Below are 72,089 nucleotides of genomic sequence, written 5' to 3'. Positions count from 1 at the left end.
GGCTATGGGAATTAGCACTGGGAGATAAAGTCCTTGAATTACTCCCCACATCGAGATCTAAATTACTTGCTAAGTGACAAAGGTCCTTTGAAATCATACGGCGAGTCAGGAAACTCGATTATGAGGTTTAATGAACGGATAGAGGTGGAGCACGTCAGATTTACCACCTCAATCTCATAAAACCATGGAGAGAGGTGCTTCCCGTTACTTTGGCGACAGTGGTTCTGGAGTCACCCACAATTTTTCACCCTTCTTTCGGTTTGTTTGGGGCCCCGGCTACGTTTACGGTATCTGGGCTTCCACTTGGGTCATGGGCAGGTGCACCCCAAATTGATAAGACCACAGCGATTGCAGCCTGCCTGAGACCTAAGACCAAAAAGGAGGTGAGACATTTCCTGGGGCTGGCTGGCTATTATTGTAGGTTTGTGCCTAACTCTTCAACTGTCACCAGCCCGCTGACTGATCTTACTAAAAAGGGGGCACTAGATCAGGTCCAGTGGACAGAGCCGTGTCAGCAGGCATCTCTTCAGTAGCATGCACAGTAAAGGAAGGATTTGTCCTTATACCATTAAAAAACTATATGAGTATCAAAACTTCCTTTACGGTACCAACCGATACGTATACCTGCTTTTTTCTGAATTTGAAACAGTTTATTTAAATTTTATCATTAATGGTGTCTAAATAAACTAATTAATTAAAATTTTAATCAAATGAAAATAGAACAATACATTTTTAACATAATATTATTTTTGTCAGATAAAGTGCTGCATAACAGAGCATGGCAGATGTGAGATATTGCTTTAATATAATTCAATAACAATTGATTTATTATTAATAATAGTAATAGTAGCAGTAGTAGTAGTAGCAGTAGTATAACAGTGAATATCTCATAACTACACATTAGTTATACATTTCTGTCATACTTTTTTCCATTTAAATTGAGCTTTTATTTTGGCAGTAGCTTTTATTTTGGAGTGAAGCCCTTTTCATTTCAGTGTGTTTTTTGCAGTTGCTTCTCACTCTGGAAAAGCAGGTCACTATGTGACCAATTAAATAATTAAACAGCAATAGCCTGCTATTTTATGAAAGAAATATTTACGTAGTCTGTATGTGCATCACGCTACAAAGTGAGTTAGCAGTCTGTTCGCAGCAATCTCATGATGGTGTTTTCCGTGAACAAGACAAGGAGCTCCAGAAGGTATTAACAGTCCCACAACACCGGCTCAACACATTTTTGACATTCACAAGCACATTCACAAGCAGCCTTTGCAATTTTTCAACACTGGGACGAAACGTGATTGTAATATGTGTGCTGAATGTTTACGAAATTTTTGTAACATTTGTAAATGTATAAAATTTTAAGAATTAATTATGATTGCTGATTGGCTGCAACCGATATCTGATGATTTAAAAGAATATTATAATTTGATTTAATAACTTTTTCAGATAGTAAATAGTCCTATTAGACCAAATTTAAAATGTCCTGTGAAATCATCATTAATCGATTTAATTATAACTAATGTACCCCATAAATATTCTAAGGCATTTATATTTGTAAACGATATAAGCGTTGTAGTTGCTACGGTTAGAAATACTAAAATTCTAAAATCCAAACCATGTATCATTACAAAATTTGATATAAAACATTTCACGGAACAAGCTTTTTTCCATGACTTATTTTATTTTGATTGGGGAAAAATTTATCTTATTCCGGAAGTGAAATGAAAGTTTCACCAAACTTAGAAGCATGATCCTCTCAGAAAGTTTAGAGTTAAAGTTAGATGCAATTTATAGTTTACTCCTGAATTGTCAAATTTACGTGAATGTAATATGGCTTGGTCTAAAGCCAGAAGTATAAATCTAAAGGAAGGATTGGTTGATTTTTAGACAATTGCGAAATGTGTCCACTGCTGCAATTAGTAAATCTAAGGTTGATTATTTTCTTTTAAAAACTTTCAATAATTTAATAATTAGAAAACCTCAAAAAAATTATCTAATTTCCAGTCTGGTTTTAGGAAAAAATATAGTACAACCACTGTGATTTTAAAAGTATTAATTTATCTATTATTTTCAATAGAAAATAACACTACTCAAAACATTGCTCTTTTTTATCCAAAGCTTTTGATACCGTAGATCATGAAATATTGAAGCAGAGGCATCTTAGTGTAGGTTTATCAGTGAATGCTGTTGGATAGTTTGTATCTATCGGGCAGAACACAATGTATAAATATTGGTGGTATCAATTCCAGTACTTTGAATGTAACAAAAGGCGTACCACAGGGTTCTGTCCTTGGGCCATTATTATTTATTTTATATATTAATAATATTGGGATTAATATCAGGCATTCATATTTTCATTTATACCCTGATGACGTGATAATTTGCTCCTCTGCGACAACGCTGGATCAGGCTTTGAGTCATCTTCAGTTTGATTTTAATGTAGTTCATACATTGAGGGATTTAAAACTTGTTTTGAATGCAGAAAAATCTAAACTTGAGATGTTTTCAAATAGAACATCTACACTGTCAAATTCATGCTCAATTACTACTCTTCAAGGTTTGGTGATCGAAATAGTTTCTGATTATAAATATTTGGGATTTTTAATTGATGATTCCCTCTATTTGGGCCTTATGTTCAGCATCTTGTGAAGAAACTAAAGTTGAAATTGTGCTTTTTCTATAGAGTTACGTCCTGTCTTTCTGAAGCAAGAAGGAGATTGGTAGTTTCTACTTTCATGTCAGTGTTGGATTATTGTGATATTATTTATATGCAGGCACCTAAGCATTGTTTACAGGCATTGGATTCTGTTTATCATGGCGCATTAAGGTTTATTACTATTTCAAAAGCCCTTACCCATCATTGTTCACTGTACTCTCGGGTTGGATGGCCTTTTATTATATATAAAATTATTTTGGGATTGCTTCCTTCGTATTTACAGCAGTATATCATTCAAAAAGGTGTAAAAAATGATGGTCTTCATTCACAAGATTATTATCTTGTAAATATCCAGAAGGTTGGTACAAATATGGGTAAAAGGGCCTTTAGTTATGCTGCTCCATTTGATTGGAACCAGTTACAAGATAAATTATGTTTTAAAGAGTTGGTCATCCTAAATTAATTTAAGGGTATCTTAAATCATTTGGATTTAACTGATTGTAATTGTTTTAAGTGATATGTGTACATTTTGTATATGTAATTATTGTATTTGTTTTATGTTTAAATGTTTTTTGTTTTAACTAAGTGTGCTGCCTTTCTTGGCCAGTACTCTCTTGTAAAAGAGATTTTAAATCTCATAAGTTTTTATTTCCTGGTTAAATAAAGGTGTGTGTGTGTATGTGTGTATATATATTAGTATCGTTTTTTGGGATCAGAGCATTTTAACGAGCACAAGTACAAGAACATAAGCACAGTATCGGACCTGATGTTTATGCTGAGATTTTGCTTATATCTCATTGAGATAGATGAGGACGCTGTCTTTCTGGTATAGCGCATTTGATATATCTTTGACTGCATCAAAGCATATGAGCCAATACCAAACCACCTTAGACAAAGACCTGAACAAAACTACCTAAGACCAAGACCTGAACAAAACCAAACCACCAAAGATCCAAACCAATACCATACCCCTCAAAACCAAACCAATACCACACAGCCTAAGACCCAGACCAAAACAAAAACCTGTAAGACCCAGACCAATACCAAATCCCCTAATTACAGACCAATATCAAACAACCTAAGACTGAGACCAATAACAGACACCCTAAAACACAGACCAATACCTAACCCATAAAACACAGACCAGACCAATAAAAAACCTAATACCAGACACCCTAATTCTAAACTGCTAAAATGAGCTCTTCTGAGCAAAAACAAATCACTGTATTTTCAACATTTGTGACAACATTAGCAGCATCAAATCTTTGAAAAATATTTAGAGTTTCCAGACCAAGACACTTAGTAATGAGACCCAGACCAAGGCCTCGTTTTGTGGTTTTGAGAGATCTCAAGACCCCATTTACACCTGGTATTTTTTTATGGCCTTTTGGCTTTTTAATGGGCTAGGGAAAGTAGAGAGGTGACAGGAAATAAGAGGGAGAAGAGTGGGAAAGGACCTCACATGCCAGGACTCGAATTTGGGTCACCCGTGATGCATCAGCACCATATTTCATGAGTGCAGTCCACTAGGCATAGACCTGGAATTAAGATGCATTTTGGGTGATCAGTTTGTAACAAGATTATGTGAAGACATGTGTACACAGGGTCCAATAGGGGTGTAAAGATTCATCTATCTGGATCGATGCAATGACCAACAATTCAATGTTATCCAAAACAATTTTTGGATAACACTGATGCTGACTACCAACCCTGGAGTCGCGAGTTAGAATCCGTGGCATGCTGAGTGATGCCAGCCAGGTCTCCTAAGCAACCTAATTGGCCCAGTTGCTAGGGATGGTAGAGTCACATGGGGTAACCTCCTTGTGGTCACTATAATGTGTGGTTCTCGCTCTCAGTGGGGTATGTGGTGATTTGTGCGTGGATTCTGCAGAGAATAGCATGGGTCTCCCCATGCACTACATCTCCGTGGTAATGCGGTCAACAAGCCATGTTATAAGATGCGTGGATTGATGGTCACTGAGGCAACTGATATTCATCTTCTGCCACCACAAGGACTTAGAGTGTATTGGGAATTGGGCATTCTAAAACTGGGGAGAAAATAAAAAAAATACTCTCATGTCAGCCACATCCGTACGCGTTTACGTCAGGCGATGAAGCAACCTTATTACATTCATTTGACTTTATGAGCACTAAATATGCTTTTAATGTGGGACATGGATGTGCACGGGATCTTTGAAGCCAAATTGTGCTCTGCAATCTGTGCAGCGTGTGCACACGTCAACCTTAAATTGGCACTCCTTAAATTGCGATCTCTCATGACAAATGCAGAGCGGCTCACATGTGACATTAATTCCGGCTTCCATCTATATCATTGTGCATGGGATCCATTTGAAATTTACATGAGAATTTGCTATTTTAAAGTACCATGGAGTGGTTCAACTATCATGTACAGCACTAATGAGGGAAAGAGAAACAACTGCTCAGCTCCAGCGTCAGTTATAATACTTTACACATCTACACATCAACACCCTTACTAACCTTTCTCCCAGTTAACTGTAACACAGTTTTTCATTACAACTGTGGAAGTTGTAAGCTGTAATCAAAGGATTGATGATCATTTGTGTGTGACTATTTTAAATATTATTATCTGTATAATTGTATTCTACATCTGAAGTACCTTTTTTTGTTGTGGATGTCCCAATGGATACAAAATGTACACTTTTCAGAGAGATCAATAAAATATTCAAATTATATTTTGGTTGCATTTGAGGGCAAAACATTTTTTATTGATTGTGTAAAATAGCCATATAATATCGGAATATCGGTTGCAGGGCCCTGTATTAAATCAAATTTAAATTGTATCACGGCAGACTTTGAAGTATTGGCAAATATCGGATCACAGGCCAAGAGAATCGGTATAAGATCGTATCGTGATGAAACGTCCGATTTACACCTCTAGTGTCCAAAACGTTTTTAGATTCATCCACTTCAGTTACATGCAATACGTGTGACGACATTGCACTTATACAGTACTGTAAATGTCTGAAATTCAAATGCAATTGGTCATGTTACAACCAGGTGTAAAATGTGATGTGTCTTGACTGACCACTTGTGATCTCATCGCTCAAAAATCTCGATTCATTGTTTAAATTCAAAATTTCAATTGCTGCTCTGACAACCATGTGGTTACAGGCTTCTCTCTGTTTCTTCCTGTTAAGACACAAAAGGTAACAAAAGCAAACAGAACAACTACACAAAAACAGGCTATATAAGATTCCTCCCTTCTGAGGGACTGAACATTTTGTTTCCACTTAGCAAAGCAACACAAGAAAGGAGTTGAACAGTTTGGATTACTACAAGGCACCTTATTGAGTAAGACTATAGATCAAATACAGTAGATTTTTACCAGAGAGCTCTGTCAGAGGGCAGTGACCCTGGAGAGCAGGCAGGTGGGGTTCCCTAGAGAGAGTAAATCAAGCTCAGGCAATTCAGTGACATAATTTGGCTGATATATCCATGTCAAGCTGTCTCTTTTAGCATTCCTGTGGAAGACAGAAAATTTACATTGAATTTGGCAGACTGTTTTATCCAAAGAGACTTGTGCATTCAAGGTTTTGCCAGCATGTATGTTCCCCTAAGACTCAAATCCATGACATTGGTATTGCTAACACCATGTTCTTACAACCCCCTGTGAAATAAAAAATGTTGTTACACAGATTATCAACAAGGTACAAGTTAGGTTAAATGTGTTATAATGGAAGATTAAATCGCTCAATTTTTGTTGAGTAAGGGATAGCGTTAAGAGATAGTTTATGCTATCCCTTACCCAACAAAAAGTGAGCAATGAAATCTTCCATTATAGCACATTTAACCCAACCTGCTCCTTAATATCAGCTACTGCACTAGACCACCCAAGTTTTGTAATATATCTGATGGTGAACAGTGATTAAGGCAGGGGGCCTTTAACTGAGCCTCCAGGAAGTGTCTGAGATCTTTATAATGAGTTTGTAGAGGCCTGACAGAGGCAAACCTTCCAAAAAATCTAAACCGCAGACTTGCCGCAAATTTGCAGCTTGTTATTTTCACATACAAATTATCTTGTGATTGTTTGTTTGCCAGAAGTTTGCAGCTCTTTTCCGGTAGTGGTAAACCTGCAGCAAACAACAATGGACAATTTGCCACAAAATTGCCGTAAAGCTCAATTGCATGTGAAAATGCTCTGTGGCGAATTTGCGGTGAGTTTGCGGCAAATTTTCAGTGAACTCTCATCTATCCCAAAAACCTAGGGCAACAAAATTGTACCAATTTGAGTTGAATGGGTTCAAGCCTGTAAATAACCCCACCCATTTTCACATTGGATTCAAACCATTTTTGCCAAAGGTGTATTCTGAGCAAAAGCTGCCCACTTAGACAGGAAGAGGCCATCTGACTGGCATGGAAAGCGACCAACCATAGTTACATTTTTTATGTAACGTTCATCAATGTGTGAACAGAATATGCAAGCATACTTAAGGATATTATTTACTAGGTACTAAGTGACAATTGTGAAGTCAGTTACACACACCTTTACAGTCTTATCAATTTATTAGACCAAACTTGGCATGCAAGGCATGCTAGCTTGTCAGCAGCACCACAATATATTACCAAGATTTAATGCCATGAACTTCTGAGGAACAATAATTCATTGGATTTGCCAAAGTTGCAAAGTTATTGTTTTTTCCCAGTTGATGGAAATTGGTTCAAACATGAGGAGATGGGAGAAAACAAGGTTCCACACCCCTCAACTCATGAACCTTATACAGTATGTAGACTAATGTTACATATCACATTGCTAGATGTTACACCACAAAAATTACCAGGGTACAACCATGTTTTTGGACATGTATGGTATTCTTTGAAGTGCTTTGTTCCCTAACAGACTGATTAAACATGTGCACCCTTTCTCAGGGAAATTGCATAGCAGTCAGCCAATCGGATTTAAGTTTTGTGCACAATATACATCAGATGGTCAGTGAACAATCTGTAGATATTTTTTCTGGGTCCAAGATTATGCAAACAGAAACAGAAAATCTGAGAAATCAAAAGAGAGACTGGACTAATACAGTTGATGGCATGAGTTGACAAAGATGTTGAGTTAGAATAAGGCATTGAAAGGCAGAGATCTGAGGATGGTGGATTCCATTGGACAGTTTTTCTCAGTCTTAGCACATACCACCACAAGCATCTACTGGAATTCCATCACAACAGATGTCCTAAAGCCAGGGGTACTGTGATAATCACAGGGTGAGCCCAAAGGAAAAGCATAATCTCTTTTCCTGCCACTTTCTCGGGTTTGCAGTACTGAGAATTGACAGCTTCACACACGTGCTGACCAGGCCTGCCATCACAGTTTCCATTCACATGGTATCTGGGTGCCGGCCACTGAATATTTATAAGGAGAGAGAGAAGAGGAATGAGAGGAAAACAGTATAGTATTTATCTCCCTTTAAGGAGGGGGAGGTTATGGAGTCTGTTGCCTTTAACTAGTTTCCGAGACTCTGAGTGAGGCATGAAGTATCAGCTTGCTTTCAGAAGCCATTATATACTCCACAGTGGCAGTTTTTAGAAGTATAAGAGGGCTTGCCAAAACTGCTGTGGGGCTGTAAAATGTAAAAGATTTTCAAGGCACCATTTGGGGTTCTTCAGCTACCACACAGGAAGCCATAGGAGGTTCTCCAGACAGAACCAGATTGGTTCTCTGAGAAACGTATTATTAGTTCCTGTCTGACTTTAAAGAACTCTAAGGACTATCAACGGTTTCTTCAGTAAGCCCATCATAAGAGAGAGGATTTGAGTCTCTTTAAATATACTGTAGATACTGTAGTGTATATTCTCCATACTTCCATGAGTAACAATGTGAATACTCACACGAGAGACAATGCCAGGTGGTGCAAAGGGACACTTTTTGCACAAGTGATCATCCCCGTCCCCTATTCACTACGAAAGACAGAGCTCTTGATGTAGGCACTCTAAAGGGAGCATGGCATTACAGTTTAAATGTTGCCTAAATTGAAGTCGTATTGCATGTTGCATGTAGCATGCAAATGTAGCATGTTTCACTAAATTCTTGTGAAACAGCCCTTTGTGAAAAAATTTACTTTCTTACTTCTGTTTGAAACAACCTTTCGAGTGGTGTTCCCTTTGCAAAGTTCCCTTCAAGGGTGCAAAATGCAGTTAGCAGGCATCCCAACCTGCAAAAATTCATTTCAGGGAGGTAAAAATGTGTCTTATATTTTCGCTTTTTGGGGCACTCTCCCTCTGCCATGGCGCTCCTGTGTCTAGATACACTGTCCTGATTAATTAAGTTCGGGAGAAGAGATAAAAGCCCGCCCACACTGACAATTGATTAGTTGACTTACCAAAACAGGCCAATCAGGATGCTCTCTGTCTTCACTTCTTGATGCACACACACACGCAAGGTCTCTCGCTCTCTCCCTCTCTGCCGTGCGTGCTACACGGTTTGGAGCACAGTCTAACCGCTCTTGCTCGCTCGCTCTTGATTCCGGGAGATTTTAACTAATTTGCGGGCATCAGGGAGCCGCTATCAATACGTGGGAGACTCCCGGAACTTCCGGGACACTTGGGATGTCTGAGTTAGGAAATCAGCAATAATTTGACCCGGCTAGCCAGAAGTGGTAGACTAACATAGAGTGGTTCAAATAAACATGTACATGTGTTTTTTTGTTATTACATGTGATATATGTTTAAAGTAACAGAGGGTGCGCTGAGTAAATAGTAGTTCATTGTTCTCCGATGGCAAGAATGAACCGATTGTCTTGTTGTAGTGTGTTTGGCTCTGGTGCAACAGACTGCAGGTATGAAACTTGTTTTAACTTAACATATCTTTTTGTTTTGTTATTCTGTTCGAATACATGTGGGAAGTAAAATACATCCAGCAGACATGCTATTTCTGCCTTTATTGCATATATGTATGACTTTATTGCATAAATACACATTTGACCACATAAATAGTCATATTTTTAATTGATTAAGTAACTGGATCACTTGTTTATCTCTGTTTTCGACTCTGTTTAATTACTTTCATTTGCAATTTTTTTTTAAATTCAGTTTAATGATGCTGGCCTAATCAATCACGTTTGAACTTGTCTGGCAACATCGGAGTCATGCCCCAGCAATATAAAATGTATCCACCGACACACGATTCGGGGCAAACTGGTCTTGATAGAGCAGACACGATCATTTTGAGGGATATGTGTAAATATAATTCAAGTATTAATTTGTGTAAAATCCAGGTTTGTCTTGGTCCAAACATAAATGTGAAAATCCAAATCTCCTACAATCTTTTGGAAACAGAGTGTCACAAAACCCCACACAGCACATTTTTCACCTCAAGCTAAGATCTAAACAGCTTCACTACCCCAGCTGGGTTAGTAATACTAAAGATATGTGAATATGACCCCTTCTCAATTTGCTTAATATCTTTTTTAGTTTTCAGTTTCATTACATCTTAAAAAGTCTAGTGAATCAAAACAAATATTTAATGGCGATTCTTTTTCCAACATGTCCATAGAGGGTTTAATGGGAAGAACCCAATTGAACTATTGAAGACAAGTTCAATAGTAAACAATGAGTTCACAGTAAGAAAGACAACCAAGTTCTCTAGTGAACCAACTGAAAAAATAAAACGCATTTTCTATAAGCTGCGATGGTGAGTTTGTTGTTTATTTGCTCAATGAGAAAAAACTTTCAAGCCACTTTCACAAACTATTGCATTTGACATGCTGGAAAATTTCACTGAACGTCTAAAGATTTCACCACAGTCTGAGGGACGAAAAGATAAAATCAAGTGTAAAAATAATACTAACACTAAAACAAATGTTATCAATTGGAAAAATACTGGTAATATGTCTTTCCCATCACATTTATGTGTTATATACATTTGTTTAAATCACTGCATTATGCACATGCATAAAGACAGTTTAAAGAAATGTTATCAATTGGAACAATATTGATAATATCGTCTAGGTTACAGATGTAACCTCCGTTCCCTGATGGAGGGAACGAGACGTTGTGTTGAAGAAGCGACACTAGGGGTCTTTCTTGAGAGCCTTTTACATCTCTGATCTATGAGAAAAGGCCAATGAGAAATTGGCAGACAGAATTTGCATGACCCGCCCCCGGACATACGGGTATAAAGGGAGGGAAATGTTTCATTCAGGATTCTTCTGAGGAGCCGACAATGAGGTGGAGCACCTATTCCAGTACAGGGTAAATTTAGTATCTGCATTGGTCTTGGTCGGCGAATTCCTCCGCTGAATTCGCGGACCAGAGGGCTAGGGAGGAGTCATCCAGGGAGCCGAATTCGTGGGATCTCCTGGGGTAAAAGCGCACAGTATTACCTCAGTGGAGGGAAAGGACGCTAGGTGCAAGCGGTCCACCCGGTCAGTTTGTCAGCGTGTACCGAGTTCTACCGGCTCGGACCTGAGAAAACACGGGATGAAATCGACTCAACCCTGAGATTGTAGAATCTCACAAAGGTATTGTTTGTTGCCCAACCCACTGCTCTACTTATGTCTGCTAGGGAGGTGCCCCTTGCCAGTGCCCATGAGGACGCAACACGGCTTGGGTGTGATAGGCCAACGTAATGGCATCCACTACCCAGTGAGAAAGCCTCTGTTTGGAGACAATGTTCCCTTTCCGCTATCCACCAAAGCAGACAAAGAGCTGCTCAGAATGTCTAAAGCTCTACGTGCGGTCCAAGTAGATACACAAAGAACGTACCTGACACAGCAATGAAGGGGCTGGGCCTGCCTCTTACTGGGGCAGCGCTTGCAGGTTCACTACTTGTCCCTGAAGGGAGTGGTAGGAACCTTGGGCTTGACAAAGGTCTTAGGATCACATGAGTGTCTGCCGGACTGAACTCCAGGCAGGTGTCGCTGACAGAGAATGCTTGCAGGTCCCCGACCTTTTTTATGGAGGCAAGCGCGATCAGGAGGGCCGTCTTCAAGGAGGGCCCTCAGCCCGACTGATTCTAGCGACTTGAAGGGGGTTCTCTGGAGGGCAGAGAGGACCCCTGAGAGATCCCAGGAGGGGAACAGGCTCAGCCGGGAAGGAATTTAACCTCCGGGCGCCTCTTAGGAACCTGATAATTAAGTCGTGCTTACCCAAAGACTTGCCGTCTACTGTGTCGGCCTACTGTGGTGGGCCGCAATAGCAGCTACATACACCTTCAAGGTGGAGGGGGACAGCCTCCCCTCCAATCTCTCCTGCAGGAATGAAAGCACTGACCTAACTGCGCACCTCTGTGGGTCTTCATCCCGGGACACCAATTTGAACACTTCAGGGTGTAAATTTGCCAGGTAGATGGAACTCTGGCTACCGTAGTGGTGCTGTCTGATCTGATCAAGACATGTTTGCCCTGAATTAACGGGAGAAACCACCGCAGGGCAAAAAGTACAGCCAACAACTCTAGGCAGTTGATGTTCCAGCGCAGCGGGGCCCCTATCCAACGGCCCTGCGGCTGCATGTCCGTTGCACACGGCGCCCCAACCCAATTTGGAGGCATCTGTGGTGACCAGGACGCATCGGGACACCTGCTGCAAGGGGACTCCTGTCCATAGAAACAGAGGTCTCATCTCAGCGAAATCAGCATTGAGAATTTCTGCACAAGCCTACAAGTTGTAATTCTGACTTTAAGATGCGTTCCATTGCACTTTTCCTGGTAAGAAGTTGGAAAACTTCTAGGTTACTATTGTAACCCCCATTTCCTGATGGAGGGAATGAGACATTGTGTCGATTGTAGTGACACTAGGGGTCTCTCTCTTGAGAGCCTCGGTTGCCTCTGAACTTGAGAAAAGGCCAATGAAAAATTGCCGAACAGATTTTGCATGCCCTTCCCCTAGATAAGGAGGGCGCAATACGGTTGTTCTTTCAGGTTTTGCACTGAAGACCCGAGAATAAGGTTCGGCCGTTACAGTGGTTGGTACAGTGTTGTGGCAAGGCGATACACTTGATCAGCTATTCCGTATTAGCAAGTTCTACGTGCTTGGACCTGACAAAACATGGGATGAATCCGACTCAACCTGGAGATTATAGAATCACACAAAGGTATTGGGTGTTGCTCAGCCCGCTACTCTACAGATATCTGCTAGAGAGATGTCGTCGGCCAGTGCCCACGAGGATGCCACACTCCTCGTAGAGTGTGCTCGAACCCGCAAGGGGCGGGCATGGCCTGGGTCTGATGCAATGGCATTGATGACCCAGTGGGCAAGCCTCTGTTTGGAGACAGCGTTTCCTTTCCGCTGTCCACCAAAGCAAACAAAGAGCTGCTTGGAGCATCTAAAGCTCTGTGTGCGGTCCAAATCACTGGACACAGCAGCGATAAGGCTGGGTCTGCCTCCTCCCGGGGCACCGCTTGCAGGTTCACTACCTGACGACGAGAGTGAAAGTCGCCTTGGCGAGTTTTATATGCTGCAGTCGCAGAGCTGTCTGAGTGGATCAAGATGTGTTTGTCCAGAAAAGGTGGGAGAAATCTCAGCGGGGCAAGCAGTACAGCCAGTAACTCTAGGCAATTGATGTGCTAGCCCAGCCACGGTCCTGTCCAGGAGTCAGCAGATGTGCGCCCGTTGCACATGGCAAAAGTTAAATGGTTGGTCTACTTGGACACATTCAATCAAGTCCACATTTTTTTGTTTTTAGATTACAAGTCTAGGAAAAAATCACAGTCTTGTACCACTCAAATTGAGGAAATCATATATATATATATATATATATATATATATATATATATATATATATATATATATATATATATATAAAAATGACGAACTGCCCAGGAAGGCTAATATTGTCTGGTCCCCCTGACCTGTAAAAGTAAACACACTGTGTGGGCAATGCTATTTACTCTTTCTGCAAATAATAATTCCATAATATTAAACACAGTTAATTAGTCATACAGTCATAAGCGGTGCTCTTTGTGAAATCAGCTTCAGCAAATGGTATCCTTGAAGGTCCATGAAGGGAGTGGGTCTGTCAATCGTCAACAGAATGAGATTCCCAACCTGTTCCTCAGACAGAAAGCACACATCATAACTTATTGACCAGGAAGCCGGGCTGCTTCACGTCGTCGTTGCCCTCCCAGCCCTTTACCTGAATCAAAGCCTTCTCTGCACGGCTCAACCTTCACTAAGCCCCTCCTATCAATGTAAGCATAAGCCTAGTTCTAGTAGCAGACTCACAGCTGTACATCATCACACCATGATGTAGTTAGCTCCTAGCCAATTACACATCAGCCATTGCTTTAAAAGCCTGCTTTCAATCTGCCTTGTTGTTTCAGAGCAATGAGATTGATGTCCGGGCTTCGCTGTCTTGCAGGAAATCACGCACAGAATGAGTAGTATGGCTGGTGGCATTGTCATGCTGGAGGGTCATGTCAGGATGAGCCTGCAGGAAGGGTTCCACATGAGGAAGGAGGATGTCTTCCCTATAAAGCACAGCATTGAGATTGCCTTTAATGACAACAAGCTCAGTCCGATGATGCTGTGACACACTGCCCCTGACCATGACGGACCCTCCACCTCCAAATCAATCCCGCTCCAGAGGACAGGCCTTGGTGTAACGCTCATTCCTTCAACGATAAATGCGAGTCCAAAAGCGACGTTGTTGCAGGTGATGTCTGTAAGGGCATGCCTTACAACAGTCCTACAAGCCCTCAGTACAGCCTCTCTCAGCATTTTGCGGACAGTCTGAGCACTGATGGAGGGATTGTGCATTCCTGGTGTAACTCGGGCAGTAGTTGTTGCCATCCTGTATCATGTCCCACAGGTGTGATATTCGTTTGTACCGATCCTGTGCAGGTGTTGTTACACATGGTCTGTCACTTGTGAAGAGGATCAGCTGTCCTTCTTGTCCTCATGCCTCCATGCAGCATGCTTAAGGCACGTTCAGGCAGATGAGCAGGGACCCTGGGCATCTTTCTTTTGGTGTTTTTCAGAGTCAGTATAAAGATCTCTTAAGTGTCCTAAGTTTTTATAACTGTGACCTTAATTGTCTTCCATCTGTAAGCTGTTTGTGTCTTAATGACCGTTCCACAGGTGCATGTTCAATAATTGTTATTGGTTCATTGAATAAGCATGGAGAACATTGTTTAAACCCTTTAAAATAAAGATCTGTAAATTTGGATTTTTGCAAAATTATCTTTAAAATACAGTGTCCTGAAAAAGGGACGTTTATATACAGTGGTTCAATATAATTTCATCAATTAAATGTCATGTCAACTTAAAAGCCTGCGAGTCTTTCTGATAGAACCGAGAGAACAATTTTTACTTTCAGTTATCACACTACCTTTAGACATTATATTTCCATGTTAAAATTACTTTGTTAATGTATAATAAAATAAAGTGTATGTCTTCGATTAAATTAAATGGGGAATGAGTCAATTGGAAAACAAGGAACTCTTTTCACAGAACTTCTAAATACAGGTGCTTTCCTATATATTTGTCTTGTTCCCTCTGATTTGGAGAGCAAATGGTCAGAATGTAAAGGCAGTCAGTGCTATTTACATTTAGTTCACATTTAGGTCACTCTGTAAAAACAGCGGCTTTGAAAATATTAATCACATATACATAAGTATAAACACACTGTATGAACCAGGGCTTCATCCACAACCTCCATCTGTTCAGTCACATTTTTTAAAAGCTAATGACACACCGTTTGATGGTGTTTATTAGTGCATTATGAAAATAAAACTTAGTAGTTACTCAGTAGCAATCCACTTCTCACGAGAATGAGCTGTGATACGTCTATCGTCAACATGTTGAAACAGTATTGTTATAGCGCCATCTTGCGTTTTAGAGCAGCAAGTGGACATTCACTGCAACCACGTGGGGAAGAGCTCATTCTGGTTTATTATCATCTGTATTTGAAGTTCCATGAGTACATAAATAGCAAATTTGAGGCTCCTTTAATCCTTAAATGAATGGAAATTTTCCCAAACACTCTTACATATTCCTGGCACTTATATCTCTAAAATATGGATATACAAATATTTTGTAAATATTTTCAAGACAATTAAAATATATTTTGACTTTTTATTTTTCAGAAATTAAAGAGATAATGCAACAAATCAGAATGAATCAAGAACAGGATTCATTATTTTCACACTGAAATTTCATGAGATGCAACTGGCTGTCAAAACACATATTGATTTACACATAACACATAATCTACGTATTAAGGCTTATGTTTATCTTATGTGTATTTTCACTGTTCATGTTCTCTGTTTCTTTGTTCATTTCAAAACATTTCATGTGTTAAACTTGCTATAGTTTACTTCAATGTTGTTTCTTTGTCAAATACCAATTTAAAATGTAAATCAAGTCAATCACTGAAAGATCAGCACCACCTTGAGTAAGAAATAACATGTGTGTATATGTATAGTGTTTATTTGTATGAACATAGTACTCATTTCTCTTGTAATACACAAATAAATAGATACCCTGTGATAGTAAACTTAAATAGATATTAAATAATTATAAATAATATAATTTATATGAGTGCAAAATAAAACACTCTTACATACCTCGGTCTCTAGAGGCCCTATACACTTAAACCATTATAAAAATGTTTTTATTTTTTTTTGCCATTTTGTGTGCATCACACTATTTACAAGAGATAGATTGAGAAATACTAAAGAGTTGTGAGCACAACTCCAAAAAATGGATGAGGTATAGGCAGTAGCGGTTTTAACCACCATGCAAACCACGCAATTGCATGAGGCTCTCCGGATGGGGTGGTGTCACTCCGAAGGGGAAGACAATGTGGAGACCACACCCTGCCTAGAGAGGGGGGTATTTTGAGTGGAAATACGTCACATAGTCTTCCCGAACCTTGTCAGAAAGTATGTCATGTGGAGATGTCCCATGGTAGGTCCTACCCAACGGGGGAGGAGTTTCTACAAACATGGTGACTGGGGCAGAGGGGCCTCTGCCCAAGAAAGATGCTGTTTACCAACAGAGTAAAGATTTAACGGAAGATATACACCGCATGTGGTTGTCTGAGGAACCGGTTGGTACCCCAGTACAGGGCTTAGTTAGCACGTGTACTGAGCCAGCAGTGAGTTTCTCCGCAAACCCGTCTGCCATAGGTCTAGGAGGAAGTCATCCAGGGAACACATTTTGTGAACACTTCTGGGAATCAACAGCGCACGTCTTTGGCTCAGGGGAGGTGAAAGGCGCTATGCGCAAGCGATACACCTGACCAACTGTCCCGGACTTACCTGTTCGTTCCTGCCAAGATATGGGACTGTATTGATTGTAGAACCTCACAATTGTGTTGGGTATTGCCCAGCCTGCTGCTCTGCAAATGTCTGTTAGAGAGGCGCCACTGGTCAAAACCCAGGAGGCTTCCACACTACTGGTAGAATGTAAACGGTAAATGGTAAAAATACATGTAGGTTAATGTGATTTTCTTTTTATCACTATATTGTGGAAAATTTGGAAAACATGCAATAATTATCTTTAACTAGATTTTTATTTCATTAAACATTTTGAATGTACTTGACTATAACGTCGGATTGGATGAATTTTAAATGATGATTTAAAAACAATTTTATGTAATTTTTTTAAGCAACATTTTTCAAAATGGTGCCCCGTATTGGTCAGGTCATTGTATGGATAAACAATTACATGAAATTGCCTCAGAAAAGCATTAAACGTTTACTGTCAATATAATCTATAACGTCTATCCCATCACACATATCCAGACAGTGCCCATAAAAGTTTTCACCCACCATGGGATTTGGACAGATTTTATGGAACTATGATGTATTTAACATCTTGGGTTTTGGCACAGCCCAAATCAAACTATGCTGTAATGTCAAAGTGAAATATTAAGTAAAAATATAAGATTTCTTTTAGGCCAAATATTTATTGTCTAACCGTAAACAGGCCCCAACATAAAAGGATTACTCATTATCTTCTGATAATGGGAGTGCAAAAAAGAATTAGTGTAAAAAAGGACATGACCTGAGTTGCAATAGGAAATTACATAAAATTATTAGTAAAAAGTATTTAACGCTATATGGAAAGAGTTGTTTTGAATATTTCGAACTTTAAAAACCCTGAAAAAGTCAATAACCACTTGGCACCATCAATCTGTACAACTTGCTTGCCAAGCTAAAATATATTACTGTTGCCTTTCCAAACTGGTATTTGGCAAGGTATACGGTGAGGCTGGTATTTTCAAAGTGACGTACACATCCCTACATGTTCAGTGGAGTTTGAAGAGAAGATCACTAAATCATCCCATTATACTTCACAATGTACAAATCCAAGAAGTAGTTAGTTTACCAAGCGTTGAATATTCACAGGAGCATTCTACATACCAAAAGGCATCACAGTATACTGTCACAGTGCATAGTAAGCTGTCAGTTCCCTCCACATGAGGGAGAGGAAAAAGTATCCAATAAATTACATCCTGATAATGCTGATTGGCTGATGGCACCACAAGAACGCATACATGTCCGAGCCCTTCATTAGCAACCCTTCTGCACCATTTTGCCATAACTGCTGTTCTATCCCTTGTGGCAACTATCAGCAGAGGCTAACTCCCCATGTTAACCATCCAAACCCTGATCCCCTGTGAATGACTATGGTCATGGATTTTGCTATTTTGTGGTCAGGGAAACACTAGTGTCGGGATAAGGCTGTTTTGTCGTAAACAAATCAGGATGATTGAGGACATGATCATTGGTTTTACAAGTCTATGCTTGTGTAGACATATATGCAATATGATTTTTTTTTACTATTTCGTCATTTATATTCAGGCTTTTAGAGCAAGTAATGCTTGTTCAAGTCTTCTGTCAGGAGTCCAAGTCTCAAGTCTTTCAAGTCTTATTTGTTTGTCCAAGATAAGTCTCAGATCCCTTTTGTTAATAATTTTCTATTTGCAGGTTAGTTTTAAATTAACCATGTTGCAGTACAATTAATTACAATTTACAATTACATTTACTTACATATATTTAAAGTTGATGTTTTCAAGTAGTGACAGAAACACTGGACAAAAGACTCACTTTTATCTAAACAGTGTTGCAATATTCATAGAAAGGTTTTCTTCCTGAGCATGTTTATGTGCACACCTACACACTCTCACGATGAAATCATAAGGATTCATACGACTTTTCTAAATTTGGCTAATTTGTATGATATTGTACAACTGCACTCAATCTGTATGACTTTCACTACAGCCAATGACATTGCTGGGCATCATTTCCATCTAATATGTGACAATTACGTGCTTCTGTCACACAACAGATTCCTATCATGTTCACACACTCTACTGATCGGTTAGGTTTAGTTAAGGGGTTTGAGTAAGGGCATAATATTAATAAGCATGTCCCTAACGCCTTGTGCGCGAAACTCACTCTTCCACATAAGACATCCGGGTATTTGCATGTGATGAAATCTTACAAATTTATACTACAAAAAATGAGCTTTAAAAAAACATTTACACAAAATTACGTTTATAGGAGATTTTAAATCATTGGGTTTTACTCTGCTTTTGATGTCAAATCTAGGCATGTTAACGTATAGGCGTCAATCGGTTAACCATTCAAAGTGCCTGTATTCGAATACCAAAATCACTATTCGCTTTTTAAATGCAATGCAAAGTAAAGGTTATGGGCAAAAAAAACCTATGTGTAATCATAATTGTGTAAGAACATGTAAACATGCTCATTGTAGATCGTAATACTTGTGTTGTAATTTCGAGTTTAAATCAAGTAATTTGTTAATTTGTAAGTCAAGCCAGTCTAAGTCGAGTCTTATCTGGGGCCAGTTATTTCAGGAAGGGGCAAAATTACTGTATGTCTTCAGCTATCAAAACAAACAAATGATCAGCTTTAGGGCAGTAAAAACTTTTGCTTCTCATCTGATGAAGTCTGTACCCTGGGAGTACTTGTGGCAGCATTTGAGATATGGCAGCTCCTTTTTCTTTCTCATGTGCAAAACCTTTCAGAAATATATTCAGTTAATGGGGTCATGAAATGCTCATCAAGTTCAGCCATATTTGAAACTCAATCGGAAGAGAATGAACAAGCTCTGCAATGTTATAAAACAAAATGTCAGAGTTTATACTTAATACATATCTAACACATTGCATCCGGATATATTAAACTGTTCATCTCAAGCACAACTGTTAACATTCAGCACCATAAACTATCAAACTATTTAAAATGTTCATGAATTAAGCAGTTTACTTGTGTTTTTGATCGAGTCCAAGTGTTCTTAATGATCCCATCCTTCAATAACAGTTCATTTGCAAAGCTTGAATCATATTATGACTGGTTCACAACAGTCTACACTGATATGAGCCAAAAACAAACACACATACATAGTCCAAAGCACAGAGAAGTAGACGCATACACATACAGTATTGCATCACTGGAAACATGTTAAAATGGTCAAAGACATCCATCTAGTGCTTGTTTGCATACGCCAACATTTAAAAATATCACAGATGAGTGAAAGAATGCATCCAAGAATGCATCCAAGACCCAGAGATGCTGATGAAATCGAATGGGCTCTCCATTTCAGAGTTGTAACTTGACACCACATCTTTTAAAAGTAGCACCAGATACATGACAGTGGTGAAAGATGTCTGTCTAGTGCAAGTTTATACAAAAATAATTAAAAATACTCAAGATTTTTCATTATGAATTATTTTACACTCTTTGGTGTTCAGGAATTGTTAGGCCACACTAGGCCTGTCTGTCCTGCTCTCTCTCTGTTTACGAACTGAAGCACCAGTTTTGTGGAGCCAAGGATACAATGACATAAAGTAAAATAAAATAAATTGATCAATTGTCACACATTATACATACATTTCTGCATATACATGGTGAAATTATTTATTTTTCACATATCCCAGCTAAGCTGGGGTCAGAGTGCAGGGTCAGCCATGATACAGCACCCCTGGAGCAGATAGGTTCAAGTGCCTTGCTCAAGGGGCCAACAGTGGTGTCTTGGTGGTGTTGGGGCTTGAACCCCTGACCTTCTGGTCAGTAACCCAGAGCCTTAACCGCTGAGCCACCACTGCCCTAAGTAAGTGTTGATGTTTCGCTGTAGAGGCGGTCATGAATTTATGGGACCCCCCAAATGATGTAGGAAGTAGAGAACAAGGCATCTTTGTAGCTTGGTCTCAATAATGATTGCCTTTATTGCATTGGGGATTATGTTTTGAGTTCTGAAATGTACAGAATGTTTTTATAGTAGAAGACCTCTTATATGTCAAAATACAAGCAACATTTTATTGCTTATGATTTGACCCCTTTAAGTTGATATTAGTCTTCAAACAAGAATCAAATCTATTCAAACCTATTCAGAATCAGCCACCTCTTAAAGAGAATAGTTTTTTCTCTGGCAAACTCTTCAAATGCTTGGCATGCATACCTACAGTGTCAGATTTTTTCCCTTTAAGTACTTGGAACTAACTCATAATTCATGCTATTCACGCTAAGGTCATCCACTTCATATATTCACATGGCTTTGTTAACTTTGAGGTCTAACATTTTTAACTCTGGTTCAGCCTGTCTGCCATATTCTTTTTTACTTTAATTCATGCACCTTGAGCTTATGCAGTCACAATTATAAATCAGGTCTCTTCAAGAGAACTAACTTTGGTAGAATCAGAGCATTGTGATAGATAGCAAGATCTACAAATCTCATTTGATTTCAAATACAGCAGATACATCTGGGTCTGGAAGCATCTTCCCTGAGAGCATTGCCACCAAGGAAGGATATTAAAAAATAACAGTGAGGGTATTTTTCACCTTCGTTAAAAAGGTGGGAACATGTAGGACAACTGTGAACTTGCCCAGAGTAGACTGCCCTTCTTAACTATGTCCTCAAGAGAAGGTGCCCCTCAAGAGACCAACATGTTGCAGTAGGTGGCACCAAGAATGTCTTTGTATAAAACACCATCTCTAATGTGGTGACAGCTTCATGCTTTGGGAATCTTTTCTTCGGCAGGGACTGGGAAACTCATAAAGATTAAAAGAAGAATGTATGAAGCTAAGTGGTTCCAATGACATGTGCAGAATTTCACAAGAGCAGTAGGACATGGAAGATGATTCATTTTCCGATAAGGACAATGACCCAACGTGCTTTAAACCAGAGGTTTCGAGACCTGGAATAGCCCAGGCAAAGCATAGACACTACTCCAGCTGTGCATCTGTGGAATGACTTTAAAATTACTGTTTACAAGCAGTTCCCATCCAACTGGACAGAGCAGTTTTGACTAGAAGACTGGAATGCGAACTCTATTGTTAGGAAACTCAAAGTGTTGGTCATATCAAATAATTTGACAATTTACGGCACCCAATCACACCTTTACCATCATGTGTTGTAGAATTAAGACCAAGGCATTCCTAGTGTGCTAGTGTAATTGAGATCAGAATCATTTCAGAGGGTTAGAACACTGCAGGAGTGTATGTATAAATCAACAGCTGTGTCTTGGTTGTTCAACCTAATGATGGGCGTTTCACCTCAACTGAAAGAAATAAACCCTTTATTTAAACAATTACTTTTTGAGACTTAGGCAAGAATGAATGCACCTCAGTTCTAATCCTATGATTGTGGATTTGAATTATTGTATGTTCAGTCGATGGCAATTAAAATGTGTTACGTTAAAAATGCATATTTTTTCCATTGACTCCATATGACTCAAGTGCTATATTCTTCTGAATACTTTTATGTACTTTAAGGATCCTTTTACAGTATGTAGTCAACACAGCAATTGGGGGACTTGTCACCCAGTTTTTAGGTTTGTGGTCAATAAAATTGTGTTTTTGAATGACTGATTTTACATTTGAACCTTTTGTCTTTTTTGGAGCTTGAAATTTTCAGAAAAGAGAAAATAGCAGCTCAGAGATTCTTTAAAATATCCCATATGGGTTTGGAAGAAAATTAGTAAAAATGCCAAAATCATCACTTTTGGGTGAACTATTCTATTAATACACACAAAAGACAAGAAAATGCCAGAAACTTTCACACACAGGAGTCTCAGACCATTCCTTTCGCTCAGCCACAGGCAGCCAGACAGGAAGGGCAGTTCACACACTGTCCAGTCCCAAAAAGAGACATAATGTACCACATATCCAAACACACACCAGAAATATGTGACTACCCACTGTAGTCACTTTCACTGTGGGACAAATCTGCCCCATAAAGAAGCTTAATGATTCTATTCCCTGTGGAAAAAAACAGCCTAAGCTAGTTTGCAGGACTGGTTTAAGGTGGTATTCCAGCCTGACCAGGCTGAAAAGTGCCTAAAACTCCACTACAACCAGCCAACAGCGGGGTAAACAGAGGAGAACGGGTGTACTGATGGCTGACATGGTAAACATACTGCCTCCATTTGAAACTCTCAGACATACATGTGTGTACTCAGAGACACTTTATCTCACTTTGATCTTTTTTTTAAGCGTGTTTCTGGAAAGCTGCCATCTGACATGCTTCGGCAGGACCAGAGTAACACGAGATGTGGCGAGGAGCGTATAGTAAATTGTGTTGAAAAGTTGTGACCTGGAGCTCTGTTGGCCAGACAAAGGTGCCACTCATGCTCCCCAGACGTGGGATCTCCCTCACATCTCATACCAGCCGTCTATACGTGCGCAACCCCCTGCATGGCTGCTCTCAAAAACCATATTTAAATGAGTTTCATAAAGAGCTCATAAAATGCTACATAGTTACTTTTAACCCCTTCTGTTGTCGCTCATCAGATCTGATAAACAGGAGCGATCGCAGTAGACACTATGTGGAGATGGTCAAGATTCTATTGCAGGTCTCATCTACTACTAAAACAACTATCAAAAGCCACACGGCATGCAGGGACCCATCTCAGAGAGATAGTCAGAATACCATGCTACTCTTACTATTTTTGCTTCATTTAGACCATTTAAATATATTGGTGTGAGAAGTGACATCTTCCAAGAACATTTCTGGTTAGTTATCCAACACATTTAAAACAACGGGAAGTACTTAGTCATAGTGGTAACATTAAGCCCACAGTAAACTTTGGTTTTGATGTGAACGCTAGCATATGCTTACAGTTGAATGAACCTTTCAAAGCATAGCCGGCTCTGAAGGGGCGATGGGGGTCATTGCCCCCTATCTTGAGCTTTCCCAAAAACTCTGGTGCCCCTGTTTGGATGACTGCAAATGATCAACGTTACTCTGCCTAAATATACAAGTAACTCACAGGTGGTTGATGCATGCACGCTACGACTACTATGATATATTGGACTATTTCTCTTCAGGAGTTTAGACCCATTAAGCTGTCTATATTCCTTCAGACTCGAGTTATACAAATGCAGGTATCTCCTAACACACGTGCTCTTTATGTGCACATCCACTGTTGTTGTTTCCACCTTCGTCTCCTGTTGTCACAGCGTTTACACGTCTTTCTGCCCTTCTTCGTAAAAGCAAAGACCAAATGGTGAGTGTTGCCACATTGTGGACCTACTAGTTCATTTGCAGACTATGCAGTTAGAGTGCTTGAGCACTCCGCTGATCGCATAATTGATGTCACTCACTCAGTACGCATATACCTAGTGTTCACGTCAAAACCGAAGTATACTTTGGACAATAACATGATTGCCATAAAATGTCAGCATTAAAATATGTACTATGTTGTTCAGTGGCTTGATGCTCACTGGAAGCCTGGAACTAACGAAAATTTAAGTGTTGAATTTTTAAATTTTCTGACAAAACACAAATGGACGTCTGGACAGAGCAGTAATACTTTATTGAGACTGCAGCAAGATACTTTCGGTTCTGTAGCACCTATTTTATCTCTTGTAAGTAAGCAAAAATTGCGCCAACTAACTCCAAGTTTAATAGGTCGAGTCTAGCTGGCTAGTTAAAGTTAGTTAAATGGGAGGTCTTAGTTAAAGACCTCCCATTATATGAATAAAGCTGCGCAAGTCACATGCTTGCAGTGTTAACAGCTTCATTGATTATGGTGGATCTATCAAATATTCCCAATCTTTCCGTGAAGGAAAATTATAAGATTCTAAACTAGGTTACAGATTTGTTTTTGTATGTATCTTATTTGTTCTGTTTCAGCTAGACTAAAAAAATGAGTCATTTTGTTTGTTTGTTTTAAAAAACCTAGTCATTTTGTTTTGACAGTTCTGGGTTATATAAATGCCACTTCCAAAAATGTGTTAGGACCAGACATGCGCAGTAGCTTTGTAATTCCTTTGTTATTGTGTACCTCATTGAAAAGGTTGAAAGGCTACTATGTATACTTTGCTTTGTATCATCTGTATGCATAGAATACCCGAATGACCCACTACATTTGCTCAATTTAACCCATTATTTGATTGAACTTCCAAAACGGAATAAAAAATGCAAATTAACCATTTCTTACCCGACATGATAAGTTGATACCACTTAAACATGCACATGAAATTGAATGCAGTATTTGAGGACTGCTTTCAACATGAGAGCACATTGCATTATGGGATACAGTTTTCTGTTATGTATACTACACATTTTGGAAAGGAAGTAGGTCACCCTGGTATTCTATGCATAGAGAAAATTGGAATACTATGCAGAGTATACATACTATATACTGCAGAAATAGTAAGAGTAGTATGGTTGCATGCTATTCTGAAAATGTTCTTTTGCATAAATGTTTTTCATACTGCATATTGTTTGATGGACTTGGTAAATGGCAGGCAAATACAGTACATACTATGCAGTAAACAGTCTTAGCAGTTCTGAACACAGCCAGAGAGAGAGAGCTTTACGACTTCTTATAATGTTTTATAGGGCCCAATTATAAGCTCTTTAAAACTCTGGCTGCATGATTCCTTTTTCTACGCATCACTGTTTCTCCTGTAATTTAAATTTACTCTTCTACCCTTTTTAAATAGCTGTGGTGGTAATGTATTTCATCAGCTTTGATTTGATTTCACTTCATTCAGCTGAATCGTGCTGTACAATTTGTGGCTGCCAAATGTCAAACACAGATCAGTTCACATTATATGATTGAATCAAATGCATACATGAATACAAACTCATTTCCTTGGCAGCTATTGCTCCTCTGCGGTTGGCATTGATTTAGGTTTTGCCAACCTCTCGCTACATTTAATTTAACATTAACAGTTTAATGTCTCAGATGATATACTTGTGAAAATGCTGTTACAACGTTGCATTGCTCACTGAGTTACTGTGAATAGGCACCCATAGGCTATGCTCGGAATGGAATAAACTGTACTCTTTGCTTACTGCATACTGTGCTGTACACATTGGATTCTTATTAATATATATATTTTTTTTTTTTTCAAAATAGAGAATGTAATATTTCAAACAGTATTATGCTACATTGTTGAAACTATCAACTGTCAGGATAATAACTTTGTTGAATGAAAATGCTTTATTTATTTTTTTGTAATCATGACGTAATGATTCCAAACAAACCACCTATGAATAATCACTTGAAATTGAAAGTTGCATTGCAGAATGCTGTTTTCATGGCACTCATGTTCTCTAGATGTCTCAAGGATTTAGTGGATACTATCGCCATCTAGTGTGCAATAGTTGTGAGCTGGTAAGACTGATCAGGCGTAGACAACACAGGTCACATAACACAATACATAAAGTGAAAATGTAATCATTTTTTACTTTTACAAATCAGTATCATCTCTCTTAGCATCTAAACTAGTAGAACTAGATATTAACTAGTCATAAACTAAATTAATCTGTCAGAAGAGATTCTGCACTAAACTCATGACCTTAAAGGTACACTCAGTTACCCTTTTAAAATATTTCACCAGTAAAAAAATAAAAACAAAATAGAATAAAAGTGCTTTTAAAAAATCTATTTAAAATGATGTACACTTACTCGAGTCATGCTGTGGCCAACAAGTTGAAATCACATGACCAGCCGAAAACCACTCACTTTATTTCGGTAACCCCCTGTTATCAGACACTTTCTGTTACAGAAAAAATGAATGATGATAATGATGAAATACACCTGTGAATATGGTATTTCTACCAAGGCTTAACTTCAATATTTAGCTGATACATGTCAGTAGAATGACAATTTTCTGTATGCATGTGCTAAATTCAGAAAATGGCAGATGGTGAGAGCGGTACAATATGTGATTCTGAATTTAACCTTATATTACCCAGATAACCAACTACTGTACATTTCCTAAAATATGCAGAATGCAACAGAACACACTGTACTGAAGACTGTATACCACAATGCAATGCTTCCATGTGTAATGTTCAAACTAATGAAGCATAAGTAATATCAGCCATCATTTTCCATTTCTTTTTCTTGACTCATTATATGATTGGCCTGGTAAACAGAGCTTGACATTAAAGGTGCGGTATGTAAGATTCAGAAATCCTTGTTTTTAATGACACCTGTGGCCGTTCAGTGAACTGCAGCAGTTGTTCACTGAACTTCTTTTTGAAGAGCAGTCCTGGGGCATCCCAGTGCAGCAGAAAAGCGCTTAAGTTCTAACTCCTAGCAGAGGAAAGAAAGTTTTGACAGGCTTGCGAGACACACTCACACAGAATAGATGCTCTGAAAAAAGAGGATCTGATGACACTCTGGTGACACATCCATTTATAGCCTGGCCACAGGTGCATCTAATGTTTACATCAGCCGAGGCTATAAAATGACGTGTTACACACATATTCACAGCTAGGTCACAATGCAGTATTGTTCCCAAAGAGCTTAGCAAAGCACAGCATCTCGTTCCGCATTTTTCAGGGAACAAGGGTTACATACGTAACCCGAGACGTTTTTTTGGTCTTTCCTATTCATTTTCAATGGTCGGTCAATTTTTACCCCAATTTGTTTTTTGTTTTTTTTTGTATGTTCAGATGGCAAATGGAGGAAAAGTCACCAAGTTTTGTATTGCTCAGATAAAGAAAAACATTTGTATTACATGTAAACAAATATCTATTATGGTCAAAAATGACCGAATACCACAGGAGAGGTAATCCACATACTCCAAACAGGCCTGTAAGTTCTTTAAATTTATTTGTGCAAATTTTTTGGTTTGAGGTTTTGAGAAACAGAGGATCAATTTCAGCATTCATAAATAACATTCATTTTGCATATTTTAAGACAAAACCTGGATTACAATACGCTACCCACATCCCTGTACCCATTCAAAGATCTCAGTGGTCCACATATACAACATAATACAACAGCATGTTAGTCAAACAATGAAGAGTTCCCAAATAAACCAGTACAGTATTGCTGCATTAAGTGTTAGTTGAGGACCATGTGAATAAGAACAGCAAGCATGGAAAGATTTACAAGATCTTTACCGTGGTTATCAAGGGTTCATCACATCAATATTGGCAGGTAGTTGTGCACACTTATCAAACATTACCATGTTTCAATCACAATATTTTACAAAATCATGCCGAAGTCACTTGGGAGAAAAGGAATTGTATGTAAGAAGATTTTTGTTTAACATGACCAATGATATATGATTGTGAGCTATATTCCCCTGGCATGCTCTTGTTTTTTTGTTTGTTTGTTTGTTTTTGCATAAAGAAGATTGGCTTTTGCTTGTTGAAGCTTGGCCAATATATCCCGATGTGACTTTAAAGATATACAGTATATTACCTAAAAATAAAACAATTCTATCATTATCATTTACACACCTTCTTGTCTTTCCAAACACATACGCATTTTCTTAGTAGACATTTTTGAAGAACTTTATGCAACTCCTACAATATGACAGTTTATATGGACTTTTAAGATTCAAAAAACAACAAAAACATCATAAAAGTCATATGGATTACTTTTACAGTGCTTTTATGTTGTTGTTTTTTTTGTGGGGGGCTTGGGTTACTATGAACTGTCATGTTTGTGTTCCAGAAACTTTTTCTTTCTAATAAATTTGCAAAGTAAACAAAAATCAGTTTTTTGCTTCGTCTTTATGGGGTATGGAGTGTAGATTGATGTGAAAAGGCATAAGGCTGCAACAACTAAATGTGAGTGGGTCTGAATACTTTCTGAATGTACTGTGTGTGTGTGTGTGTGTGTGTGTGTGTGTGTGTGTGTGTGTGTGTGTGTGTGTGTGTGTGTGTGTGTGTGTGTGTGAGCGTGTATTTATCACTTTGTGGGGACCAAATGTCCCCATAAGGATAGTAAAACCCGAAATTTTTGACCTTGTGTGGAAATTTTGTCGGTCCCCATGAGGAAAACAGCTTATAAATCAAACTAAATTATGTTTTTTGAAAATGTAAAAATGCAGAAAGTTTTCTGTGAGGGTTAGGTTTAGGGGTAGGGTTAGGTTTAGGGGATAGAATATAAAGTTTGTACAGTATAAAAACCATTATGTCTATGGAAAGTCCCCATAAAACATGGAAACACTACATGTGTGTGTGTGTGTGTGTGTGTGTGTGTGTGAGTGTGTGTGTGTGTGTGAGAATAAGGACATGAGTGTGAATAAATAATGACAGAATTTTCAATATTGTGTGAAATATTTGGTTAACACTTTATGTTTATGTTCCCTTGGTTAAGGGTTTAAAAAGGGGTTTGTTAATGATTAATAAGTCATTTACAAATGCATTATACAACGTGTATATGCAGTTATAACAACATGCATAAAAAGGGCACCTTTCATCCAGTACTTGCCAAATAGTGAGATACTTATCGTGAGATTAAATGGAGGGATTATGTAATTTTGTTACAGTCCACTTTGTGTTCATTCATTACTTTAAAGGTGATTTAAAGTGATTTTTTTTCATGGAATGGTATGCAAAAAATGTCCTACTCCCTTGAAAGTGTTGTGAGATATCTCACCTGTCTCTATGACAGCTCTAGACTCTGTATGCAGAAAACAAATATGTGTCCGCGGGGTGTGTTCTCTGACGCTTTAGACCTGTCGATCATTTTGCGCGTTTTCATTGTGTTGTAGTTTTAGCAAATTATTATTATTATTATTATTATTATTATTAATAATGCCTTACTGCCATTTTTATGCCATGTTGTTTATAACAGTTGTCCACTGAGGGCGCTATTTTGCTGCTGTTATTTCAACAACTGTTTCTGCATGATGTCGACCTCAATAAAGCTAATTTTGGTATCTTTGGAGTGCAAGGTTTTGGAAAGAGGGGGCGTGGCTAATTCAACAGCTCAGTCTCGTGGAACTAGAATGACTAAAATCCCTTACAGCACTTGAATTACTTGTGTCGCCACTTTCCTTGACAGGTTGATGTCAAATTAATGGTGCCAATCAAACTTACTTAGTCCTAGTTACCTAAAGTCCTCTGCAAAAACACTTTTTTGGTCTTCATGCTCATTTTCAGAATATATCATATATTATACTACAGTTAGTTATGGTCCTCGAATCTGATTGGATGAGAGGCATTCCAAGAGTGCTGATATCTCAGAACAGCATTACTCCGCTTGTGTTCATGGCGTTCAAAACTAAAGTTTAAGAGCAGCGCAGATGTGTTAAAAGCAGCTAGATGTGTCTTTACATTTTATGTGTTGTGAGTCAGTTGAGTTGGCGACCTTCATTTCAGGCAGCGCTGCCTGTCAGTGAGTGGTTTCTTTGAAGCGATTGGCTTTGTCTCTCACTCCATGATTGCTTGGATTACTACTACACTACAGCTGGGAAATACAGTTGAACATACAGCATCAGCATTAAGGCGTATCACAGCTGAGAAACAAAACAGAAGAATTAATCAAACGTACTAAAGATGCTTACCTACCAGAGTTTCCATGTTGGGAGAAAATGTAAATATTCAACATGGTGGAGGACAGAACGAACCAGAACCATGAAATGCTCAGAGAGGACCCTGCTCGGACAGCTATTTTTACATAGAGAAAAAAGGATGTATTTGACCAAAATTCCATAATCTTCAGCAAGCTGACTAACACTACACTACAGCTGAGGAATAGAGTTAAACAGCTATAGCTTTAATGTTCATCTTGGCTTGGGAGTCACAACAGACACAGGTAATCGCACACACTCAATTTCTCCAATTACTTGTTAGAAACAGCCGAAGCCGTCGTTACTAGTTCTAAAGTGATGTTTTTGAATTAGTAATGGAGGCTTGTGCACATCTTTTGATCTAGCAATGGCAGAGACTGGTCCGTGGCGTAAGAAAGTATTTCCACGTACAATTGTGTTTTTAATTTTACATTAAACTTTTGTGTAAAAGCAATATCACATTCGCAATCGTGCTGTATGGTCCTAAATCAGCACGACAGTGATTACCTGTGGCCGAATCACATCCGTGCTGATGTAGGGTCATACAGCACTCTTGCTTGTGTCACATGGCTTTAATAAAGCCTGATGACAATTAAACCATACTGAACTGTATATTTATATGTATAGGTTTCTAATGTTGCCCGCTCCTTAAAAAAGGCTTTATTCCTGTATGTGTCCACTTTATATTACAGGTTAAAGTAGAATAAGTGTGAGGTAAAATGGCTCAGTAATTGGCAAGTAATGCATGAAAGTCACCCTTCTTATGCATGCTGTTATAACCAAACATCAGTGATTTGTTAAGCATTTCTAAATGAATATCGGTCATCAATGAACCCTTTATAAACTCTTCACAAATAGAAGTTTAAAGTAAAGTGTTACCAATATTCCTTTAAAAAGGCCAGAAAAAAAATAAATCCCAGATTTCATGTCCAATCAGTGGACAACAATGTTCATATTGATCCATTATTGCTGGTTCAATAAAGCTCTTTTAGAAACACACTGAGAACAGACTAGTCTCAATGGCATTTGACTGTAATTTGTTTCTTTAGACCGATGGACCATCTTTGTGCTTGTCTACAACATTTGAAATATCATGGGAACAACCAGTAGATTCAATATACAGTTTTTCATTTAAACCAATCCAAAAGGGAGTCCATACTTCGTAACTTCACTGATCATTGAGGACCACTGGTGTGATAGTAATCCTCTATGGTACAGTAACAGTTTAATACTGTGCTTAGTTTATTAAAACCGAAGAATTCAATTTCTTTCAATGCTAAAATACTTTCCCAGTTTATATATTCCAGTTTATTATGCAAACACTATAAGTAAGCCATTTGTAGGTTGATTTCCCCAAAACGTGCAACTCCGTTGTGCCACCAAAATATTGCTCCATTTGTTTGAGCATCCCGACTAGCACAACATAAGAACATTGGTGCAACCAATGGTTTGAGTTCGGGAAACCTGTCTGAAAACAGTCAGTAGTTTCGCAATTCCATTTGATGGCACAGAGATTACAAACTTCACCTTTAATGAATCAATCCTATGAATACAAACTCAGACAATCCAAGCAAATTAACGCATCAACATCCCCAACGTGAGGACGTTTGCAGATTCTTGGAGTCAAGAGTGTTCAGCGAAGAGAACTGAATTTTTGGTCTCTGGTCTTTGAGTCTTTATGCCCTCTTGAACTGTGACTATGATGAGGTCTTGGAGAGGAGTTGGTCATCTTGTGGGTGTGATGACCGGTTTGCTTTCCTTTGGATCTGTGATGAGAGTGGTGTTTGTGAGGCGTGCTGGTTGACTGGCGTCCTCCAGCGATCTTGGGCGGCTCTGGGGCAGGAGAGGGGACGATCTCTTGAAGAGGGTCCAGAGCTGGTGGCACCACTTGGGGCTTGGCTTGCGGACAGGAGCTTGTCAGGAGAGGAGAACGAGAAGCTGTTTCCAGCAGACCTTTAGTGCCCTGTGTGCACTGCAGAGGAACACAGGGGGAAAGATAGAAGGGGAGTAAGAAAGAAAAGGGTGACAGAGTAAAGGAATGTGACAAAGACAAAAACAGAAATAGATTCAAGTTAGGACCAGTGGTCCAAAACAGACTTGAAAGCAAATGTAGAAGTTTTGAGGTGCATGGCTTAAAAAGAAAAATAGCTGAGAAGTAAGCAATGGCCAATCAGAAAACAGCATCACAGATGAGTCATGCAGATGTCATTAGGGTACAATGTGGCAAAAGGCCTCCCTTAAGGTAAATGTGCTTTTGATCTGGTCGCAAAGAGTATCAAGAGTAAAAAACTACATTTCTTTTATGAGTATTTATGGAGCAACATTATTTGTGTGAAAATCAATAATAACCAAGTTATTTTGATTAAAATTATTATAACAGCTTTTGAAAAGGAACAATGGATTCCTATGATGCTATTCACACCGGGTCCGACAAAAATTGAAAAGAAATGTCTATGGGGAGCAGTTCGATTTTTTTCCCTTCTGATTGCGATGAAATCTGACTGACCAATGAGATAAGAATGTGTCTGCTGCAGCACAATCCAGCGCATTGTAAAATATAAATATTTACATTAAATTGTTTACTACAAGTGTAGCAAATTGAATTGCCGACCCTCATTGCTATTTTTATTGCAAGGGTAATATAACACATGTATTCATGTAACGGTGCTCTTTTTTGCCCCACGCACAAGAAACCCTGAATTCAATACAAATATGCAATAATTAAAGAAAAGATTGCAAAAGATTTTATATTTTATTTTATGCACCATATTTTAAGCTATACATATTTTACATTATTTCACATGTATTTACTGTATATCACTGTACCTTTTGTTATATTTTCCAGGCATTCAAAAAGAATATCTAAGTTTAATAGTTCATTTGGAATATACTCATAGCAGTATATACGACAGAAGATATGGGACGTATGCAATAGCGCTCTTAACACATTTTCAATATTCCACTAAATCAGGGGTCGGGAACCTTTTTTCACTAAGGAACCAATTTTAAAATTTGTGGTTGATGCATTTTACAAGTTTTTCCAATAAAATACAATGTTTATATTGCCCATTGACTAATCAAAAACAAACAAATATGCAAATATTAATAGGTAACAACGTGTTTGTGCGGGTCTCCATAAAATGACTTAATTTTACTTCATGAAAAGTTTTAATTCCCTTTTGGGCTTGATGATATGTAAAAAACATTTTAATGATAATCGCATTTAAAATATCAATATTCGATTATATGATCAATCCCCAAAGGTGAATATTTTTGCTTTATTAATTTTGCTTTAAAATTTTAATTAATTTATTGAAACACGAAAAACTTAAAAGACATTTCTAAATTCAAATTGCACTTTAAACAAAACGAAAAAGCAATACAAATAATTAAGTGATAAAAAAATCCTCTATATAACCTCCACAAATCCAAACATTTACCGGCTCCAACGGCTCCATTTACCATCACGTAAGTATCAGTATGCAGAAACTGGTGAAAATTACTAGCATACAACTTAAGAACTAAAGACAATTATAAATGTAAAGATTATTATAATAATCATCATAATAAAAATTATGTTCCCAAAAAATGTGTTCTTTTCAAATGTGTTTATTGCGTTTTGGTCATATTTATGCTTACTAAAGAAAAAACTAGAACTCAATTTTAGGTTCAAGGTGAAGGTGTCTTGTATTACCTTATGATTTAATCACTTTCATCTTTATTTATTTAATACAGATATACCTGTATATATAACTGAACCTGTAGAGTTGTGTTCACAATGTGTAAGAGTGAACTAAACTCACAGCATCTCACGAGATGATCGGAGATTATTTGCAGCATTCTCATAGACTACATTATTCTAGAAACAGCTTTCAGTTGAATAAAACAGAGAAAAAGGAGTGATAACTCTTTACATGCACTTGTTTCACGAGACAGGGTCCCGCTGCACGCCTCTGAACAGTGAATCAGACACGAGTATTGACGGCTTTTCTTTTGTCTGTTCTTAAAAATATAATAAAGTGTTTCTTCAAACACATCAGCATTTCTTGTCATGTGTCACTCTGAGACTCCTTTTGCAGGTAGATGAGCAAAATTACTCGTGCATGAAATGCATTTTGAGATGAGCTCGCAAACTGGATTGAGTCTATATCACACCCTGTTTGCACATAAAAAATAACAAACGTTCATAAAATCACTTGTAGAAATGCTCTTAACAGCTAAGATCAATAGTTTTTGGGAAACGAGGCCCAGAACTCAATGAATGTTTGTGTGTTGGAGAAGCGCTTTCTGCTTTTCTTACGTCTGTTCTTCAAAATATAATCACGTTTTGTCAAACGTGTGTCTTTGTGTCTAATGTCTTGTTATATAACACTCCAAGAAGTCTTACAGGTCGCCTTCCACAGTGGCTGGTACATCAGCAAAATATTCTGCATGAAAAATCTGCATTCGGCGGGTGTTCATTTCAAACCTTGTTCACCAGATTTTGAACAAAGAGCCACTTGAGGCTCGTGAGCCATAGGTTCCCGACCCCTGTTCTAAATGCATCAAAAACATGGAAAGAACGAATTAAATAATTATACCAAATTAGGTAAATAACTGCCTTTACTGCATAAAATATACTGTATTTATCTCATGCATTGACAGCTGAATACTTAAAGATCCATGCAACAAATGAAATGTTTGTATAGCAGTGCCGCCTGTTCTAGAGGGGTGAAATTGTTTTTTAATTTAATCAGTTTCGGTCTCGGTGTGAATAGGTCTTTTGTTGGCAGTTTGTCTCGCACATTCGTCCCATGTGTTCTTAACCTTATTTTCTTGCATACGTGGAACACGAGAGGAAATGTGTTAAAAAATTTGAGAACTACTCTTTTCTATACAATGAAAGCAGCAGAAAAACACCATAAAAAGACAGAAAAAGTAGTCCATGAAAAGCATGTGCGTTATTTTAAGTCTTCCGTAGTCAAACAATAGCTTTGTATGAGGAACAGCAGTTTAAGTTGTTATTTACTGAAAAACTTTGTTCTAATCTTTCAAATCGCATTTGCACGTGTCTTCACCACTTGCCCGTTCAAGGTGAAAGTTTAGAGGTGAAATGCCCACTGTGTGTCGCTAAAAGCGAGTTACATTTTCTCCCAAACAGATGAGCAACACATGAGATTAATGCTCTATAGCGTTTTAATTCAACAAAACCTACAGCTGAAGTCAAATGTTTTCATACACTTAGGTTGAAGTCATTACATCATTCTAACACTCCACAGATTTCATATTAGCAAACTCTAGTTTTGTCAAGTCATTTAGGACTTCGGTTTCTACTTTCTGCATGACAAGTCATTTTTCCAACAATTGTTTACAGACAGAATGTTTCACTTTTAATTAACTATATCACAATTCCAGTGGGTCAGAAGTTAACTGTGCCTTTAAGCAGCTTAGAAAATTCCAGAAAATTGTGTCAAGCCATTAGACAATTAGCTTCTGATAGGAGGTGTACTGAATTGGAGGTGTACCTGTAATGTATTTTAAGGCCAACCTTCAAACTCGGTGCCTCTTTGCTTGACATCATGGGAAAATCGAAAGCAATAAGCCAAGAGCTCAGAAACAAAATGTGGACCTCCACAAGTCTGATTCATCATTGGGAGCACTTTCTAAATGCCTGAAGGCACCACGTTCATCTGCACAAACAATAGTATGCAAGTATAAACACCATGGGACCACACAGCCATCATACCACTCAGGAAGGAGACGCATTCTGTATCCTAGAGATGAACCTAGTTTGGTGCAAAAAGTGCAAATCAATCCCAGAACAACAGCAAAGGACCTTGTGAAGATGCTGGAAGAAACAGGTAGACAAGTATCTATATCCACAGTAAAACGAGTCCTATATCAACATAACCTGAAAGGCTGTTCAGCAAGGAAGAAGTCACTGCTCCAAAACCATCATAAAAAGCCAGACTACAGTTTACACTACAAGTTTTTTATTTTCTTTTTTTTGGAGATATGTCCTCTGGTCTGATGAAACAAAAACAGAACTGTTTAGCCATAATGGCCATCGTTATGTTTGGAGCAAAAAGGGTGAGGTTTGCAAGCCGAAGAACACCATCCCAACCGTGAAGCATGGGGGTGGCAGCATCATGTTGTAGAGGTGTTTTGCTACAGGAGGGACTGGTGCATTTCACAAAATAGATGGCATCATGAGGAAGGAAAATGATGTTGATATATTGAAGCAACATCTCAAGGCATCAGACAGGAAGTTAAAGCTTGTCGCAAATGGGTCTTCCAAATGGACATTGACACCAAGCATACCTCCACAGTTGTGGCAAAATGGTTTAAGGACAACAAAGTCAAGGTATTGGAGTGGCCATCACAAAGCCCTGACCTCAATCCGATTTACAATTTGTGGGCAGAACTGAAAAAGCGTGTGCAAGCAAGAAGGCCTAAAAACCCAACTCTTGTGGAAGGATACCCAAAACATTTGACCCAAGTTAAACAATTTAAGGCAATACTACCAAATACTAACAAAGTGTATGTAAACTCTCTACTTTTATTCTGATATTTCATATTCTTAAAATAAAGTAGTGATCCTAACTGACCTAAGACAGGGAATGTTTTCTATGATTAAATGTATTTGGCTAAAGTGTATGTAAACTTCTGACTTGTACCTCCTTACCCTAAACCTAACCAATAGTGTCATAAAAGCAAACCTGACATGAAACCTAAAAAACACAATTGCTGAAGCAACAATGTCATTTTGTGGTGCTTGTACGACAGTTTTGGTTCACATGTTGACTCGCTCTTCAGGACTCGTACCCCTTCCATTGAATCAGTTTAGCAACCACAGTTTGATCGCACTCAAACAAGCTTGTAAATGCAGTTGGATGTGTTATGCAAATGTTAAAATCCATTGTGCACTCTAGTTAATGTGTTTAGATGTTATAAGATAGTATTACATGAGCGAAAAGTAAGGATTTATGAATTTGTGGAAAGTGGAAAAAGTCATTGTTGTAGCATCTCTAGTGTTCATTTCACCAGGAAACTGCCACAATACGTACAAGCCATGTAAAAATCATTTTGAAAATATGTAGATGCAGTAACGTGATTCTTTGAGACCAGATAATTTTTTTAGTACTTTATTGAGCTTGACAGCCCCTTGTCACTACCTGCATTAATTGTATGGAAAAGGGAAGCTCGGACATTCTTTAAAACATCTCTTTTTGTGTCTCACGGAAGACAAAGTCATATGGGTTTTGAAAAACATGAGGGTGAGTAAATGACAACTTTTAGTCATTTTCATATGAACTATTCCTACGTTCTTGGTCTATAGCATGATCCTTTGAAGCTTTAAAAGAAAGATGAAATTATGAGCTCAAAGTTCAAAATACAGTACAAGTCGCACATACACCGTAAACACAAACTAAACATGCAATATGGTCAGTCTTCAGAATGGGAAGAGGCAGTGCTGATTGTATGCCGATACTTGAAGATCAGGCCTGCAGCGTTGTGCATCAATTGCAATGCATCACTCCAGAATGGCAGCGGGAATCAGTGCAACCAGGCTGCATGCAGGCCAAAAGCGCATGGAGACAATGTGATGCCACATACAATCATTTATGACTGTGCCCCAAAAACCCTCCTGAGTCTTACCAACCTCCCCATAATTCCCCACTTCTGCCCACTAAACGATCAGCTGGCACATGACAGGGCGAAATCCAGGCAATCTTTCTCCTAAACACATGCACACACACACACACACACACACACACACACACACACACACAACAGGGTTCAGGGTTAATGTGTTGAGGCTGGTGAGTGTTAACAGAACTAATGTGCCCTAATGCACAGATGCATGACTGCACAGTTCAAGTACTTACATGCCAGAAAACACAATGAGTTGTGTTGTGTGCACACAAACAGAAAACATTTGCAATGCATACACATTTACTATATCAAGGCAGTTACTAGGGATGGGAATTGTAAGGATTTTAACGGTTCCGTTAACGATTGTTACTTTTGAAGAAATATTTGGAAACAAATTACAAATTTGCCAGATGAGGAGATCATTCAGATTTTAACAGAGCAGATATAACAACAAATCAGAAATAAATTGAAAAATGCACGTTTACACAATTTTTAATTCTAATGTTTTTTTAGAGGCATTAATGCAATCCAATAACTGGTTCTACTGTAACTATACAGTATATCAGTACAAGTTATATTACATTCTAAACAAACAAAATTGTGCAAACATGTTTAAATCATTTGTTTATATATACAGTGCATGTACATTGTAAGTTATTGTTTCAGTCGAATTGAAAATGACGGAAGTCATAACGTTCAGGTAAGTGAGATTAATTCAATAGCTTGTGTTTTTGATTCACTAAAAAGAACCAGCTCAAATGAGTGATTCGTTCATTTATCAGACATATACTGGTCGCACTGTAAATTCAAAAGAATAGACTCAAACGAGTCATTCATTCGGGAATTGGACTACACTGGTCACAATTTTAGTTTTGCACTGTAGATTCAAAAGAATTGTCCCATAAGAGTAATTCGTTCAGGAATCAGTCAACAATGTTCATACTGTGGGTTTCGTGCTGTAGATTCAAAAGAACGGTTTCATTAGTCATGCGTTCATAAATCGGACTACACTGGTCGCGCTGTGCATTTTGGATTCAGAGTTACCGCTGAATAATGCAGCAGGAAACACGGTCTGAGTATTTTAGTTTGTGTTCTGGAAAAATGCACGTTCAAGTATCGGTAACGGAACCGAAAGTCATTAAAATTATATGGTTCTGGTAACCGGTTTTTGCAAATATACATGCAGGAGAGGTATTATGCTGTAGAGTTTACAAAATATTTATTTAAAATTAAAATGCATTTTCAAAATACACAAATACAAAATATCTTTAAAAAAAAAAAATTTACAAAATCTGTCAGAAAACTTAAAAAAAAAAAAAAAAAGATACAAACAGATCAGGAATTTAACCCTTTTTGTTTCCCATGGGGAATTCTTCATTGTCACATGCAAACATTTCACAAATACATGCACACATACAATCTCCAAGCATCATGTGTATATTGCCACAACATCCCCTCTACAGCTATAACAGTGAACACTGATGCATTAGCACATGAAGAAATGCAGCTGGCACATCTTCTAAAAAGACTGAGCACATCAATTTTATCTTTAACAGTATTTTTTTCCTGCAATTCTACCTAAATATAATTAACATCATTCAATAGTCATATTTAAAAGTGCAGAACAGGACACAGGATGGCACTGACTTATCCACCCCTGGGTTTCACCCAGAGAAAGCATTTTTTTGTTTGTTTACTGACATGGTGAAAGGCACTTTTTTGGTGAAAGGTAAACATCTGAACAAACAAAACTTAGTTTTTTTCAGAAAAACTGTAAATAAACAGCAAGTACTGTAAAGCACATTCACCCGCTGAAAAACACCCACATGTGTGAAAATGACAAAAACCTAAAACAGACAAACAAGTTTGTTCGCGTTTTTCATTTACACTCCATTAAAAATAAACAAACAACCTTGGTTTATACCTAGACTGTGTTTCACAAGCTCCATTAGTTATCATAATCATCTGTGTCTGTGAGTAACAAAGGTCTTCAGAGATGTTTGAGATAAACCTTTGAATAAAGGCCACAAATAAATACCTGCATAATCTCTCACACTAGCAGTACTTCTGCTCACTAACTGTGAATTCCACCTAACGTTACAGGAAGCCAGAGGGTTCTTTCCTCTTTCTATAAACAGAAGATGCATATTTGTGCGATGTGAAGCACATCAGCAACACCCGTTTTATTTTTGTAAACCATGTATACTTATTCTCACTGATCTGTGAAGGAGATTCAGCGCCAAACCAGTTCCATAAACCTCCTCCATAAACAATCCTTTCTCTTTCAAACTCAAAGTAAACAACATAAATATCTGACCTTGTCTGAGACATAGCAATCACAACAGCTACATTCAACACTGTAAACATTTTCAGGACACCTGCACTTGTGTTGTAAATAAAGAATGCATTTCATGCCAAAATGCAAAATAAACCACAAAGCTGGGGGGGGCATCAGGCTGTTGAGTTGTGCTAAATTGAGATGTCAGGTGGCTGTATGGTTATGACGGGAGGTGGTGGAGGTGGAGGTCGGCCTGAGGTTACTGCTCGTCCTACCATGTTAATGTCGTTTTTAGCAGCTGGCAGCTCGATTTCCAAGGGACTGGTCTGAACAGAGTCATCAGAGGGCACAAACCCTCTCCTGTCAATCAAACTGACAAGAGGAGAAAAGAGGAATTAAGGAATTAAAATAAGGCCTCAACAATAAATACAGACTTGTTAGATAGAGTAACGATAGACATTTTGCAGATTTGGTCAGGGCAAGGGGTGGGCAATACAAGTCATTTACATCTCAATATTTTCTAGATTGTCATATGCATGACAATATACACATTTGTATCTTTAAAATAAATTATTCAAAAACTAAAAAAAAAATAAAAAAAATAGCAGTTTTCAACATGACTAAAGTCAATTGCAAAGAATATCTGCTCGACACAAAAAATGAGCCTTCGCTGATAATTCTGGAAGCTCTGTGATTGGCCAAAATGCTAAGTTAGACTAGTTACAATTGAGTCCACTGGGGGTGATGTGGATGTCTGTCGTTGAGGTGTTGGATGAAAGGAGATATCATGCAGTCTTCATTGTGTGCTTTCAACAAGTGTGAAAATCCTCGTAATATTTAGATAATTTTTTAACTCTATTGACATTCGGTTCTTGTTGGAGTCAGGCAAACAAACAGACGAGGATCTGCTTTTATGGTGGAAAGAAAATATGAAGCGGCACGAGAAACTCTGAAGCTGATCAGACCACATGTGTATGTTAATCTCTGAACAGAGACATTGTGAATTTTATAAAAAGCCAACTTTCACCATTTGTTTTTCTAAACATGTGAAATTATAAAAATATTAAATATTAAAATTTCACGTATGTCTGTTACTTATTTTTAACTTGAATTTTAATTTACGTGTAATCAACTACTCTTTTTTTGTAGGTTAAAGTAATCAAATACAAAATTATTCCGAAATGCCCATCCCTAATTATATATTTCTTCTTAATCTGTCATTTTTAACATCTGCATATTTACAGATAATTCCACCTGCTTAAAAATACTAATTTGTTTAAAAAAAAAAAGACAAAAATCTTCAATTTATTAAATGAAACCTGCCTACAATTTTAATTAACAAAATTCAGATTCCAATACTTCAGTCATTGTTCTAGCTCCATATTTTGCTTAACCACCATAAAAGTTTACTGCGTTTGCCAAATTTCAATCGGTATATTGCCCACCCCACAGGGCGATGACAGAATTATTTAAACACACACTATGATACTACAGATAGATTGTAAAGCCTGTAACAGAATGATCAAACTACCTAGAATACATTTTCGACCTGAATCCCAATGTCTCACCTAGGTGGCATGGGTCCACAGAGAACAGAGCAGCAGTTTTTTATGATACTGTTGTAGCTGTATGGATTTTCCACGTCCTCATTCCCGCTCTTGCCTGACCACGAACCTTTAATCTGGGATACAGACACAAAAATGTTGCAGTTAGAGAAAAAACAAGCCGCTTTTTCAAATTAATCCTCAATTGATACAAGTTATGAAAGGACAACACTCACATCCTCATTAGTCGTAAGATTAGCAGCGACCAGGTAGGTATGGAAGCCTGAGAGGCCCAAAATGGACCACACTGAGAAGAAGCAGACCACTAACTCAAGAGCAGTGGACAGAAGTCAAGGACATAATCAGATAAACAATATACACTGATGGCCAAACGTTTGGAATAATGTATAGATTTCACTCTTATGGGAAAAATAAACGGTACTTTTATTCACCAAAGTGGCATTCAACTGATCACAATGTATAGTCAGGACATTAATAACATGAGAAATTACTATTTACTAGTAAAACTACTTCAAAGAGTTCTCATCAAAAAATCCTCCATGTGCAGGAATGACAGCTTTGCAGATCCTTGACATTCTATCTGCCAGTTTGTCCAGATACTGATGTGACATTTCACCCCACACTTCCTGTAACACTTGCCATAGATGTGACTGTCTCGTCGGGCACTTCTCACGCACCTTACAGTCTAGCTGATCCCACAAAAGCTCAATGGGGTCAAGATCCATAACACTCTTTTCCAATTATCTGTTGTCCAATGTCTGTATTTCTTTGCCCAGAGAACCTTTTCTTTTTGTTTATCAGTTTCAAAAGTGGCTTTTATGTGCAATTCTTCCCATAAGGCTGCACCCCTGAGTCTTCTCTTTACTGTTGAACATGAAACTGGTGTTGAGCGGGTAGAATTCAATGAAGCTGTCAGCGGAGGACATGTGAGGCGTCTATTTCTCAAACTAAAGACTCTGATGTACTTATCCTCTTGTTTATTTGTACATCTGGTCTTCCACATCTCTTTCTGTCCTTGTTAGAGCCAGTTGTGCTTTGTCTTTGAAGACTGTAGAGTAATGTAGTGTTTCAAGCATTATATATCCTTCATTCCTCAAAACAATGATTGACTGATGAGTTTCTAGAGAAAACTTGTTTCTTTTTTGCCATTTTGACCTAATATTGACCTTAAGACATGCCTGTCTATTGCATACTGTGACAACTCAAAAACAAACACAATGTTAAGGTTCATTTAATGAACCAAATATCTTTCAGCAGTGTTTGATATAATGGAAAGTGATTTTCTAGTATCAAATGATCAATTTAGCATGATTACTCAAGGATAAGGTGTTGGAGTGATGCTGCTGTCTAAATTTGATAAAAATGACTTTTTTCCAAATAGTGATGGTGCTGTTTTTTACATCAGTAATGTCCTGACTGTACTTTAATTCACCAAAGTGCAATTCAACTGATCACAAAGTACCAATTTCCTTCTGAAACAGCTAAATCTGTACATTATTCCAAACTTTTTGCCACCATTGTATATCCACAAATGCTTTAGAATTTGCACAAAGAAAGAAATGTTCTGGATTCAATACACGTTTATCAACAGCATCAGTGGCATGTTGTTGATTCCCACAGCAAATAATTTCGACTTCAATTGCATGTACTGTAATACAATTACAATGGAACTCTATGGGGCAAGTGAACCAGAGAGAAAGCAGAAATCTGGAGCTTGTATTTTTGTTGAAGCACTTTTATTCATTCTTCTGCATACATTTTTTTAAATTTTTTTTATTTTTTAAGATCTCTGAATCGTACTTTTGAGCTTCTTGTTATGAGTTACAGACATAATTCCTGAGGGTGGAGTTACGGATATACGGATAGTTATGCACGTTACTTTTTAGTTTCCTTACTGTGTAAAGAAAAGTATGGCTACATGGTCACAACAGGAGATGACAGATTAGAAGGTTGCAAGTGTTTTTATCACCCTAGTCTCATACGAACACCTATACTATTGTGTATACTAATATTTATTCTGTTGTGATTCTTGTGAACCCCATAAACCTCTATTCTAAGTTAATATTTAGTTTGTTTTTAACAACGGTTGAAATTTTTATTGTGGTAACTGACAGCATGTCACAGATGCTGTTAATAAAGCTCAAGTCTATTGAACCCAGAGCGCGCCTTTAATCATTCCTAAATATCATATTTCAAGTTAAAAACATCTGAAATCAAGATCAAATATTAAAAAAATGAAAGGATATCTGGCAGGACTCTCTTGGAGAGCTAAGACCAGCCCATTTCCTCCTTGTGACCCTATAAAAGAACATTAGTTACTGAAAGCCCTTATCTGATTTAAAACGTTTAAGAGACTCGATGCCTCATTTGGCCTCTTAATGTATCGGTTGATCAAATGAGCATATGCAAACAGCCATATGTACATCAATCTACTGTGAAGATAAACAACAAAAGCTTTTCTGTATCTCATCGTGGACTTGCAGGAACAAAGAAAAGGGATGCTTAACACCACTGTGCTATCTAAGGTTCTGGTTAGAAATTGGTTTGGCAATGGGCCTGCTATCAAATAAAGGAAGTTTCAATTTATGGCATTTGCCTTTGCTTCTATTTGTCTGAGCTGACTGATATAGAAACAGTTAGTCTGTAAGCTACAATGACACCTACTCAGAGCCAGGTGTGTGGTTACACAACCAAAGATGAAGGCCGTTAGGAAGGAGAGCGAGACGATGAAGGTGTAGAAGAAGCGATAATTTCGTTTTCCCACACAGTTGCCGACCCACGGGCAGTGATGATCAAACCGCTCTATCAGAAACACAAGACAGCAGCCTGTCACATATTGTAGTGACGTGTGCTTAAATTATTACAGCAGTAATGAAATGCTCTGTTGGCATAAAATCAAACAATAAACAAGTGAGGACTTGAATAAAGGTTTAATAAGAACGCTTTATCTTAGAATGCAAACAAAAAAAAGGTTTTTTTAGAAATGTTATGAGATAATCCATGGTTAGCTGTGCGGTAAATGATTTTAATGCACAAAGTGGCAGCGAAGTACCTCCACAAAGTGCATTCAAATCATTTAACACATAGCTAACCATGGATTATCCCGCTTATGCCATGGTCACTTGCCAGCATGGATTAGTTACAGCTGTCATTGATTTTTACAGTGCAAATTTTGACTGGAAGAATAAAAATAACATTTAACTTTATGTACAGGTTGTTAGATCTAGAGTTCTGCCCATTCTAAATCAGACACAGAGATTAATTTGAAGGATTTTAATAAAATGCTGCACGAATAACTGGAAAAATTGTGAATTTAATTACTAAATCCAGAACTAGTAATAACCACATAATACAGAATAGTTGACACCCTGAACATGTCATATTTAATTCATATTCTTTGTCATTTTCACATTAATGAGGAAAAAGTTGCTGACATGACAGTTGTAAAAGTTGCACTTACTGTACATGATGAGGGGAAAATCATCCAAAACGCTCTAAATATGCAGATTTGGACCTCTAAAACATCCATATGGTATCCATTAATGCTGCACGGTTGATTGAATTAAAAGATCACCCAAAAGTTTAAATTCAGTCATTGTTTACTCACACAAAGGGAGAAATTGTGAAAAACAATATGTTCAGTGATGTCATACAATGGCAGTTTACCTCTTCAAGCTTCAAAAGAACCCAAAAGTATAAATCAGAAGTCTAATCAATTATTCCATGAAACTCGTGATTTTTATGAAAGCATACGATAAGGTTTGGTGAGAAACAAACCGAAATCTAATGTATTATTTCGTGAAAATGTTCACTGAACGTTGCTCTCCTGTGTGCATTCATGATAGGGCACAGGAGCAGAAGTTCATGCAGCGCCCTCACAACATTGGGCCACACAACTCACCACACGCCCCACTGAGAGCGAAACACATTATAGCAACCACAAGGTTAACCCAACGTGACTCTACCCACCCTAGCAACCAGGCCAATTGGTTGCTTAGGAGACCTGACTGGAGTCACTCAGCACGCCCTGGATTCAAACTCACAACTCCAGGTGTGGTAGTCAGGGACTTTACTCACTGAGCTACCCAGACCCCCTCTGAGCCGATATATTGAGGTTCCTGTAAACATCTGTGTAACCAAAATTTGTCGTGTGCCTAGACACAAAGATGGCCACTGTGGTTAAACCAAGTAAAATATAAATAAACTGGTGAGTTTGCAATACCAATACATAGAGGTAATCACTAAAATAAATTAGGAAAATTACAAATGGTCAAGCAAGCTATGCTGGACCACTTGAGATGGACTGACCCTTTCATAACTATCATGAGTCTCATGGAATAATTTATTAGACTTCTGAATTATACTTTTGCAATCTTTTGAAACTTGAAGAGATAGTCACCATAAACTGCCATTGCAATCACGGAGCACAACATTTTTTTTTTTTTTTAATACTTTCTCCCTTTGTATTAAGAAAAAGAAATATAGGGTTATAACAACACAGGGGTGAGTAAACAATGACTGCATTTTCATTTTTGAGTGAACTAATACTTTAAGAATTAAATCACAAAATGGCCTTGCACGATTTCAAAACCGCAAAAGGCTGCGTGTTATGAAACAGTCTCCATATATATGCAATATAAAATATGCAATTTCAAGACATTATATTTATTGAAGGAACATATGGAATTTGTGTTAAAAAGCTCAAATGTGACCAACATTATGAAAAACTACTGATAAAATAAAATTGGTAAAATGTATATTTTCATAAACCAAGTTAGGTCACTGAATAATTAACAACATCAGCTTAGTGCACATTTCTTTCCAATATAAGCAAAATGGACATTATAACTAAAATAAACATAAAAAAATAATTATCATTAATATTACTTAAATATTCATCTGTTTCTCACCCACATGTATTATATCACTTTTAAAGACATGGATTTAACTGGAGTCAAACTAATTATTTTAATTTATTTCTAATTAATTTCATAACTAATTTATTTCTAATTAGTTTCCTTTGTGATTTTTGGAGCTATAAATTGCTGGCCATCATTCACTTGCATTATAAGGACCTACAGATCGGAGATATTCTTCTAAAAATCTTTGTTTTGAGCAGATGAAAAAGGTCATTCACATCTGGAATGGCATGAGGGTAAGTAAATGATGACAGAATTTTCATTTTTGGGTGAACTATCCCTTTAATCCTACAAATGAGCAATTGAAATAGACTTGCTTCCCTCATCAAACACCACTAAGAAGTGTTACAAAGCAAATGTAAAATTCTGATCTGATCATGTTGAAGCCCAAAACACATAAAGTGGTGTGTACGATGAGCCATCAGACACTTACTATGGTAAATTCAGTGAGACTTTGGTGTTATGGTGTTATTCTCTGCTCTTACCCACACAGTTGTCACACAGGCTGCAGTGGGAGGTGCGCGGCGGACGGAAGATCTTGCAGGTGAAGCAGTACTTGAGTTTCACCACCTGCTGGTTGATGACGACCTCTTTTGTGCGTGGAGGGGGGCGGTAGGATGAGGAAGAGCCCGCTGGGTTGTCTGTGAAGAAGAAAAACAAGTTTCCAACAGAGGATGAAATGTCAGGAAGGAATTTCAATATTTAAAAGTAGCAATGTCTCTAGGGTGTTCTGGGTGGTCGCTAATTCAAAAGAGTCCACCTCAAATAGAAATAAAACGGTTCTAAGGAAAAGTTTGAAAGAAGTTTGTAAGATTGTTCCGTAATGACATTTTTTAAAATAATAATAATAATTCTCAAATGTTTTCTTAAAAAGGTCTTAATTGTTTTTTTGGTATAAATAAAATGACAGGCTTTGATAATGTCTGATCACACTAGTTTCCTCATGAAGTTGCCGTTGCCTTGTCTAATACAACAAATTCAATACTTCAACACTGGTAAATCCTAATGATTTCACATTTAGCGATCTATTAATATTTTAATTAAGTAGCATGCACCTCGTAATATTTATTTTTGATGTAAAGTGTGTGAGATGAGTTAAATACATTAAATGTCTTCTACTATATATGTATGTACAATTATAATTTTTAATGCTTAATATTTGTGACCCTCTCCATCATCGAGTCATTTTGACCCAGAAACACATTGAGTTATGCACTGAAGTAAAAAGGATTCATTTTATAATTATTATAGTTCTACACTGAACAAAATATACTAGTAAGATTTGCCTCATTCTTATTATATACGTTTTTGTACAGTTTTTGGAAGTAAATATTAATGGTATAAAATCTAGTTAACTTCATGGCATAATATTGATTAAAGTGAGTGAGCAATTCTAACTTTAAACATTTCAGTTAATACAGTAATTTGCACTTAGGGTTAGGTGTACACAAATCTGATGTACACAGCACTTAAACACAGCAAAATGTAAATGAACATTTGATATGAACATTTCACATTTTGAACTTTCCTTATAAACACATGTTAAATAAATGACATATGGAAGCCTTCCACGGGGAAGCTTAAAGGAGCAGTTCACCCAAAAAAATTAAATTCTCATTATTGACTTACCCTGATGACATCCCAGATGTGAATGACTGTCTATCTTCAGCAGAACACAAATGAAGATTTTAAGATAGAGCTCTGTCAGGTGCTTATAATAGAAGTAAACTGGTGCCAGCACTTTGATAGTCCAGAAGTCATATTTGGGCAGCATAAAACTCTACTCAATCAATGAATGTCCTCTGAAGCGAATCGATACATTCAAGTAAGAAATAAGTCAGAAATTAAAATGTTTTTAATTTTTAAAAAGCTTTTCCTTCAAGCAGCTGATGCAAAGTGTGATGTAAGCACGTTGGTGATTTCACACAAGAATTCGGAAGCGGCGTTTATTTACAACAGAACGTCATGCAAAAGTTCAAACAGCATCAGAGACCTGGATGTGAACACCGATTTAAAGTTAAAAACGTGTATCAACTTGTTTCTTAAACATATCGATTCACTTCAGAAGACATTCATTAATTCACTGGAGCATGGATTTCTTTTATGCTGCCTAAATGTGACTTTTGTACAGTCAAATTACTGGCACCCATTTACTTCCATTATAAGGGTCTGACAGAGCTCTATGTTCTTCATTTGTGTTCTGCTGAAGAGACAGTCATACACATCTGAGAGGTCATCAGGTTAAGTCAATAATGACAGAATTTCATTTTTGAGTGAACTATTCCTTTAATGCATGCTATATATAGTCTATTAGACAACAACTCTTTACTTGCATTACATTACTGGCTGCGCACGCAAGACAAAATACGATGACAGTAACAATCAATTGATAATTTTTTTTTATCATGAACTGTTAATTTTGAGAAGAAAATTAAATTCAGAGTTCACAAAAGAAGTTACCAAACATAAAAACAACAATAAAAACTGTGTAAATAAACTTGCTAACCATGAAACCATTCAAGCTCATTATTTATTCAATCACGCTGGAAACACAAGCTTGGAAATGTTAAGTAAAATTTACGCATTTTATTTACCATTTACATTTACATTTATGCATTTGGCAGACGCTTTTATCCAAAGTGACTTACAGTGCACTTATTACAGGGACAATCCCCCTGGAACAACCTGGAGTTAAGTGCCTTGCTCAAGGACACAATGGTGGTGGCTGTGGGGCTAGAACCAACATTCTGCAGATTACCAGATTACCAGTTATGTGCTTAGACCACTACACCACCACCACTACCATTTACCAGTGAAACGTACTCAAATAAGTAAATATGACAAGGTTTTCTACATTAGGACTGATAAATGATAGCACATGGTAATTCTAACACACAAACATAAATCATATTTAATTATAAGCTAAACCATTCATTTTTACATGCTTGAATTAAGTACAAATCTAAATTTACCTAATTTTACCGCAAAATGTTTTTTTCAATACTCTAAAGATCGTGGAGAGAGAGCGCTATGCAGCTCATCTGTTTGAATTGAATAGCATGAATTGTCATTAAGAAGCTTCAAAACATCATTTATTGTTTGAATTCAGTGATAACGTTTACATTGTTTGAAAGCTGAAAATGAAAATAACATACAACACAAAAATCACATTTCTACATTAACAGCCCATTGCAACCTCCAACTCAACATGATAGAACGAGTCCCATTTGAAACAACCCAACATTAAACGTCTTATCTTTTGGGGTTTAAGACCACTGTGAGGTTATCCTAACTTTAAGATCTTATTTACCACAATTTTGAAGACAATTTGAACTAAGTTTTTAAGAACAATCTTAAGAAAAAATAACTTTAAACGTGTTTTTAGTTCATAGTAAATATTCAGCTTCTTTTTTTTTTTTAATCCCTAATTTGGAATGCCCAATACCCAATGCGCTCCAAGTATTTGTGGAGGTGTAGTGACTCAATCTGGGTGGAGGAGGATGAATGTCAGTTGCCTCCACGTCTGAGACCATCAATCCCCGCATCTTATCACGTGGCTTGTTGAGCGCGTTACCACGGAGACCTAGCGTGTGTGGAGGCGTCACGCTATTCTCCACAGCATCCACGCACAACTCACCACATGCCCCACCGAGAGCGAGAACCACATTATAGTGACCACAATGAGAAGGTTACCCCGTATGACCCTACCCTCCCTAGCAACCAGGCCAGTTGGTTGCTTAGGAAGCCTGTCTGGAGTCACTCAGCACGCCCTGGGATTCAAACTTGCGATTCCAGGAGAGCTAGTCTGCATCAATACTTGCTGAGCTAACCAGACTCCTCATAGTAAATATTCATAACTTTTTTTCTTAAATTAGAAATTTCAAGGATTTTCTTCTTGAGAACATTTGTGAATCCAGCCCCTGGTCTCAAGTTTGTGTTCGGGTCCCACTTTCAATGTATATCGAAGGAATATTTAGCCTGTTTCATTGTCCGTAACACTAAATAGCTGTCACTTAGAAAAGTAATAGCAAAACACCTCATTTGAGGTATCATTTATGTCCATAGCACAAATGGTGTGCTTTTTGCATTTAATACTTTGGTTTATGGGTTTCTTTGAATTCTTAATCGAAGTGTAAGCTAAAGTAATAACGATGCATACCTTAGTAAACAGCTTTTGAAAACTAGCATAGGAAGTGCAAAATAAAGCACCGGCATGTTATTTTCTTGTTTGAAAAGCTCCAAGAATAATGGATGAACCTTTATGAACTCCAATGCTACAATGATATGCCCGTTTCCTCTGAACAAGGTAACATGTCATTGTAGTACTCAAGAGAAATATGTGATACTATTGACTAAGTGAAGATTCATGGCACAGACGGTCTTTGTGTCTAGTGATATCCTGAGGCCATGTGGATATAAAGTGTGTGTGACCCTGATTATCATTTTGTCACGTGACCGTCATCAAGTAAGTGTCATAGTCTGTAATTAAGGCAGAATGTCCTGTTATTTGTCATGGAAATGAAGGGATGTTGTCCCATTTAGAGGCAACAATGCAAAAAGGTTTCCAATTAACAAGTTTAGACACATGGATTGTTAGTTTCAGAGTAGTTTTCATTTAATTATTTTTTTTTTGGCTTTGGTGGTGTGTGTAATACTTTGGATGTTAAAATACATTTTTCTATCCCAACTTAATACGCAGAACCAACTACAAGTAAGCCATTTGTAGGTTGATTTAGCTGAGAAGTGTAAATACCTTGGTGTTATAAAAACATTGCAAGGTTTAAACAACCCGACCAGCCTTACATAGACACAGGCTTCATTCAGTTTAATACTATTTCTGCAGTAGCTCATATAGTATGTATGCTGTACATAGTAAGTACATTTTAACAGCACACTGCATCAGCGATGCCCTAGACTTGACTTTACATTCCCAGTCTGACAACTGAACCGGAAGCAACACCAACTGAATCTTACTTGACACCTTATATAATTGAACTGCCATCCTAGTTTAAAAGAACAGTTCACTCAAAAATGTCAATGCTCTCATCATTTACTCACCCTCATACAATCCCAGATGTGTATGACTTCCTTTCTTCTGCACAACACAAATTAAGATTCAACTCTGTAAGTCCTCACAATGCAAGTAAATTTGAAGCTCCAAAACTCACATAAAGGCAACATAAAAGTCATCAATAATACTCCAGCGGTTTAATCCATGTCTTCCAAAGTAATTTGATAAGTGTGGGTTAGAAACAGATCAATATTTAAGTAATTTTTTTTAACTAGAAATCTCCACTTTCACATTCAAGTTATTCAAGATAGAAATATTGGCCTGTTTCTCACCCAAAGTGATTGCATCACTTCAGAAGAAGTATATTAAATCACTAGAATCATATGGATTAATTTGATGCTGCTTTTGTGATTTTTGGAGCATCAAAGTTCTGGTGAATTGTATTGTGAATTGTATGGACAAACAGCAGAGCTGGGATATTCTAAAAATCTTCATTTGTGTCAGCATTTGTGACACCTGGGATGGCATCGGGGTGAGTAAATGATGATAGAATATTTTTATTTTTGGATGAACTAGTCCTTTAATATGCAGAGTCAACAATAAAGAGATGTGTGGGTTGATTGCCCCGACAAGTGTAAACACTGTGGTGCAATCAAAGCATTGCTCTATTGGTATGATCATCCCAAAGGCACATTTCTGAAACGTAGGATGGCAGAGGAAGACTCATTTATGTTTATGAGACAAATCATACCTGATTTGGTTATGGTTAGGTTTATCTGACCAATCAGGTAGTACATTCCTGATGAATATTACGGATTCGTCCAATCAGGTATGACTTTCCTCATGAATATAAATGACACTTCCTCTGACATCCTATGTTCCTATTCACGTCACATCCAGTCCAATATAGAGTAGCAACACTGGCTCACCCACCCAATACGAGTTTGGGGTGGGACTTTTGGTTTGACCAAATGGCAGATAGGACTTTTGTTTTTGTGATGCTAGTGGTGCAAAATGTACTCATTTTTTTCTTCATTATTTATCCATACAAATGATGCGATCAGATGAGTATTTGAACAGCGGTGAAAAACTTTCTAATGATGTGTTATATTCATAGAAGCAGACAGATGGTGCTCTCACACTGTTATGAGTGAAAAGGTGGATCTGACACCATTGAAAAACTGTGATGACCAAACGTCATCATGCAATAATCAGTGAGATTTGATGTTATTGACGAAGTCACCATATTTGATTTGTGCTCTGTATACGGGAGTTGATCAATGATTTGATCTGATTTTAGAGTGAATAATCTCTTATACAGAGAATATAATCTTAATGACAACTTTTACTGTGGTTTTATGGTGGGGATTTTTTTGGGTCAACATGCACTTTCAATATATAGAAAACTAAAGACAAATTTTCCTTTTGTGTTCCACAAAACAAAGTCATACAGGTCTGGAGTGACCTCAGGGGGAGTAAATAAGTGACAGAATTTTCAGTTTAAAAACACAATGCAGTAAGCTACATAGCCATGGGCACGTGAAGATGCATTCTCTCTCACCGATCTGCTTCTCGATGTCTGCAGCCTCCTCTGCTGTTGCTCTGGGCAGAATGCCTGGATCGGTGAAGCTGGTCTGGAGGAGAGAGATGATCACAAACACAAACAGCACCCCTCCGATCACTGGGATGCAGCTGGTGAGGTGCTTCACCAGGAATGGGCAGCTGTAATGACAGAAGATCTCAATTAGCACATCGATTCCGGAACACGGAAGCTTGTGTTCCATTAAACTGTTCCATTCCCTCCAGCTCTGTGCATTCCAAATCCAATGATTAACACTATACAAACGCCTTTTAAACAGAGCAAGGGAGTGAGTGATTGTGGTTTTATAAGCAAGAATTTATGTCTGATGTTATACTAATGCAATAATATAAAGACTTTGACTGTATCATAAAATGTAATCTCTGCTTAATGTACTGCATGCACATGTCTAGTGATATCCTGAGGCCATGTGGATATAAAGTGTGTGTGACCCTGATTATCATTTTGTCACGTGACCGTCATCAAGTAAGTGTCATAATCACAAATTAAGATTCAACTCTGTAAGTCCTCACAATGCAAGTAAATTTGAAGCTCCAAAACTCACATAAAGGCAACATAAATGTCATCAATAATACTCCAGCGGTTTAATCCATGTCTTCCAAAGTAATATGATAAGTGTGGGTTAGAAACAGATAAACATTTAAGTAATTTTTTTTAACTAGAAATCTCCACTTTCACAGGAAGCTGAATTAAGCGGTGCGATTAACACCAAAATGAGTCACATCGAAGCACACATCATTAATAAACAGGCGTATCTCGTATAATGCCAGAAATAATATTCTGAGAGATCCAGCAAATTTATAGGAAATACAAATCTATACTAATGTACTATGTATAGTTGAAGACAGAAGTTTACATGAACCTAATAGGCCTACATTTAAACTCAGTTTTTCACAATTCCTGACATCGTAGAAAACATTCCCTGTCTTAGTTTATTATAAGAATGTGAAATGTCAGAATAATAGTAGAGAGAATGATTTATTTCACATTGATTTTCTGTGTAACAAAGAACTATCAGCAATGGTGAATTATCAGTACTCTATATGCACGTACACATACATATTTTACATGCTAATTCTCTCTCAAGGTGGCACTGATGTGTCAATGATTGACTTGATTTACATCTGACAAATGCTATTTGACGAAGACACAACATGGAGTGTCAATTTCACTGTTAATGCCCAGGACAAAAAGATACACTTCTTTAAACACACTTTGACCCTATAGCCCGCATGTTGTCACAACGTGGACCTGATGCTTATTGACAATGATTTGAAGAAAAATACTTTTTTTAAATGAAATACTGTTTAAAGTGATTTTTTTTTTAAATGTAATGCATTTATTGCATTTTATTATATTCAATTATATTTTATTATTATAACTAAAATGTACTTGGGGCTTTTTAATGACTTCTCAGCCAAATCTAAATAGTAAAACTATTAATGTACAAAAATATCAACCAACTATTTTGCGAAACTATATTGTAATAAATCATAACATTACAACACCTGAAGTTTGACAACTTGCCCCACATAACTTGCATTTGACCTTACAATAATGAAAAATATCCTTGTCCCAAGACGGTTAATCCTTCTATTCTACCTATTAATTTCATTCTTGCCTTAATGAATGCCAGCGTGGTTTTATTGTGTTTACTTGTTCAACAGCTAAAAAAAAAAAAGCACGATTATACTGGATTTTAATGTGTGGGATACAAAAGGACAGTGTTAAACTAGATTAACCCTTGTGTGTCACTTTAAAGTGACTCAGACGTCCTTAGAGGACAAAAATCTCAAAAAACTCTCAAAAAACTGCAACAATAAAATTACACATTATTTTCAATTTTTTAAATAAACATCAGTCCTGATCACAATGCAACAACATTGCACAAAAAATAATAATGCATTAAAATCAGTGACAGATTAAAATAAAAACCCACTCAAGACCTTAGGGGACAAAAATGTCTGCACCAAAAAAATGCCATACAAATATTATATATTAATGTTATTTTCCACTTTCACGGACTTATATTTTTGTAACCAACATCAGTCCTGATCATAACTACCAAATATTCATTCATTTTCAGGATTTTAACCCATTAAATGCCAGTTTGTTCATATAATGCCACTGGTGTTTTTTTTACACACACACACTTTCTCAATTCACACATACAAAACACACTCTGACATCCATACATCACATCCACACAATTTTAGCTGCATCTGTGCATCATTTATTTAATTGGCCTGCAGTGCTCTATAATACTGCAAACAGAAAATAGGAAAAAAGCTTGTATTTGCTCCATAGGCTACACATGAGGAAAATATGGCGCCATCTGGTGGTAAATACAAATTCAAATTTTGAAGCCAGGATTCCAGAATGAAAGCATAATAGCATAGAATTCATGATTGTATGCTTTAATGGTACTGGGATCAAATATTGCCGTTTCAATGGGTATCAACGGGGACATTTTTGTCCTTAAGGTCCTGAGTGTAACTATTTTGTGTACATTGTGTATTATAGATGTATTATAGCAACGGAGGGTGAAATATAAAAATTACACACATCTTTGGCAAAAAATAAATAATAATTTTTAACAACGCTCGCACAAGGGTTAAAAACGTTAAACGTTGTTAAAACCTACTGACCATTTGTCCCAATGTCCCCTGTTGTATTATGATTATGTTATTTATAGCAGGCCCTTTATTGTGGTGAACGCGTCCTCCACGCCTTCAGACAACAATTATTTTCATATATTCTCTTACAACAGTGCGGTCAGCCTACCAGCCCAAAGAAAAACACCTCACTTACTCGAAAATGAAAAACAATCCACTGGTGACCAGTATGAGCCCCAATGTGAGAGGCAGCACGCCGCTCTGACGCGCCACGATGATGCGTCCATCGCAGTAGAAGCGGTTCTTCCCGGGAAACACCTCCCATTTCCTCCGCGCTCGTGCGGGCTTGTTCTCGGGCAGAGCTCGCGCTGGAGGAGTCGGTGCGGGCGTCGCGAGTGCCTGAGGGTCTATTTGCTGATATTCGCGATTTTTCATCATTAACGATGGTGGAAACAAGCCGCTCTGCGGTCAGTGTCATCAGATATCAGCTGCTGAGCGGATAGATATCCGTTAACTGTGTCATTACAGACAAAACAGCACGCACGCCGACCGCGTCCCACTTCGACAGCAGAGAACACAGCCGAAACGGAACACGACGAACGCAACGGATTTAACAGAGAGTGACGTAACGCTGTATGTAGCGGTGACGTCACGGACGCATTTCACTACGAGTCGATAAACAAGCAGAGTCAGTCATTTGCCACCAACGCAAACCGTGTAATCTGCTCAGCTATTATTGACGCATTTTTCATTGCAGTATTTACATTATATGAACAATAAAATGAATCCTTCCCCCTTGTATTCATAGTCACACAACCGCAGAGATGATCTGATCCCACACACAAAACAGGATGTGACGGCAGAAATCCTCAGATGCTCTTCACATTTCATAATCATTTGAGAGCTCAGTTATACATGTATCCACTACAAGAACACATTTCTCGCGGGGTGATGAAAGCAGTGACGTAGGGATAACAGAGAGCTCAGTTCAATGTCATTCATAAACTATAATACCAGTAAGACAATCCCATGTACTGTTTTGATGAAGAGCACTAAACACAAATCTGCTAATGTTTTGCAGGCTTAAATATATTGTTTTTTAATTCAACTAAATTGACTGTGAAGTCATTCTATTAAAATATTATTTCATGTGATGATGGTGCATTTATGAATAAATATTTTGAGTAGAACAGTATGTATATTAAATGTCCATTCAGACAGTGTTGGAACTCTATTTCATGATAAATTGTGTATTGGTTTCCCCATTCAGACTGGGTCAGTCACATATAAAAGCATTAGTTTGAATCAAAACAGGATGATATATCCCTGTCCACTGGTCAAGTTACTGATTTGCCTTAAAACAATAGTGCCAAATTTTAACCCTGTAAGACATATGAAAGAATTGCCAGAAAATGCAGATTTTTATTTATTTTTACATTAAACTGTTTTAGTACCATTAGACAAACTATCAAAATAAGTCAAAAAAAAAAAAAAAAAAAAAATCCACATTTGATACATTAGGCTTTAAATGTCATTATCCTCCTGAGGCCCAGTAATTCATTTTTGTGGTGGACATTTGTTCACATGTATCACAGTTCAATTCATCAAATACAATATGAATAATATATTCTTTTTTTCAATAAACAGTTTTATCATATGAATTTATAAATTAAGCACCAAACACTATAATGACATTTAAAAAAGGGAAATTGTAAAAAAAATTTCATTGGGTCTCAGACCCAATTGATAAGATCATAATAGCTTGTAATGTAAAATAATGAGATTTATATAACGACAGAACATGCTGTATATATGAAAATACACAGACATATAAGTGCACAATTTAATTAGTACACATTTTATCTAATAAAATATTTGGCAGAATAGATTTTTTTTGTTGTAGTTGTATTTGTGAGGATGAATTTAATGTAATGTGATTGAGAAATAAACCTAAAAAACCTGCTGTATCACATTTGATCCATGGATTTCAAAAGCGGATTTTCAATAAAATAATATACAACATTTGAACCAAGCACAAGTTGCTTATATTCATCAAATACTCGTTTTAAAATATCAGTAACAATATACACAGGTGAGACAAAACAGTAAGACTAATATGCTGTTAGTCCTCCGTGTGCTGCCAAAACAGCACTGAACCACAGAGGCATGGATTCTGCAAGACCCCTGTAGGTGTCTTGTGGTATCTGGCACCAAGACATTAGCTGCACATCCTTCAAGTCCTGTAAGTTGCGAGGTGGAGCCGCCATGGATGGATCGGACTTGTTGGTCCAGCACATCCCACAGTTGCTCAATCGGATCGAGATCTGGGAAATTTGGAGGACAGGGCAACACCTTCAACTCTTCATTATATTCCTCAAACCATTCCCGAACAATGTGTGCAGTGCGGCAGGGTGCATTATCCTGCTGAATGAGGCCTCTGCCATCAGGGAATACCATTGACATGAAGAGGTGTACCTGGACTGCAGCAATGTTTAGGTTGGTGGCACGTGTCAAATTGACGTTCACATGAATCCTAGCAGAACATTGCCCAGAGCATCACACTCCCTACAAGCCGGTGCTTGTTGTCTTCCCACAGTGCATCCTGGTGCCATCACTTCCCCAGGTAAACGGTGCACATGTACACAGCTGTCCATGTGATGTAAAAGAAAACGTGACTCATCAGACCAGTCGACCTTCTTCCACTGCTCCATGGTCCAGTTCCTACATTCAAGTGCCCATTGTAGGCACTTTTGACGGTGGATCATGGGCACTCTGACTGGTCTGTGCTACGCAGCCACATATATAGCAGGGTGCAATGTGCTGTGTATTGTGACACATTCCTCCCGTAACCATCATTTTCTGTGACTTGTGCCACAGTATACCTTCTGTCGGTTCGGACCAGACGGGATGGCCTTCATTGCCCTCACTCATCATTGAGCCTTGGGTGCCCAACACCCTGTCACCGGTTTGTCCCTCCTCGGACCACTATCAGTAGGTACTCACCACTTTTTTCTGGGAGTCAAATAATAATGTCAAATAAACGACTGTTTTGATAACACATTTACAGTCTTGATGATTAATTTAAGAGCTAGTTTTATGTATTTATAAAGCACGATTTAACACAACAACAGTCGTCCAGTGCTGGGATTTTGTTAGTCAGTGGATAAAAACATGGAGGACACTATAGCAAGAATGACTGAGTGGTCTCATGATAAAGTTTTTGGCTCCAGTACAAGGAGTTCTGGGTTGTAAACCACCTTTAACACGTTTTTTACTTTTTAATATGAAAAGGGCCCAGACCAATATACAGTCAGTCTCAGCCCCAGACTTTCTTGCTATGGTCCCATGTGTGATCATGTTGACAGGTGAACATGATAAAAAAAATTAAAAAAAAATCACACTAGAATAGGTGTACAGGGATCAAGGGAATTATAAACTAATACTATTTATTATACTATATATACAGTATATACACTATACACTGAAATAGAAGTTTTATTTAGTACATTTTTGCACACTTTTAATGGTATAAGTAAAATTATGTAAAATCTACTTAATTTCATGACAATATTGATTGACATGAGAGAGTAAAAGTAACTTTCCCAAATCTGATGCACATGGTATTTAAATAAGCCTTGTAAATTTAAATGAACATTTTACTAGAACATTCCACATTTTAAAATGTCCTTATTAACACATTAAATAATGTAAAACATGACATGTGGAATTGTAGACAATTAAACAACATCACCTTGCAATACTGGAAAAGGAATTACAAAATAAAGCTGTGCACGCAGACCTCAACCATTGGTGCACAAAACATGATGATGATAACAATTAACAGATTTGTTTTTATTTTTATCATTAGCGGTACATTTGTTGTAGAAAATGAACTTCAGAAAAGTTACTAAGTGTAACATCAACATCAACAGTAGAAATTGTGATAATAAACTTGCAAGTGAAACCATGCAAACTGATAAATTACTCAAGCTCCGGTGCATGCTGGGAACAACAGCTTTGAAATGTCAAGTAAAATGTATTTATTCATTTTTATTTACAAGTGAAATTTACTCAAATAAGCGAATAAGTATTTACATGATTGAATTAAAAACAAATGTGGTATTTAATGTTTTCAAGTTCACATTTAAACTAATTTATTCAACATAGAAAGACTTCATATTTCTGTTATATTTTCTTCACCACAAAATCATTTATACACACACACACATACTGGCGGCCAAAAGTTTGGAATAATGTACAGATGTTTCTGTTTCAGAAGGAAATTTGTACTTTAATTCACCAAAGTGTCATTCAACTGATCACAAAGTATAGTCAGGACATTACTGATATAAAAACAGCACCATCACTATTTGGAAAAAGTCATTTTTATCAAATCTAGACAGCAGCATCACTCCAACACCTTATCCTTGAGATATCATGCAAAATTGATCATTTGATACTAGAAAATCACTTGCCATTATATCAAACACAGTTGAAAGATATTTGGTTCATTAAATGAAGATTAACAGTGTCTTTGTGCTTGTTTTTGAGTTACCACAGTATGCAATAGACAGGCATGTCTTAAGGTCAAAATTAGGTCAAAAATGGCAAAAAAGAAACAGTTTTCTCTAGAAAATCATCAGTCAATCATTGTTTTGAGGAATGAAGGCTATATGATGATTGAAATTGCCAAAAAACTGAAGTTTTCATACAAAGGTGTAACTACAGTCTTCAAAGATAAAGGACAACTGTCTCTAACAAGGACAGAAAGAGATGTGGAAGACCAGATGTACAACTAAACACGGCACTGGGGCCCCCAGGGCTGTGTGCTCAGTCCACTGCTGTTCACTCTGCTGACTCACGACTGTGCAGCAATGCACAGCTCGAACCACATCGCCAAGTTCGCCGATGACATGACCATGGTGGGTCTTATCAGCAAGAACAACGAGTCAGCATACAGAGAGAAGGTGCAGCGGCTAACGGACTGGTGTAGAGCCAACAACCTGTCCCTGAATGTCGACAAAACAAAAGAGATGGTTGTTGACTTTAGGAGAGCACAAGGTGAACACACTCCGCTGAACATCGACAGCTCCTCTGTGGAGATCGTCAAGAGCATCAAATTCCTTGGTGTTCACCTGGTGGAGAACCTCACCTGGTCCCTCCACACCAGCTCTATTAACAAGAAAGCCCAGCAGCATCTCTACTTTCTTCGAAGGCTGAGAAAAGCACATCTCCCACCCCTCATCCTCACTGGGCAAAGCCCTGCAGAGGATAGTGAGGACAGCTGAGAAGATCATTGGGGTCTCTCTTCCCTCCATCAAAGACATTTACAAAAACACTGTATCCGCAAAGCAACCAGCATTGTGGACGACCCCACACACCCCTCACACAAACTATTTACCCTCCTGCCGTCTGGCAAAAGGTACCGAAGCATTCGGGCCCTCATGGCCAGACTGTGTAACAGATTCTTTCCTCAAGCCATCAGACTCCTCAATACTCAGAGACTGGACTGACACACACACACACACACACACACACACACACACACACGAGTTGCAGTTTAATTATTGTCACGTTATACCTGGCTGGCCTCAATAACTGCTATGTGCATAGAACACTATCTCATAGTATGTTATGTTTACATTTGGCATTTTTAGATACTGTCATCTTTTTGCACTACTTTGTACCGGTCGGCGCTGCACTGTCTCTCACTGTGCCTAATGTCCTGTTCATTTTTAGTAATTTATTGTACTGTCCCATACTTTTTACACACGTTTGCACGTGCACTTTATATAGGTATGTTATTTAGTCTGTGTTGTCTCATGTGGTCCTGTGTTTGTCCTATGTTGTTTTATGTAGCACCATGGTCCTGGAGGAACGTTGTCTTGTTTCACTGTGTACTGCACTAACTGTATATGGTTGAACGACAATAAAAACCACTTGACTTGACTGCAGGAGAAATGGACAGGATTATAGACTTGAGGAACTTTGACAAGGGCCAAATTGTTATGGCCTGTCGACTGGGTCAGAGCGTCTCTGACATTGCAAGGCTTGTGGGGTGCTCCCGGTCAGCAGAGGAGAGTACCTACTGACAGTGGTTCAAACAAATATGTCTGGACTTTGAAATGCTTCCATTCTTCCACTAAAAAAATCTTCAGACATGTTTGTAAGTTTTGTTCTCTGGTTTGTGTGCAGCTATTTGTTTTCTTTTGTTAATATCGCTGGTGGTCCTGTTGAAGCTAAACAAAAGGAGTTTTTGCTTGAACGCCCCATCTCGCGTGTGCATATTACAACTGTTACTTTTGTGCAATCAGCTCTAAAGCTTATGCAGACTCATGAACGCACACAGGAGATCAACGGTCAGTGAACATTTTTACAACATAATACATTTGATTTTGGATTGTTTCACACCAAACCTTATCGTGTTCCTTCCAGGGGCAGACTATGATGAGTGGCAACACAAAAGCAAGCGCCCATTCGTGGTTCTTATGATTAAGATACCAAGATTCAGTGCAACAAGTTCTAGTTCATTAACTGGAGTCACTATCAAATCACATATGCGAAACAACTGCATTTCCACACGAACCACATAGTAAAAACTTTTCTACTGATTTGCCAACATGAAGACATTTTCTTTACTTTTGTTTTTTTTTGCATAATAAAAATGATTAACTAAATGTATATCTCCAGAGCACCAAGATATTGTCTATTAAACATCAACAAATTCAAAATGTTCCTTAGCTTCACATATAGAACTGTCAATCTGGACTAAACGTTACCACCTTTATTAAGTGTACCCATGGATGGAAAATGCATATATTTCCCATGTTATTCTGCTAATAAAGGAAAATTGTTCTGTGGGGGCAGTGCTGCGAAACTCATGAATATTAATTATGTTATGCACAGTTTAAAATTCTTTTAAATTATCTGTTTTGATCAACAGTCATTCTTTCCAATTACATTTTTTTTATTGATTCATAGATATATAAACAAAGAAAAACACAACATATATACACTGAATCAACATTTAACCCCCACTATTACCACTCTCCAATCACCAACCCCACCCCCAACGAACACCCCTGTGGTCACATATAAGAATACACACACACACACACACACACACACACACACACACACACACACACACACACACACACACACACACACACACACACACACACACACACAAAATAAATAAAAATATAATAATCATACATAAATAAAACTAGACTCCTCTCTCCAAAGCCCCACCCTGAGAGTCCCCCAAAAACACCAAATAACTGCCCCACTTCCTATCAAACAAATCCAAAAACCCCAGCCTTTTACACAACACCTCCTCGAAAGCTGCCACCCTCCCCATCTCCGCACATCACTCCGGAAATGAGGGCACTCCAGCCAACTTCCATCACCTTAAAATAATCTGCCTGCCAATCATAACACTGGTCAGAACCTTATGTGTTTATCCCCCATATTGATGAAATCCCCATTGCCCAAAATACAGAGTCCCAATTTTGAGTACCCAATATGTCACATATAAAACTGGATCTTGGATCTTAACACACCACCAAAAAACATGGGTTGTGTCTCCGTCTTCTGGAAATGCCCATCAGATGGTTTTGCTTGAAGACCAAGCCTATAAAATCTAGAAGGGGTCCATTAGAATCCAAGTAAAATCTTGAATTGTTTAAGGTGTACCCTTGCATCTCTAGATGCAGACTTGACATTTTTATGAATCCTAGCCCACACTCCTTCCTCCAAAACCAAGTTGAAATCTTTCTCCCATAATCTCTTGATAGAAGTTAGAGCTCTTTACCACAGACTGAATTAGCAGGGAATAATACACTGAATCCTCATGACCTTTTCCAAAAGCAGTAATCACCTCTCCCAGAAGATATGCCGCTTTAGGGGGGGCTACTCCCAAAAATAGTACATAGGAGGTGGTGCAGCTGTAAATGCCTATAGAACTGAGATCTGGGAATCCCAAAATGTTGAAACAAATTTTCAAAAGATCTTAACACTACACTGTCATATATGTTACTGAGTGTAGTAACCCCCCTTACAATCCACTCTAACCAGCAGAAAGGGCACTTATTAAAACATAATTTTGGGTTCAGCCATATGCTTGAGGCATCATTAAATAAATGTCAGAGTTAAACACTCCAGACACTTTTGTCCATACCGAGTGCAAATACGAAATTCCAGGGTGTAACTTCTCCGATTAGTTTGATAGAAAGGCTTTGCAATGGGGAAATAAGGGCAAGAACTTCCTGTTCAATACAAAATCAGGGAGGGGCTCTCTCAGGTGCAAGCAACCAATGAGCCAAATGCCTAATAATAAAAAAGCCCACCTTTGTCAATCAGCCTATTCAACTTACTAAAATGTAACCTAGGACGCTAACCATTCCAAATGAAGATTTTCGCTATGCTATCATATTGCTTGAAATAATAGAAGGGGGACATCTACATGGAGAGATTGTAGCAGATAGATACATTCTGGAATACAATTAATTTTAATAACATTAACCTTCCCAATCATAGATAAATATAATGAAGCCCACCTGCCCACATCGCTCAAAAAACATTTAGTTAAGGGGTCAAAATTAACTAACTAAATCAGAAAAATTTGAGAAAATAAAATGCCCAAATACTTAATGCCCTGTTTGGGCCACTGGAAGGTGCATTGCTGAAAAGCAGTTACTGGGCAGTACGCAGTCTGACAAAGCTTCAGATTTAATTCTGTAGAGGCAAGGCATAGATCTACTAGTGGGGTCAGAAACAAATAATAAAATATCATCAGCATAAAACAAAAGCTTATATGCGCCATACCACCAGCCCCCACCCCTGGAAAACCATCTTCCTTTCTTATCGCGGCTGCTAATGGTTCCAGGGCAAGACAGATCAATAATGGGGAAAGAGGGCAACTCTGCCAGGTGCCATTTGTTTGTAACGCCACTATCGGGTGTCTATAAAGTAACTTAATCCATCCAATAAATGTATTCCCGAACCCGTATATTTCCAAAATCTTAAAAATATAATCCTGAGGGGCCTAGGTCAGTGGTAAAGACACTGGCAACCACCCCTGGAGTTTGCTATTTCGAATCCCAGGGCGTGCTGAGTGACTTCACCCAGGTCTCCTAAGCAACCAAATTGGCCCGGTTGCAAGGGAGGGTAGAGTCACACAGGGTAACCTCCTCGTGAGATCACTATAATGTGGTTCGCTCTCGGAGGATCGCGTGGTGAGTTGTGCGCGGATGGTGTAAAACATATAAGATGCACGGGTTGACGGTCTCAGATGCGGAGGCGACCGGAGTCTGATCATTCGCAAGTGACCACATGATACTGATGAAATGCCTAATATTATCACAGAAGAGCTATGACCCCGAATAAACCCCACCTTATCTATATGTATAAGAGATGTCATAACTTAAACGATTAGCCAGAATTTGACTAAATTTTAATGTCTAGCTGAATCAGGGAAATTGGATGGTAAAATTTATACTCACTTGGATCTTTGTCCTTTTTAAGTATCAGACTGATCCGAGCTTGTGTCATAGTTCGTGGAAGCTTTCCATTGTTTTAATGATTCTATATAAATTTCTAACAAAAGCTGAGTCAGTTCTGTAGCATAAGATCTAAAATAATCAGCGGCAAAGCCATCTGGCCCCGGAGCTTTGCCTGTAGGTAAAGCCTTAATTACTTCATCAAGCTCCTCCAAGGTTATCAAAGAATCAAGAGATTTTTTTTGCTCAGTCGTCAGAGTAGGGAGTTCTAATGATTCCATGAAGTTTTTAATATATTCATCAGTAGATGAAGACGTGGAACTATAAATATCAAGATAGAATTCTTTAAAAGCATCAATGGCAGAGGTAAATATTTCAAAACTAGCAGATTTCACTGAGGGAATGGTAGAAAAATACTCTCTCTGCTTTATATATCTAGCCAAAAGCTTCCTTTCTTTATCCCCTGACTCAAAGTAAGACTGTCTTGCCCTGAATAGCCAAAACTCAACCTTCTGTGACAAAATAGTATTATATCTGTATTTCAATCGGGTCAACTCTCTGAGGCCATCAGTCAACATTTGGAGCTTCAGCTCTACCTCAGCACTTTTAATATTCCCTTCTAACTCCACGAGCTTTCTTGCTTTGGATTTTTTGATGAACAAGGCATACTGTATGAGCCAACCCCTAAGAACCATAAGTGCCTCCCAAGCCATGCCCAGAGAGGATACTGAGGACCAGTTGGTCGGCATATAAATGCTGATTTCAGCCTTTAACATTTGTTGGAATTCAGGATTTTGCAAAAGGGATATATTAAAGCAGCAACTATATGATTTATTTATCTCCGTATCTGGCAACACCTCTAAACTTAGCAGGGCCTGATCTTAGACCAAGATGTTTCCAATTGAGCAAACAACAACAGATGAAATTAGAGATTTATATATATATATATATACACTCACCTAAAGGATTATTAGGAACACCTGTTCAATTTCTCATTAATGCAATTATCTAATCAACCAATCACATGGCAGTTGCTTCAATGCATTTAGGGGTGTGGTCCTGGTCAAGACAATCTCCTGAAGTCCAAACTGAATGTCAGAATGGGAAAGAAAGGTGATTTAAGCAATTTTGAGCGTGGCATGGGTGTTGGTGCCAGACGGGCCGGTCTGAGTATTTCACAATCTGCTCAGTTACTGGGATTTTCACGCACAACCATTTCTATGGTTTACAAAGAATGGTGTGAAAAGGGAAAAACATCCAGTATGCGGCAGTCCTGTGGGCGAAAATGCCTTGTTGATGCTAGAGGTCAGAGGAGAATGGGCCGACTGATTCAAGCTGATAGAAGAGCAACTTTGCCTGAAATAAGCACTCGTTACAACCGAGGTATGCAGCAAAGCATTTGTGAAGCCACAACACACACAACCTTGAGGTGGATGGGCTACAACAGCAGAAGACCCCACCGGGTACCACTCATCTCCACTACAAATAGGAAAAAGAGGCTACATTTTGCAAGAGCTCACCAAAATTGGACAGTTGAACACTGGACAAATTTTCCTGGTCTGATGAGTCTTGATTTCTGTTGAGACATTCAGATGGTAGAGTCAGAATTTGGCGTAAACAGAATGAGAACATGGATCCATCATGCCTTGTTACCACTGTGCAGGTTGGTGGTGGTGGTGCAATGGTGTGGGGGATGTTTTCTTGGCACACTTTAGGCCCCTTAGTGCCAATTGGGCATCGTTTAAATGCCACGGCCTACCTGAGCATTGTTTCTGACCATGTCCATCCCTTTATGGCCACCATGTACCCATCCTCTGATGGCTACTTCCAGCAGGATAATGCACCATGTCACAAAGCTCGAATCATTTCAAATTGGTTTCTTGAACATGACAATGAGTTCACTGTACTAAAATGGCCCCACAGTCACCAGATCTCAACCCAATAGAGCATCTTTGGGATGTGGTGGAACGGGAGCTTCGTGCCCTGGATGTGCATCCCACAAATCTCCATCAACTGCAAGATGCTATCCTATCAGTATGGGCCAACATTTCTAAAGAATGCTTTCAGCACCTTGTTGAATCAATGCCACATAGAATTAAGGCAGTTCTGAAGGCAAAAGGGGGTCAAACACAGTAATAATCCTTATTGTGAGTGTGTATATATACATATATAAATCTATTCTAGAATAAATATTATGTACTGATGAAAATAATGTATAGTCTCTACCAGATGGGTTTAAAAGTCTACAAATCTGTAAGACCAAGATTTTTACACATCCAGTGTTGTGATACACTGTTGCTCTAGAGGGCTTACACACTTTTGCTTTACTATGATCAAGAACGAGTCCATCAAAAGATTAAAGTTTCCTCCCAATATTATATCATGAGGGGTGCCAGTGGCTTGCAACATCCCTTCAAGATCTATAAAAAAGCCCTGATCATCATCGTTAGGTGCGTAAATATTAGCCAAAATCAACCTTTGATAAATTTCAGCTAAAATAATAATGACTCTTCCCAATTTATCTTTACTCTTTTTGAGACATTTGAATTGTAGATGTTCACTTAGCAGTGTAATGACTCCCCTGCAATTACTTGAGCCAGCACTATAGAAAACATGTCCACCCCATATCTTCCCAAATTTTTCAGCTTCCTGTGAAAAGATGTGTTTCTTGAAGAATATATATATATATATATATATATATATATATATATATATATATATATATATATATATATATATATATCATATTTCTCACGTTTAAGAAATGCAATAACCTTCCTTCTTTTTATGGGTTGCCACAACCCATTCACATTCCACATGGAGAGAGACAATCCACTCATATTAACATTTGACCTTGACAAATTAGAAAAAATAGATTGTGTGTCAAAAACAAAATTATACACATTCCAACATTGGTGCAACAGTCAAACCCTGAACTTCCCCTGAACCAAACAAACAGAAAAAATAAAAATGTGCACATTAACCCCCGCACACGACAATGCCAACCAGCGTAAATCCCTCCAAACTCAAACAGTCCATGTACGCCTACGAGAGTCCCCGTGACAACTTTGCCTTCGGATTGCTCAAGTCCGGTGCATCTGTCCAAATTTTGTGAGACAGAATTACATGACAGAAAGTAATCTATAAAATAAACTCCATCCAATATGCAGAATTAATAAAAAAAAAATTACTTCAGTATCTAGCGGACCCAGCAAACACACACACACACACACACACACACACACACACACACACACACACACACACACACACACACACACACACACACACACACACACACACACACACACACACACACACACACACACACACACAAAAGCAATTCAGTTTCCTAGGGCAGTCAAACTAATGTTCAGTGAGCCGGCTGTTTCATTAAGTGCAGCAGAAGACCTAATCCTTCCAAAGTCCTGCAAAAAATACTCCACAAAACAAACTCCAGCCAACAGGAGGCACAAGCACAAAGAATGAGCAGATTGATCTACAACTGTCCCGAAGGAGTGTAATTCCACAAAACAAACTCAAGTCGCTAGGCAGAACAGCACAAAAAGAAAGAGGGCATCCAGTTTCCTCGGACAGTCAAGTGTATGATCAGGGAGTCAAGCTCACTTGGGGGCAATGTGAGAAACACACCATGACTTACTTTGTCCATTGATTTTATGGAAGACATCACTTGTTGTGGGCATGTAAAAATTTTGCAGCCATCCTTAGTATCTATTCTCAATTTGGCCGGAAACATGAGCTCAAAAGCGATCCTCCGTCGATGCAAGAGTTTCTTGAAGGAGTGTTACTACAGAAAACTCCAGCTGTTAGGCGGAACCAACACAAAAAGAAACAAAAAGGTGCCCAGCTTCCTCAGACAGTCAAGTGTATGTACAGCGAATAAAGCTCCCTTGGGGGGGCAACGTGATAAACATCAAATGGCTTACTCACCCCATTGTCTCTATGAGAGAAAATATTTGCTGTGGGCATGTAAATATTTTGCAGCCATCCTTAGTATCTATTCTCAATTTGACCAGAAACATCAGAGCAAAGGCGATCGTCTGTTGATGTAAGAGTTTCTTGCATTCCTTGAATCGATCACGTTTCTCTCGTCGAATTCGCTGGAAACAAGAAAATGTTGTGGTTTTTCCAAGAGAGATTTCCTTTGCTCCTCACCTCACGTAACACGAGATCTTTATCGGATGACCTCAGAAATTTGGCCAGAATTGATCGGGGCCTGTCTCCCTCAGCCGATCTCAATCTGATTTCCAGCTTATGTCGAGCAGACTCGGGAAAAGATTGTCTAGGAATTTTACCATATCTCAGCCTTCCTCATGCTCAGGAATTCTAACAATTCAGATGTTGTTTTGCCAATTACAATTCTGCAAATCCTCCAGTTTTTCTCAAATGCGTTCCAAATCAACTTTGGTCACTAGCGGATTAGCAGCTAATTCCCTCTCTGATGACTCCAGATAATCGACCCGACTCTCGACGTCCATCGCTGTAATCGATCAATGTATTACTACTTGATTCTGCAGGTCCCTTCATCAGCATTACGGACATGCTCACCAATTGCTGCTGGATTTCTCCGGCTGCACCATCCAAACCGAGTCTCTGGTCTGCAGACCTGTCTGAGGTATCAACTTGAGCACGTAAGTGTCTTTTAATATCTCCAGATCCTGAGGATTTTTAATTCTTACACATTTTGACTAACTGGTTTATGACATAAAAATAATACAAATCTAGCAAAGTGCGCAGAGCTCATCGTTCACTCGTCCGACCCTCGCATGGCGCTACGTGACATAATCCAAATATAACTTTTTATTTTAATAAACTAAGATTTCATCTGTATGTCAGTGGATAGGTGTTACACTTTAAAAATAAAATGCAATAAAGAGAGGGGAGACGAGAGTAGCGGAAACACATCGACAGTTCTGTAAATGAAAAAGCAGCAAACTCCGAAATTCAGACAGTGACAACCACAAGCTCTCTGCTCCAGCAGCGGGAACCCGGGAAAAGTATAATGCACCTGAGCACATGTGAACGAGGTGGAACAGTTCACGAACAACCGTCTCCCATCGAACAACCCAGCCATGGAACACTCAGTTACAGTTAGGGAGGAAACACACCCACCAACAATCAGCTCGCCTGGTTACCCCACACCTGAGAGCAATTAAGAGAGAGGGAGAGAAAGAGAAAAAGACAACACACACAAACACACATTACATACACACAAGCAATAAGGCCAAGAATGTCATCACAATGGGGGACATGGAAAAGAGTGCGAGCTGAAGCAAAACTGCTGACACTAAACAACACTGATAACAGTCGCAATGAACAATTATCATAACATTAAAAATTCCACATTCCAGCACCAGATTGCCAGTCAAAACAAACACACAGGTGAAATAGAAACTCCAGCTCAAGAGCTAGAGACGTTTCATCTGGATTGTACACATACCTGACGACAGCTATTTAAAAAAGTGGTGAGGACACTTCTAACCTGTCTCAACCATAACTGACAGTGGTGTATCTAGTAATCGTTTAGTGAATACTTGGAAACAACCGAGGAACTAATCTTTTACCTATTTTTTCCACATATCTGTCCATGTGATCATTGTTGTTGAGGAAATAACTCATCAACCTTCGAGAGCCCAAACACTGTGCATGCACTGCAATAGTAGGTATGTGACTGGTCGATGCTGTGATTGGCTGCTGCTGTAATCAATCAAATATTCCGTCCTTTGTGCATTTGGTGAGAGTTTAGGCAGTTTGACATTAACAAACACCTACACAATGTCAAAATCACAGATTATATACTTTAATTTATATTTGGATACTTATGTTGGGGTGGCAGATGGGGTGGCAATGCTTTTTCTTAGGGTGGCATTTGCCACCCCATGCCACCCCTGTAGATCCACCCCGATTCACTTCATAACAATCATGAGTCTCACGGAATAATTTATTAGACTTCTGAATTATACTTTTGTGTCCTTTTTAAGCTTGACGAGGTAGTCACCATAAACTGCCATTGTATGACATCACTGAGCACAAAATATTTTCACAATTTCTTTGTGTTAAGGAAAAGAAAGTCATGTTTATAACAACCCATAGATGAACTATCCATTTAAATTTGTTGCAACTTACACTTCGCTAATTTTTTTACCCAAACAAATACTTTTTACTTTGATACAGACCCTCTTGATACTCGTTACCTTGACTAAAAAAAGATTGTTTCATTATTTGCAAAAAAGAGAGCTGATATACAGAGCACAGTGTGTTTGATTGACAGCAGTCAGCACGAGTGCTCTTACTGTGTCAGACCAGCGAGGCACACTGAATTCGACAGGCTTCCAAACGCACAGATAAGATGCAGTATAAGTAGAGAAGTCTCCTAAGAGGCTGTGGATGATTACATTCTGTGTTTTTAACACATGATTTTTCTTCATTCATAAATAATGATAAATGGAAACCTGGGAGCCATGTAGACTCAATTTGGAACCCACTTGCTGTTTGTCATCTGCTTTCAAACTCCCACATGTGTGCGTACATCTCCGTGTGCTGTAAAGAACGCTCATGTCTAGTT

At 38.1% G+C, this 72,089-nt stretch overlaps 1 protein-coding gene across 2 annotated transcripts; it reads right to left on the bottom strand.

Moving 5' to 3' along the window:
* Positions 1 to 31,355: 31,355 nt before the first annotated feature.
* On the bottom strand, positions 31,356 to 56,581 carry LOC127619954 (palmitoyltransferase ZDHHC18-B). 2 transcript variants are annotated; one of them, XM_052092996.1, is made up of 9 exons: positions 56,197 to 56,581; positions 53,347 to 53,507; positions 47,260 to 47,415; positions 44,520 to 44,657; positions 44,102 to 44,153; positions 42,071 to 42,173; positions 41,859 to 41,971; positions 40,566 to 40,662; positions 31,356 to 32,349 (listed from the first exon to the last, which is right to left on the bottom strand). In XM_052092996.1, exons 1-9 carry the CDS (start codon positions 56,436 to 56,438, stop codon positions 32,011 to 32,013), a joined length of 1,401 nt encoding a protein of 466 aa, XP_051948956.1. In that variant the 5' UTR covers positions 56,439 to 56,581; the 3' UTR covers positions 31,356 to 32,010. The 2 variants fall into 2 exon arrangements, with proteins under 2 accessions (XP_051948956.1, XP_051948957.1); XM_052092997.1 differs by lacking the exon at positions 31,356 to 32,349 and adding an exon at positions 38,038 to 38,096.
* Between the last annotated feature and the right edge of the window lie 15,508 nt (positions 56,582 to 72,089).

This window comes from Xyrauchen texanus, chromosome 26 (assembly GCF_025860055.1).
Source record: "Xyrauchen texanus isolate HMW12.3.18 chromosome 26, RBS_HiC_50CHRs, whole genome shotgun sequence".
NCBI lineage: Eukaryota > Metazoa > Chordata > Actinopteri > Cypriniformes > Catostomidae > Xyrauchen > Xyrauchen texanus.
The sequence above is the reverse complement of the archived record's forward strand: the minus strand, read 5'-3'. Positions and strand labels throughout refer to the sequence as shown.

What these genes read in the sequence shown, in the direction of transcription:
- LOC127619954 (XM_052092996.1), bottom strand. Translation starts at nt 56,438, where the DNA reads ATGATGAAAAATCGCGAATATCAGCAAATAGACCCTCAGGCACTCGCG. An exon ending in CCTGTGTGACAACTGTGTGG is followed by an intron (nt 44,658 to 47,259) that starts GTAAGAGCAGAG and finishes TGTTTCTGATAG; the next exon opens with AGCGGTTTGATCATCACTGC. An exon ending in CTCCAAGAGAGTCCTGCCAG is followed by an intron (nt 42,174 to 44,101) that starts ATATCCTTTCAT and finishes ACTTCTGTCCAC; the next exon opens with TGCTCTTGAGTTAGTGGTCT.